Source organism: Capricornis sumatraensis, chromosome 3, assembly GCF_032405125.1.
Source record: "Capricornis sumatraensis isolate serow.1 chromosome 3, serow.2, whole genome shotgun sequence".
NCBI classification, from domain to species: Eukaryota; Metazoa; Chordata; class Mammalia; order Artiodactyla; family Bovidae; genus Capricornis; species Capricornis sumatraensis.
The window spans coordinates 51,182,660-51,243,607 of record NC_091071.1 but is presented as its reverse complement, the minus strand read 5'-3'; the positions used below and the strand labels follow the sequence as shown (position 1 = coordinate 51,243,607).

Genomic DNA, 60,948 nt, shown 5'->3' with positions numbered 1-60,948 from the left:
TTGTTTTAAGATTGTCCCTCATTCTACAAAAATTGTTGTAGGTTTCAATATCTCAATTAACCTGAACTCTCTGGTAACCCAATCTTTCTAGTGACCAATTCTGAAAATAATCCCCTTTCTCAGGCAAATAGGAAGGTCGTGTATTAATATGTGTGGTTGAAAACCACCCTCAACAAGCAAAGAACAGTGAGTGTGATTAAGGTTTGAGACTACCCTAGTCTCCTCTCTGAGGCTCCAGTCATCTCACAATGCCATGTGGTTATTAACATTCAGCAATACATGAACCGTGAACTTCCAGATGTGCAAGCTGGTTTTAGAAAAGGCAGAGGAACCAGAGGTCAAATTGCCAACATCTGCTGGATCATTAAAAAAGCAAGAGAATTCCAGAAAAACATCTATTTCTGCTTTATTGACTATGCCAAAGCCTTTGACTCTGTGGATCACAACAAACTGTGGAACATTCTTAAAGATGTGGGAATACCAGACCACCTGACTTGCCTCTTGAGAAACCTGTATGCAGGTCAGGAAGCAATGGTTAGAACTGGACATGGAACAACAGACTGGTTCCAAATAGGAAAAGGAGTATGTCAAGGCTGTATATGTCACCCTGCTTATTTAACTTCTATGCAGAGTACATCATGAGAAATGCTGGGCTGGAGGAAGCACAAGCTGGAATCAAGATTGCTGGGCAAAATATCAATGACCTGGGATATGCAGATGACAGCACCCTTATGGCAGAAAGTGAAGAACTAAAGAGCCTCTTGATGAAAGTGAAAGAGGACAGTGAAAAAGTTGGCTTAAATCTCAACTTTCAGAAAACTAAGATCGTGGCATCTGGTCCCATTGTTTCATGGCAAATAGATGGGGAAACAGTGGAAACAGTGTCAGACTTTATTTTGGGGGCTCCAAAATCACTGCAGATGGTGACTGCAGCCATGAAATTAAAAGACACTTACTCCTTGGAAGAAAATTTATGATCAATCTAGACAGCATATTAAAAAGCAGAGACATTACTTTGCCAATAAAGGTCCATCTAGTCAAGGCTATGGTTTTTCCAGTAGTCATGTATGGAGTGAGAGCTGGACTGAAAAGAAAGCTGAGTGCCGAAGAATTGATGCTTTTGAACTATGGTGCTGGAGGAGACTCTTGAGAGTCCCTTGGACTGCAAGGAGATCCAACCAGTCCATCCTAAAAGAAATCAGTCCTGAATATTCATTAGGAGGACTGATGTTGAAGCTGAAACTCCAATACTTTGGCCACCTGATGCGAAGAGCTGACTCATTGGAAAAGACCCTGATGCTGGGAAAGATTGAGGGCAGGGGCGAAGCAGACAGCGGATGAGATGGCTGGATGGTATCACCTACTCAAGGGACATGAGTTTGGGTAAACTCCAGAAGTTGGTGTTGGACAGGGAGTCCTGGCGTGCTGCAGTCCATTGGAGCGCAAAGAGTCGGACACGACTGAGGGTTACTGAACTGGGCTGAACTGAACTAAATGATAAGTTCTTCATAAAAATACAAATTTTTGTATAAAAGCTGAGCAAACCAGTTGGTATATTTAGCCACAGTACTTAAAATGTATCCCCTTGAACAACAAAAGGATTTCAGTCTCACTTGGAGGATAAATTACATCAAGAATACATCTAACTTGCGGTTAACACTTGACATGTACATTGCCAAATGTATCTGTTTTTCAAATCCATTCTTTTAAGAAAACAACAGTGCAAAGTATAAGCTCTAGAATAAAGAGATCTGGTGATCAGTAACAGAAGCCAGCCCCCTGACTCCTGAAATACTATATGGAGCACAGAGTAGGGTAGGATTTTAAGGTGAATCCAATGGATATCACGGGGGTGTAGCACAACTGTCAGCACATCCCTGGTTCACTGAAGAATCGTCCCACATGTTCTTTCAAAACTCTCCAGATGCAAGCAGAATCACAGCAGGCTTATAGGACTTTGTGGTGCATCATGACTTACTGCAAAGCTTGCTGTCCACCGTGCTGCCTATGTGGTCCTCCTACAAAAACAGTTTAACCTAAATCCAATTATGAGAAAACAGGCAGAGATTCTGCAGAACAACTGAACTCAGGACCCCAAAGTAGCAGTCTTGAAAGAAAAGAAGACAGGGAACTCCTGCAGATTAAAGGAGACATAGCTCAAAGGATAATGCAATGCAGGAGACCTGGGTTTGATCCTTGGGTCGGGAAGATCCTCTGGAGAAGCGAATGGCTACCCACTCCAGTATTCTCGCCTGGAAGTATTCCATGGACAGAAGAGCCTGGCAGGCTACCATGGGGTAACAAAGAGTTGGCTACGACTGAATGACTAACACTTTCACTTCAAAACAGACATAACTGAATGCAATGTCTGCCCCTTGGTCAGATCCTGAACTGGAGAAAAAGATACAAAGGGCATTTGGGGAACACCTGGGGAAATTGGAATACACACAAATTTTAGACATGGAGTTATAGCCATGTTCCAGTTCCTGAAAGTGGTAAGTGAATTGTTGTCACATAGCCCTGCCCTTGTTCTTGAGAAACCGATGATGAAATATTCAGGTGTGAAGTGTGATATAGACAAAAATTCACAGATAATGTAAGCAGTTCAGGGGAAAAAAAAAAAAGGTGTGTATGTGATAGAGGTAAGTCTAGCAAAATGTTAACCATTGTATAATAAATCTAGTAAAGAGTATATGGATACTTGATGTATTTTTCTTGCAAATTTTTCATAGGTTGAAAGCTTTCAAAATGAAAATACAAAAAAAAGTTTAAAATTGTATAAATTTTCTACTTCTGCTGTTTCTATTATTGCAGGACCAAATCTTTGCAGCTCTGTTCAGCTATCTTTAGTTTGTCTCCAGAACCACTGAGATTCTTCACTTGTTAAGTCTCTTAATTAATGAGTTCATTCTGTCCTCCTGGAGTTTTACAACCCATGACTTTCCACCATTTCCTCTTAAGCAATTTATCTCACTTCAGCTCTGATAACAACACCCTTTGCTTATTCGCTTTACTCTCTGCTCCTTTGGCCTCCTGGGCATTTATCTTGCTCTCCTATTCTGTTGCAATAGAACCAGATGTCATCCTCCAAGTTGACTTCTGAGATCTTGACCTTTCTCATTTTTCCTGCAGGGCCACTAGGCTCTCCCACTCAAAAGGTTCCCCTTATGTGACATAATCTGTTCTACATTTCTGCTTTATCTTTAGTCCCGAAACCTGGAAGATCTTTGGAACTCCTGCTAACTGAATATGCCTAAATCCATTCCCTTTGGTGTATCCGACCTGTATTAAACTCTTCTCATCCCCCCAGTTCATATCCTAGATAGAAAATATCCTCTCGACTATATAAGCCAACTTAAAGGGAATAATGAACACCACAAAATATACTGATATGTTCATGTCACTTGAATAAAGGATCATGGGGATTATGATTGGCTATTGAAACTAAATTACCCAGAAAGTGCATCTTTATTGGTATGTCCAATAATTGGGAATATCTCAAACCAAAGACAATAAATCACTATTTTACATTTTACCTCAGTCTTTTAACACTTCCAACTTTTAATGGGAACTTCAGCCACCCTGAATATCTCTACATCATTTGGAAGATCTCCAGCAGGAGTAATCTATATGCCCGTCACTATAGACCTGTATTTCCCACTCAGGATGCTACAGACTCTCCCCTGTGAGCAGCAAAGAAAGCATAGCTCAACCCTCAACTCAGTCACAACTGGCTCTGCTGTCTCCATCTATCCCTATACTTTCCTTGTCACATCCTACTGCCACTAAAAAGTTTAATAGGATTTTTTCACTGTGCATTGCTTTGTTTTAATAAATAATTTGCAGTGACAAAATATTAAACTTGCATAAGCATCTGTTTACTCATCAGTGAGGCAGGAGAAGGCTGTCATCACTGAGATACCTTCTAGCCCTGAGAGTCCCTGATCACAAGAATGCTAGATAAAATCTTCTGCAATTATTAGAGAAATGCAAATCAAAACCACAATGAGGTACCATTTCACATCAGTCAGAATGGCTGTGATCCAAAAGTCTACAAGCAATAAATGCTGGAGAGGGTGTGGAGAAAAGGGAACCCTCTTACACTGTTGGTGGGAATGCAAACTAGTACAGCCCCTATGGAGAACAGTGTGGAGATTCCTTAAAAAATTGCAAATAGAACTGCCTTATGACCCAGCAATCCCATTGCTGGGCATACACACCGAGGAAACCAGAATTGAAAGAGACATGCAGCACTGTTTATAATAGCCAGGACATGGAAACAACCTAGATGTCCATCAGCAGGTGAATGGATAAGAAAGCTGTGGTACATATACACAATGGAGTATTACTCAGCCATTAAAAAGAATACAGCTGAATCAGTTCTAATGAGGTGGATGAAAATGGAGCCTATTATACAGAGTGAAGTAAGCCAGAAAGAAAAACACCAATATAGTATTCTAACACATAAATATGGAATTTAGAAAGATGGTAATGATAACCCTGTATGCGAGACAGCAAAAGAGACACAGATGTATAGAACGAACTTTTGGACTCTGTGGGAGAGGGAGAGGGTGGGATGATTTGGGAGAATGGCATTGAAACATGTATACTATCATGTAAGAAACGAATCGCCAGTCTATGTTCGATATAGGATACAGGGTGCTTGGGGCTGGTGCACGGGGAAGACCCAGAGAGATGATATGGGGTGGAAGGTGGGAGGGGGGCTCAGGATTGGGAACTCATGTACACCCGTGGCGGATTCATGTCAATGTATGGCAAAACCAATACAGTATTGTAAAGCAAAATAAAGTAAAAATAAAAATTAAAAAAAAAATCTTCTGCAATTAAGATGGTAATACCTTGATGGGCTTCCCTGGTAGCGCAACTGGTAAAGAATCTGCCTGCAATGCCGGAGACCCCAGTTCGATTCCTGGGTTGGGATGATCCCCTGGAGAAGGGATAGGTTACCCACTCCAGTGTTCCTGGGCTTCCCTGGTGGCTCAGACAGTAAAGAATCTGCCACAGTGTGGGAGATCTGGGTTTGATCCCTGGGTTGGGAAGATCTTCAGGAGGAGGCATGGCTCTTTGTTTTAATAAATAATTTGCAGTGACAAAATATTAAACTTGCATAAGCATCTGTTTACTCATCAGTGAGGCAGGAGAAGGCTGTCATCACTGAGATACCTTCTAGCCCTGAGATACCCACTCCAGTATTCTTGCCTGGAGAATCTCCGTGGACAGAGGAGCCTGGAGGGCTGCAGTCCATGCGTTCACAAAGAGTCAGACACAACTGAGGGCATAAGCACCCATGCATTGATAGCAATAATTCATTGTTGAATATACTAACAGACAAATGGTGTGCAGAATTCTCTATACAATTAAAAGGAGTCACAGTTGAACAAATACACCTCCGTACAGGCCACAGAGATGCACTCCTGGTCCTGCCCTCCCAGTGCTCTAGTCCAGACACATGTGCACACGCATGTTGATGGAGTTGGGAGGGTGCAGGGTGCAGAATGGCAGAGGGAGGGCAAAGATAAAGCATCGAATCACTCGAGAATTCCACCTCTCTGTCTTAGGGACTTCAGAGGTATAATGATGGGAACACCTAACATTTTTTAGGGCTCACTACGTGCCTTTTAGTCCATCCCTTAGCATGTTAGTTACATGTTAAAATGCAGTCTTGTTATCTCTAATTTTCAGAGTAGGACACTAAGGATCTTAGTAGGATACTAAGATCCAGGAAAGTGAGGTGACTTGCCCAAGTCCATAGTACTAGTAAGTGGCAGAGTGGATATTAAGCTCCATTTGGCTCCAAGACCTGCTCTCTTAAGAACTACTGAGGTCCCCAAAGCCAGCAAGTGGGTTTCCTCACCACAACCCTGGGGCCTCCTGCAAACTTAGCACCTCCTGTATGGGGTGTATTCCCTCTTGTGAAGCTGGGTCAGAGCTGGGGCCTCCGTTCCTCCTCCATGGTTGTGCAGTGGTCTAGCAATCCCCACTTCTGCCCGCACCCCCACCCCACTGGAGGCTCTTTGGTCTGCTTCGTACCTCTTCCCAACCTCACCACAGCCTCGGTGGCCTGGCAAACCCAGGGCGTCAGTTGTCCTGCCGTTGCTCAGCTGAGCGAATGCTTGGATGCTGCCCCTGTGGGAGGTGTCTGCCTGCCTCAGCAACAGAATCACTGCCAACCCAGCTGGTATGGGCGGGGCTATGGATGTCCTCTGTGTACGGAGGCAGTGCAAGGCTGCCCGCACCCCTTTGCATCACCATCTTCCTTGTAGCTCTGCTGAGCTTGCTTGTCTGCCAGGTATAGCGGTGCCAGGTATAACACCTTCGTAGAAGACAGGCAGTCCACGGCCCTCCCGGTCCTTACCTCTGGGATTATCTTTTTCATCCCAGTCCTGACCCTAAGCCCCATCTTCTGGAGAGCCCACATCATCCCCAACATTGACAAGCATGTGGGCTGGGCCATCCCAGCCTCTGGCTCTTTGCTGAATGGAGGTGGGAGGCTGCTGTGCTCTTGGTGCAGCTCTGAGGGCTCCCGAGCTCCAGCCCTTACATGGTGCCTTGCTCTGCCCCTTCTGGTACCTCTTCAGGAGCCTCTGAACAACCCACTAAGAATTTTCTCTGAGGAGAATAGAAGACTGAAGACTCTGTGAACAATGGAGACTTCCTCTCTTATAAACTGGAGTCGTCAGAGAGATAGTGATGCTTGTCGCCTTTGAGGTTGACTCTGACTCCCACTCTGGACTCTGCTGCCGACGTTCCCATCTTTGGGTGTTGGAGCCAGAAGTGATACTCTGAGGTTTCTACATCTTCATGCCCCCCCCACCCCCTGGAAGTTGGGGCTCCTGCTCACATCCTCCCCTTGCGCTAGAGCTGAAGCTGAGGACCTACCATGAAAGGCAGCTTTCTGTCCTGACAAAACAGTCTGTCTGAGAGGACCAGCTGCTACTGGGGGAGCAGCCTCCCTGGACCTGAAGGGACACACACCCACCTTCCTCTCCACCTCTGGAACACCCCACTCCCATGCAGGGGGAAGACTCCTAGGACTTCAGCAGATAAGTTACCAAACAGCCTTCACCTCCAGGACCTCTGACCTCTGGTTCCTGTGCCCCCTTCAATCTGTCACAGTGTGCCCTTGGAGAGCAGGCTCTTCTACCCCTTCCCCCAAGTCCTGACTGGCCTTTAGTCCTCCACCCTTTCACGTCTCACTCACTGTAAGCTTCTACTTACGCCCTGCCCCATACCCTTAAGTTTCTCCCTAAATAAAAAGTTATTAGCCGTATGTGTGTGTGTGTTTGTGTGTGTGTGCTAAGTCACTTCAGTCTTGTCCAACTCTTTGCAACACCATGGATGGTAGCCCTCCAGGTTCCTCTGTCCATGGAATTCTCCAGGCAAGAATACTGGAGTGGGTTGCCACGCCCTCCTCCAGGGGATCTTCCCAACCCAGGGATTGAACCCACATCTCTTATATCTCCTACATTGGCAGGCGGGTTATTTACCACTAAGGCCACCTGGGAAGCATGTTTTAAAAGGAGGAATGAAGAGATATCTACAGTCCAGGGGGTATCTTTACCATCAATGAGCTTGGTTAGAAACTCAGCAGATCAGTTTATAACTACGGCAAAACCATTGAGGTTTTCAATATTTATCAATTTTATCCTGAATGTGAACATGAGGTATTCTGGATCAGTGTTCATGTAAGAAATACACTGCCCCAGCCCTCTAGGGTATTACAGTAAGAGCCAGGTCAAGTGTCTCACCCAAGTAGCTGGACACTCTGTAAGGGAGTGATGACAAACAGTGGTTTTTCTCTTTTGCTTATAAAAAGAAAGGGAAGTACCTGTCCCTCTCCCTTCCTGAAATAGTCTCCTTAGAAATATATCTGAGTCCTTGCTCCTCATGTGACTAAAATAACTCCAGGAGCCACATAATCCCATTTATGAGCTGGAGACATCTCCAAGGTCTGGACTGCAAACCAGAGGAGATAGCACTGCCACTGGTCATCCCAGCACCCTGGGGCTCAACCTAGTGACCTAGTCTGTGTTGTAACAATTCAGCTCTCTCAGGGACATAAGAGAAATTGTATTATCAGTTCAGATCAAATCAGTTACCCAAACAAGTGGATCCAGATTTAATTCTCATGGTCTATGAAGAGTGCCTGGAGGCTTGGACTTTTTGGCAGGGCACCACAAAAGCTAGGGAACCTTTATCTCCCTGTAAACACCCACCATGTTCTAACCCAAGGGTGCCTAGAAATTTCTGGTGTTCAAAAAATTAATTTTGTTCAGTAAACTTTTGAATTTATACTTTGTGAAAAGGTAAGATATAATTCCTAATTTGCAATGGTGCATGAGGTCAAGTTATTACAGGCCAATGGGAGTAGAAACTACTGCTTACACAGTTTCAGAGCAGATACATCAATATCACATACAGGCAGGCTAACTGTCAAATAGCAAGAAAAGATTCTAACCAGATATTTTACCTCAGATCAACCACATGAAAATTGCTGCCTCACTGTCACTGCACACAGAGGTCCTGAAGACCTGTAGTATTAATAGAAACTTATCTATCCCGACCCCTCTGCAGTTCACAAAATGCAATGCCCATAAAACAGCTCATTCATCTCCATAAAAATCAGTCAGAAGAGTGATTAGTATAGCCCAGAAGAAGTGAAGTTTCTTGCCCAAAGTGATGAATAAAAAATGGACATCAAATTCTGATTCAGATCTTTGATTACAAAACCTGAATCCTTTTCACAAAGTGAATTCTATGTAATTCTATTAAGTAATCAATAATGTTTATAATATTATAATGTTAATTAATCCAATAGTTATAGTATATCTCATCCAAGTTCTGATGACATGAAAATGTTAAAAATTCTTAAACTAGACCAGTTTAAGAAACTGTGGAAGAATTCACTGAAGTCCTGCTTGTTACCATATGGCATAAGTCAAATACTGGGAAGTGGCAGCAGTTAGTGGGATAGTAGAGTACATGATAATCTAAGACGACACCACTTTATTCTTAATTCCTCTCCCGACAATTCCTGGCAACTACCTATCTTTTTACTTTTTACTATCTTTTTATAGTTTTGTGTCATACTTGGAATCACATTATACAGCCTTTGCTGATTATCTTCTTCCACTTAGTAATATGCATTTAAGTTTCCTCCACATATTTTAATACCTTCATAGCTCATTCCTTTATAGCATTGAATAGTATGCTATTGCCTTGCTATAGCACAGGTTATTTACCATCCACCTTCTAAAGGCATCTTGGTTGCTTCCAGATCTGGCAATTATGAGTAAGGCTACTGTAAACATCTATGTGCAGGTTTTTGTGTGAGTTTTCAATTCTTGTGGGTAAACACCAAGGAGTGTGTTTGCTGGATTATATTGTAGAAGAATGTTTTGTTTTATAAGAAACTACCAAAATGACTTCCAAAGTAGTTTTGCATTCCCACCAGTAAGTTCCACATCCTAGGCAACACTTAAAGTTGCCAGTATTCTGGATTTCGGCTATTCTAATAGGAGTGCAGAGGTTTCATGCTCTTGTTTTAATTTGCATTTCCCTGATGGCTTATGGTGTGAAGCCTCTTTGCACATGCATATTTACCATCTGTATTTCTTCTTTGTGAGGTGTCTATTAAGGCCTTTCACTCATTTTTCAATCAAACTATTTTCTTACTGTTGAGTTTTAGGAATTCTTTTATAATTTGAATAACAGTGTTTTATGATGCTGAAAAGGAGTGGTCAGATATAAGCCTTACCTTATATCTAATCTTAGTGAGAAAGGATCAATTTGCTCAGCATTAAGTATGCTGTTAGCTGTATTTTTTATTTGTTTGGTTGGTTGTTTTGTAGATATTCTTTATCAAGTTGGGGAAGATTCCCCTACTCATAGTTTACTGAGTGTTTTTTATCATGAATGAGTATTGGATTTTGTCAAAAGCTTTTCCATCTATTGATATGATCATTAGATTTTTCTCTTTTAGTGGCAGAGCAATATTAGTCAATATTTATATGTTGAACCAGTCTTGCATATGTGGGACAAATTCCACTTGGTGGTGGCGTATAGTTCATTTATATAGTTGGTCCCCCATATCCATGGTTTTCATATCTACAGATTCAAACAACCCTGGCATCAAAAATATTAGAAAAAAATACAGAAAGTTCCAAAAAGCAAAACTTGACTTTTCCAGGCATCACCAACTCTTTACTTAGCATTTGCACTGTATTTACAACTATTTGCATGGCATTTACATTGTATTAGGTATTATAAGTAATCTAGAGATGATTTAAAATATATGAAAAGATACAGGTAGGTTATCTGCAGATGCTACAGAATTTTATACAAGGGACTTGAAGATCCATAGATTTTGGTATCTGCAGTAGGTCCTGGAACAAATCCCTTGTGGATATTACGGCACAATTGTATGCTATTGAATTTGATTTGCTCATTTCTTTTTTTTAGGATTTTACATCCATGTTCATGACAGATATCAGTCCATAGATTTCTCTTCCTATAATGTCTTATCTGATTTGGTACTGGGGTAATGCTGACCTCATAGAATGAGTTAGGAAGTATCTCCTCATATTCCCACTATTTCTTTCCTTTGAAAGAAATTATAAACAACTAGTATAATTTCTTCCTTAAATGTTTGGTAGAATTCACCAGTTGACTCATTTGAGCTTGGTGCTTCCCATTTTGGAAGGTTATTAATTATTGATCCACTTTCTTTAATAGATATAGGTCTATTCAGATTTTGTATTTCTTGTGTGAGTTTAAGCAGAATATGTCTGTCAAAAATTTGGTCCACTTCATCTGGGTTATCGAATTTAAGGGCATAGAGTTGTATAGTATTCCTTGATTATCCCTTTAATGATCATGGGATGTCTCTTCTTTCATTTCTGATGTTAGTAATTTGTGTGCTCTTTCTCTTAGCCTGGCTAGACGCTTATCAATTTTATTCATATTTTCAAAGAAACAGCTTTTGGTTTTACTGATTTTCTCTATTGATCTCCTGTTTTTAATTTCATTTATTTTTGCTCTGGTTTTGGATCTTTTGGAGCTATAATCGATATCCAGCACTGTATAAATTTAAGGTGTACTGCATAATGATTCCACTACATACATCATGAAATGATGATCACAATAGGTTTAGTAAATATTCATCATCTCATACAGATATGACATTATTATTGACTATGTTCCCCACAGTGTACGTTTCATACCTAAGACTCATTTATCTGCTAACTGGAAGTTTGTGCCTCTTAATCTCCCTCACCTATTTCTCTCATTTCCCCACTCCTTTTCCCTCTAGCAACCACCTATTTGTTCTCTGTGTGTGTGATTCTTTCTGTTTTGCCATGTTTGTTTTTTAGATTCCATATGTAAGTCAAATCATACAGTATTTGTCTTTATCTGTCTGACTTATTTCACTTAGTATAATACCCCTTGGAGCCCATCCATTTTGTTGCAAATGGTAAGATTTCATTCTGTTTTATGGCTGAGTGACATTATATATATATATATTTGTATAAGATATATAAATATATTTCTAGATATACATTTATATAAAATATGAAGTATATAAAATATATAAATATATTTATATTTATAAATATGTACTTATATTTTTATAAAATATACATATTTAATTTATATAAATAATATATAAAATATATATAATTATATATATATATGCTATTAACTGGTACTTGGGTTGCTTCCATATCTTTGCTACTGTGAACAATGCTGCGATGAACAGAGGGGTGCATATGTCTTTCCAAATTAGTGTTTTTGTTTCCTTCAGATAAATATCCAGAAGTAGAATTGTTAGATCATAGGGTACTTATTTTTTTAATATTTTGAGAAACCTCCAGTTTTCCATAGTAACTTCTTTTAATTTCATTGATGCCTGCTCTAATGTTTATTATTTCTTTTCTTCTGCTTACTAATTTAATTCACTCTTCTTTTTCTGGTTTTCTCAGGTAGAAACTTAGATTATTGATTATAGAAATTTCTTCTTTTCTAATATGTGCATTCAATGCTATAAATTTTCCTCTAAGCACTGCTTTCACTCACATATTTTAATAAGTTGCACTTTAATTTTTATTCAGATGAAAGTATTTTTTAAATTCTTGTGAAATATCTTCTTTGACTAATGTGTTATTTAGAAGTGTTGCTTAATCATAGCATATTTTGGAAATTATCAATTACCTATTTTTTTCTTGATTTCCAGTAGATTCCATCATAGTCAAAGAGCAGACATTTCATTATTTCTATTCTCTTAAATTTGTTAAGGTGTATTCCAGAATGTGGTCTTGGTGAATGTTCCCCGTGAGATTGAGAAGAATGTATTTTATGGTTTTTTTCGTTTGTTTTTTGTGGGGGTTTTGTTGTTGTTGTTGTTTGTTTGTTTTGGCTGTGCTGGGTCTTAACCACCACATGCAGGATCTTTAGTTGTGGCATGTGGGATCTAGTTCCTTGGCCAGGCCCAGGATCTCTGCATTGGGAGCACAGTCTTACCGCTAGACCATCAGGGAAGTCCTTGTATATTTTACTATTGTTGGATGAAGTGGTCTGTAGATGTTATTATATTCAGTTGATTGATGGTTCAACTGATTGAGGTCAACTATGTCCTTACTGCTTTTTTGCCTTCTGGGTCTGTCCATTCTGATAGAGGGACACTGAAATCTCCAATTATGATAATGGATTCATCTATTTCTCCTTGCAACTCCCTTAGCTTATGCCTTACATGTTCTAATGCTGCATCACTTTTTTTTAAGCAAAGGTATCCTGTAAAATTTTTTAAATTATATGAGTACTTTAATGCAAATGCTTAGCATTTAAAATTATCGAAGCTTTATTTAAATAAAAAACTTTATTAAACAATGATGATTAACTCCAAGAATTATTTCATTGCTGCTGCTGCTGCTGCTAAGTCGCTTCAGTCGTGTCCGACTCTGTGCAACCCCATAGACAGCAGCCTACCAGGCTCCCTCATCCCTGGGACTCTCCAGGCAAGAACATTGGAGTGGGTTGTCATTTCCTTCTCCAATGCAAGAAAGTGAAAAGTGAAAGTGAAGTTGCTCAGTCATGTCAGTGACTTTTAGAGACCCCATGGACTGCAGCCTAGCAGGCTCCTCCATCCATGGGGTTTTCTGGGCAAGAGTACTGGAGTGGGGTGCCATTGCCTTCTGATGTATAATGCTATATAATGCCAATCCTATGAGATACAATGAGAACTGCATCTTCACTGTTCTTCACTCAAGGGCAGAGGAGGGAGTAATCAGACAGACACAAAGCAAAACACAATCCAAATATAGTGCTCCCAGGCTGATAAGTTTTGTTTTTACAGCTTAGTAAAAGCTTTGTACTAAGTACTTAGTAAAAAACTTTGTCACAGTTTAAGAATGCATGCTCTTTAAATAAAAGTTAAATATATACATTTAGTGTCTATAAACAGTAGAAATATGTTAGACAGGGTAGGTCTATGTGTTCGTCAAAAGTTGGGTAGGTTTTAAAAAGGATGAAGTAACATGATTTTCAAGGTCCAAGGGAATGCTGCCTGAAGGGTTTATCTTCATTGTGCAGAAGTTAAGGCATCTCTGGGACCCTTAGGGTTTGTCCAAACTGGATTTTCTGGTCTTCAGTATAGCAAGTGCATCTTTCACTCTGTGGTAAATAACATTCTTCACCTTAATTTATCTTCATGATTAGTATAAGTTTGTGACAGATACCAGAATTCCTGAGTTAGCCAGAAGCATTAACATGCTCTGGAGAAACAAACTCTTCAAACACTTTGATGTGACTACGTAAGTTATGAACCTTGCATGTAATTCCAGCTGGGATAAATGCCACATCTCTAGAAACTGTATAAACTGTATAATACCCCAGTCTTAAATTCCATATTCTTTATGAAGATATTTTCTTAGTGATCAATCTAAATACCAGCTCTAATCACTGATAGGATCATGCTTGCAGGGTTTTCTTGAACATTCTTTTGGTGCTTTTTTAAAGAATCTTCATATCTTCTTCATGTCTTCATTAGCATATATTTGCCAGAAGGCTCCTGGCTTCTCTTCCAATAAATTGCTTTATTGTGAGTTCTTGAGAATTTCCACCTTGCACAAATTTAAGGACTTCCTGGTCACACTGTCCTTTGAGAATTCCCACATAGACCAGAACATTAGCCGTATCTGATGTCTCGGTAAAGACATTGCTCCACATTTTTAATCTTCTGGAGTAATTAATCCATAAGCATTATGGACCCCATTATGGGACCTCAGTCTGAGCAAATAAAGTAGTTAGGCAGCTCAGGTAACGGGATGCTGGCTTTGGTTTGATCATCAAACCTAGAAGACATGGCATCTCTGAACTTCCCCGATAGCCAGTCTTTAAGTATCAACATCATCAATTCTGTTTCATTTTCCAAGAGATTTGGAAAATCTTCAAATCCATTCCAGAAGTATCCTACTGTGGCTTTTGTGACGATTTCATTGTTCCTTGGTACAGACTGAATGTTTGTGTCCTCCCAAAATGTGTATGTTGAAACCTAATCCCCAAGTGTGATGGTATTTGGAAGGGGGGCCTTAGGTTTGAGGGCAGAGCCCTCATGAATGGGATTAGTGTCTTAATAAAAGAGACTCCAGAGAGCTCCACCACCCCCTTCCATCACATGAGGACACATGAAGACAGCCACCTATGAACCAGGAGGTGGACCCTCACCAGATACCAAATCTACTGGCCCCTGGACCTTGAACTTCCCACCTTCCAGAACTGTGAGAAATAAATGTTTGTTTTTTTTAAGCTATCCAGTCTATGGTATTTTGTAATAGCAACTCAAACAGTCCTACAATTTAGTAGATCTACTTCCTGGTCACTTTGCTGAAGGACTCAGGTTTCCAAAATTCAGTGTCCAGGTTATGATGGCTGGTTGCCCTTGTTTCCAGTACTGTCTGAACACATTCCAATTGCTCTTTATATTGGGATCTTGCAAGTACTGAAAGCAATTACTCCCATGGTCAGTAGTAAAGAGCATAGGATGCCAGGTATGTCCTGTGTCCTTGAAGTTCTTACATAAATCAGAAAAAAACATTTTCTACCAAAGAAGGAAAAATGTCATCAAGGATTTTTACTGTGCTCTTAAGTTCATTAAATGTCTTTTTTCCCCTCCCTGTGGACATGCCTGCTGGTTAGATCTGACAGCCAGTTTAAAAGGGAAGTGCTAATTGGACAGGCTGATTTCATGAGGCTAGCTGGCTTGGAGGCCACACCTCTCCTCACAGATGCTCATTCCAACACTGAGAAATTGTGCAGGGGCATAGCACCAAGAATTTTTTTTTTCTTGACTAAGGCATTCTGTTTTATGTCTTCCTTTGAGACTGGCTTTGTAAAGAGTTCAAACTGCCTGTATGAACAAGAACAATTTGCCTTACTACTCTTACAAAATGAACGGACTTCAACATCCTAGAGGTTTTTTCCAAGAATGATCTGTGTAGGCATCAAGTTCCCTGGTTCATGTATTTAACTCTTCATGCATCTCAACCAAGAAAAAGTCTTGCCGTCTTCCCCATTGGCAGTCTTCCCCTTTCATCTAGTAGCAATTCACACAAACTCCAAATTCACACTGAGGATACACTCGGTGCAGACTGAAGATGGTGGAATCACACGCACACACATTTACTGAACACCTGACAGCTCACTCCTAGCAGCCCTCCAAGAGATGCTCTTACTATATGGTTGCACTGTGGGCACGGCTTCCTTTGCAGAAATTGCCATTTGATATAGATGTCTCCAACATTGGCCAGGATGTACTTTTCTATACCCACATCAGTCCCTAACATTTTTGGTTACAAGTACCCACAAGCTAACTACTTCATTGTTATTAGAAACATTTTGATAAAGACAAGGTTCTAATAACCTGGTAAATGAAGGTTTGTGGAATCTATGTGAGAAGACTTGTAATCATACAGCTCCCCTTTCTCCTTCATCACTCACCTCAGAGAAACAGTGCCTAGGATGACTAAACTGACATTATTTTAAGTATACTAGGTCAGGAGTGCCTTGGGAAGCAGAAAATCTAACTAAATAAAGAATGCAGACATTGGCGGTCATTGATGTTGGTCAACCACTAAGCCATGTCTTCAAGAGCCTAGACTTTACTTGCTCCATCATCCTTGGCTGTGTGGCTTCCCAGATGGTGCAGTGGTACAGAAACCACCTGCCGATGCAGGAGACACCAGGGGTTGTGGGTTTGATCCCTTGGTCAGAAAGATCCCCTGGAGTGGGACATGGTAACCCACTCCAGTATTCTTGCCTGGAGAATCCCATGGACAGAGGAGCCTGGCAGGTTACAGTTCATGGGGTCGCAAAGAGTTGGACACAGCTGAACATGCATGCACAACCTTGATCCTTAGCTGTTAGCTTTACATCTTTGTGTCTTTCAATTTATGGTCTCAAGATGTCCACTGAATTTTCAAGCAAAGAAGAAGAGGGAAAGACCACTTCCAGTCCCTACCATGCCTTTTATCAAGGAGGAAAAAGCTTTTCCAGAAGTCCCCAGTAAACATCTTTGCAAATTTCTTTGGCCAGTCTGTGTCATTTGGACACTCCTGCCTCCAAGAGAATCTGGAAATCAACTGTATTGAAAAGAATAACAGAATTAGCTTAGATCAATTATGATTCATCCCTTGGAGCTGGGCAGACTGCTGCCTGTATCAGTTGGCTATTGCTGTGAAAAGGCTCAATAACAAGCAACCCCACATTCTTAGTGGTTTACAAGAACAAGCATTTGTTTCTTAATTATGAGCATTTATGTGAAGTAGGAAATGGCAACCCACTCCAGTATTCTTGCCTGGGAAATCCTATGGATCAAGGAGCCTGGTGGGCTGTAAGCCATGAGGTCACAAAGAGTCAGACATGACTGAGAGACTAACACACACAGGTCATTTGTGACTCTGCTGGGTTTGACTAGGATCAACTGCACTTGAATGTAGGCTGTATGTTTTCATGTCCGCTCCATATATCTTCTTATTCTGGCACTACTGGCGACATAGCATATTCTTCTCATGGCAAATGATAGGTGCACAAGAAACCAGGTAAAGTTTATACAAACACATTTAGAAGATCTGCTCATGTCCTGTCCAGTAACATTACATTTGCCAGACAAATCACCTGGCCAAGTCCAATACAAACTAGGCAAGAATACATGCTCTGCCTATTCCAGGGGAAAGTGCTATAAAGTCATGTGCCAAAAGGTGCACTAATGGATGTATAATTCTATTAGAGAGAGAGAATGAAGGATTGGGAACAAAAATTCAATCTGTCCCCTAATTCCACCAACCTGGGGAATGAGAGAGAAAGGAATGGCTCTTGGGTAGGCATCCAACAGTGTCTTCCCACCAAAGTAGTCAAAAGAAGCCTTAGAAACTTATTTTTCTGATTTAGTTAGCAGAGGGAAGAGGGGAAAGCAAGGAAACAATAAAGTTACAAACTGCTTTACTGGGCAGGGGTCTCCAGCTATAACATTGATGGATAGTTGAATAGGCTGACATAGACTGTTTCACAACTCAAACTCTGTTTCACAGTGTGACTGCCTGCGAATAGCCCATGTCTCTGAATCAGGAGGTGCCAGGTATGACACTAAGTACTTCGAATGCATTAACTCACTTTATCTTCACAACAAATTTATGAAGCTTTTCCACTTACAGTTAAGTGGTCAGAGGACTTAGGCAGCTGCGCACACATGGCAAAACTACCAGTGAAGCCCAAATTCCTCTGATTTCATTCACTCAGGCATCTATTACTCACCAGGTGTTGACAGAGGATGCAGGCCAATAACACAGTCCCTGACCTCCAGGACTTCAGATCTCAGTCTCTAAGTTTCCTAGCCCATTGGACTTTACATGTCAACTAAAAAAAATGGAGTCCAAGACAAATGTGTTTTATTTTTTAAATCAATATACTTTACGCCAGTTACACTTCTAAGAGCTTATCATGTTCTATTTCAATAAACCATCATGCCTACTCTTTGAGATAAGTACTATTATTCCACAATTTAAGTATGAATAAACTGAGATCCTGAGAGGTTACCTTTGTTACCTTTGTGAGAGGGAGTGTTCTCACATCATGTATGGATGTGAGAGTTGGACCATAAAGAAAGCTGAGTGCTAAAGAATTGATGCTTTTGAACTGTGGTGTTGGAGAAGACTCTTGAGAGTCCCTTGGACTGCAAGGAGATCCAACCAGTCCGTCCTAAAGGAAATCAGCCCTGAATATCCATTGGAAAGACTGATGCTGAAGCTGAAACTCACCTGATGTGAAGAACTGACTCCTTGGAAAAGACCCTGATGCTAGGAAGCACTGAAGGCAGGAGAAGGGGACAACAGAGGATGAGATGTTTGGACGGCATCACTGACTCGATGGATGTGAGTTTGAGTAAGTTCCGGGTGTTGGTGATGGACAGGGAAGCCTGGTGTTCTGAAGTCCATGGGGCCTTAAAGAGTTGGTACCCGACTGACCGACTGAACTGAACTGAGAAACGGATGGAGCAGCATTAGAAACCAAGCCACTTGACTCCAGAATTCACCTTTTCACCACACCTGCCATGTGCAGTCCATGACCAGTAGAATAAAGATTTCTTCAAGTAAAGTAAGAAGTCAATACAGCTTTTTCTGATGGATTTTCTCATTAAAAGATAGTAGTTATAAACTTATTGCATAAAGGCCTGTTAACTACTTTATGTTAAAAAAGGGTTCCTCACACTTAACACAGGCTTTCCAGGTGGTGCTCAGTTCAGTTCAGTCGCTCAGTCATGTCCGACTCTTGCGACTCCGTGAACCGCAGCATGCCAGGCCTCCCTGTCCATCACCAACTGCCAGAGACCACCTAAACTCATGTCCATTGAGTCAGTGATGCCATCCAACTGTCTCATCCTCTGTTGTCCCCTTCTCCTCCTGCCCTCAATCTTTCCAAGCATCAGGGTCTTTTCCTATGAGTCAGCTCTTCGCATCAGGTGGCCAAAGTATTGGAGTTTCAGCTTCAGCAACAGACCTTCAGTGAACACCCAGGACTGACCTCCTTTAGGATGGACTGGCTGGATCTCCTTGCAGTCCAAGGGACTCCCAAGAGTCCTCCACCACCACAGTTCAAAAGCATCAACTCTTCAAAAGCGCCAGGTGGCGCTACTGGTAAAGAATCCACCTGCCATTGCAAGAGATGCAAGAGACACAGGTTCGATCCCTGGGTTGGAAAGATCCCCTGGAGTAGGAAGTGGCAAACCACTCCAGTATTCTTGCCTGGAGAATCCCATGGACACAGAAGCCTGGCGGGCTACAGCCCACGGGGTCACAAAGAGTCGGACACAACTGAGCACACTTAAAACACTTGGGGTCGTGGGTCTGGTATTTTTTAAGTGTTTCAAAATTATAAACGAAGAGGGGAGATATTAAAATATAAAATGACAGTTGTAGTTTCTTTTTCTTTAAATCTCAGAGACTGGATTTCATTGATTCCACTATTTTATCTGCTTGATGTTCACATAATACTTTATAACTACTAATTAATTACACTACATTTTAGCAACAATTATTAAAATCACCTCGTATGCGAGTGCTGGAATCACCTCTGGAGCCCTCTTGCCTGCCAGTCCCACCGAAGAGTCAGAAGTGGGGCGGCAGCCTGTCACGCTGGCTCCTGGTCCCCAGCCACCTGGCGACACAACTGCGGGGCGACTTGTCGGCACCCGGGCGGCGCTGCTGAGCGCTGATTCCCTGAAGCTGCGGGGCTGCCCGCCGCCGCCCGCCTGCTGCCCGCCTGCTTCCCGCCTGCTGTCCGCCTGCTGCCCGCCTGCTGCCGCAGCACTTCCAGTCCAGGGCCCCGACTCCGCGCTGAGGACCAGAGCCCACCACCCACACTGCAGCAGACTGGCCCTGCGTCATATCCAGGGTGCCTTTCAGCCGGAGCAAATTTTTCAGAGCATCAAGCAAGACTACAGTCACTATCAGAAGTGGAGTCATACAGAAGTTGTTCCTAAAGCTTGTGTTTTGGGAAGTCATCTCCCTCCTCGGCATGCCCAGCATCTAGGTTCTACAGGTTCCTCCTGGATGAACACCAATCAGTCCAACAAGTTGGAATAATGTGTAAGCATCTCTTACAAGACTAAAAAGATCATATTTGGGAAGGGTATGAGCAAATCCTCTACAGCTAATTAGCAGAATGGTATGAATCTTTTGTGAAATTCACACTTCATGAGATTATGCCACGAGCTGGGAGGAGGCCAACAAATTAAGTGTCCTGAAGCTGTTTGCACATCTGGGTACCAGGCTAGCCATCAAAGAGATGGCTGGTATGTACTTTTTGCAGCTGGTTTGGTTTCACATTTCACTCCAACTTTACCACATCCTGAGAACACTTAAGTGTTTCTACAGGTCCTTTTTATGAACTTAAACTTTCTGGTTGCAACAAGGATCTCATTTCTGTTCACCCAATAAACAGCCATGCCCTACTGGGATAAATTTTCCAAACAAAACACCTGGAGGAACAACTTAGCAAAATATACCTTCAGTGGCATTTAACGAATGGAGTTTCCCCATGCACAATTCTGTAAGACGTGTGTGTATGTATCTTTTACATTATTGCTAGTTTTGTTCAATTAAAAAAAAAACCCTTGGGGATTCTGGCTGTGAATGTAACACGTGATAACTATGGTTAAAAGACTATGATCTTCTACAGATCATTAATGTTTTGTGACCATGTATTTAATACATTGCAACAGTGGATTCTGTGTAGGAATTATGGTTAAATACAGGGGCTGTTTCCAGGCACAGAATGTGAATCATGTTAGTATGGACGTCAGATGTTGTTATAATGATATAGCAAAGTCTGTGGTCCTAGGTCTGCAAATGCATGGTGGGGAAGCAGGACAAACCAGGAATGAGTCCCTGACAGCTGTATTCTCTCTAGCTGGTATTAGGAAAGTACTTTGACTCCAGCCCTTAAACACCCACGTGGCGCCTCTGTTCACTCAGTCACATAAAGAGCTCCCTGGACACTGAACCTCTAAAAAGAAAACACTTCCTCTGGAGTGAAAGCATCAGGATTTATTTGGGACCTTAGCAGAGATGAGCATAGGGTGGGCCTGATTCAGGAGGCATTGTTGCTTGGCAGAAACCACTTGACCTTTGTATCTGTTCTAAAACTAGAACTTGGATTCTTTGGTCAGATTCCCCCAAATTCTTTTAAGAGGTGTCCACATCCAACTGGCTTGAGCATGGTTTTGGCAGCCCTCTTGTAAAATTGCTTATGGATTGTTTTTCACATAGTTTCCAAGGCAGAGAAACAGAAAGCAGCCTCTGCTTGGAGGAAGTAGAAGTTAAGTATATATTTGTTTATTTACAGTGACTGGTTCAGGACCACATTTTATAAAGTGCTTTGTTTTATTATTGTTTCTAGAAAGAAAAGTTCTATTAAAACTAATAGTTTCAATATGGAATAATTTTTTTAATAGGGCTTATTTGGGGACTTCTCGGGTGGCTCAGTAGTAAAGAACCCACCTGGCAATCCAGGAGTCATGGGTTCGATCCCTGGTCCCAGAAGATCCCACATGCCAAGGAGCAACGAAGCCCTGGTGCCACAACTATTGAGACTGTGCTCAAGAGCCCATGTTCACCAACAAGAGAAGCCACCACAGTGAGAAGCCCACACACCACAGCTGGAGAGTAGTCCCTGCCTGCCACAACTAGAGAACGCCTGCACACAACAGGGAAGACCCAGTGCAGCCAAAACTCAATAAATAAATACAATTGTTAAAAATGACAATAAAATGAAATAGGGCTTATTTTGAAAAATTGAGTTTAATTCCAATGGGAAAAAAATTTTAAGATAGCCTTATTGATAAATACAGTTGCAAAATTCCTAAATAAAATAATCAAAAACTACACTTGAAGGAAAGTTACAAGGTTCAAAATAGCCTGGAGTTAAAACTCCCAACCGGATCCTCACCACCATTCTATGCAAAACAAAGGAGTCTCTCACCTGAAGAAAAAAATGGACATTAAGGTTGATTACGTCCAGCTCCCAGCTGGTCCCAGCCTCTGGCTGACCTCCAGAATTCCTTACCCCAGCCTTTTAAGAGATAACTAAAGTTATGACCAACCTAGATAGCATATTGAAAAGCAGAGACATTACTTTACCAACAAAGGTCCGTCTAGTCAAGGCTATGGTTTTTCCAGTAGTCATGTATGGATGTGAGAGTTGGACTGTGAAGAAAGCTGAGCGCTGAAGAATTGATGCTTTTGAAGTGTGGTGTTGGAGAAGACTCTTGAGAGTCCCTAGGACTGCAAGGAGATCCAATCAGTCCATTCTAAAGGAGATCAGCCCTGGGATTTCTTTAGAAGGAATGATGCTAAAGCTGAAACTCCAGTACTCTGGCCACCTCAGGCAAAGAGTTTACTCATTGGAAAAGACTCTGGTGCTGGGAGGGATTGGGGGCAGGAGGAAAAGGGGACGACAGAGGATGAGATGGCTGGATGGCATCACCGACTCGATGGACGTGAGTTTGAGTGAACTCCGGGAGTTGGTGATGGACAGGGAGGCCTGGTGTACTGCAATTCATGGGGTCGCAAGAGTCAGACACGACTGAGTGACTGAACTGAACCTGAACAACCTTGGAGAAGAACAGGCCCCATTAAGACAGTAGATTTCCACATATATGCCTATATATACTTACTCTTTTCTTCGATTAGTGCAGCAGCTCACTACTCTGACTGTTGCCCCTTCTCACCTCATTCTGTTCAGTTCAGTCACTCAGTCATGTCCGACTCTTTGCCACCCCATGAATCACAGCACGCCAGGCCTCCCTGTCCATCACCAACTCCCAGAGTTGACTCAAACTCATGTCCATCAAGTCAGTGATGCCATCCAGCCATCTCACCTCTGTCGTCCCCTTTTCCTCTTGCCCCCAATCCCTCCCAGCATCAGGGTCTTTTCAAATGAGTCAGCTCTTCCAATGAGGTGGCCAAAGTACTGGAGTTTCAGCTTCAGCATCAGTCCTTCCAATGAACACCCAGGACTGATCTCCTTTAGACTGGACTGGTTGGATCTCCTTGCAGTCCAAGGGACTCTCAAGAGTCTTCTCCAACACCACAGGTCAAAAGCATCAATTCTTCAGCACTCAGCTTCCTTCACAGTCCATCTGTCACATCCATACATGACCACTGGAAAAACCATAGCCTTGACTAGACGGACCTTTGTTGGCAAAGTAATGTCTCTGCTTTTTAATATGCTGTCTAGGTTGGTCATAACTTTTCTTCCAAGGAATAAGTGTCTTTTAATTTCATAGCTGCAATCACCATCTGCAGTGATTTTGGAGACCAAAAAAATAAAGCCAGCCACTGTTTCCACTGTTTCTCCATCTATCTGCCATGAAGTGATGGGACCAGATGCCATGATCTTTGTTTTCATTGAGCTTTAAGCCAACTTTTTCACTTTCCTCTTTCACTTTCATCAAGAGGCTTTTTAGTTCCTCTTCACTTTCTGCCATAAGGGTGGTGTCATCTGCATATCTGAGGTTCTTGATATTTCTCCTGGCAGTCTTGATTCTAGCTTGTGTTTCTTCCAGCCCAGCGTTTCTCATGATGTACTCTGCATAGAAGTTAAATCAGCAGGGTGACAATATACAGCCTTGACGTACTCCTTTTCCTATTTGGAACCAGTCTCTTGTTCCATGTCCAGTTCTAACTGTTGCTTCCTGCATACAGATTTCTCAAGAGGCAGGTCAGGTGGTCTGGTATTCCCATCTCTTTCAGAATTTTCCACAGTTTATTGTCATCCACACAGTCAAAGGCTTTGGCATACTCAATAAAGCAGAAATAGATGTTTTTCTGGAACTCTCTTGCTTTTCCCATGATCCAGCGGATGTTGCCAATTTGATCTCTGGTTCCTCTGCCTTTCCTAAAACCAGCTTGAACATCTGGAAGTTCATGGTTCAAGTATTGCTGAAGCCTGGCTTGGAGAATTTTGAGCATTACTTTACTAGCGTGTGAGATGAATGCAATTGTGCGGTAGTTTGAGCATTCTTTGGCATTGCCTGTCTTTGGGATTGGAATGAAAACTGACCTTTTCCAGTCCTGTGGCCACTGCTGAGTTTTCCAAATTTGCTGACATATTGAGTGCAGCACTTTCACAGCATCATCTTTTAGGATTTGAAATAGCTCAACTGGAATTCCATCAGCTCCACTAGCTTTGTTTGTAGTGATGCTTCCTGAGGCCCACTCGAGCTCACATTCCAGGCTGTCTGGCTCTAGGTGAGTGATCACACCATCGTGAATATCTCACCTCATTTGTAAAGTGCCGGTCTCCTTTTTCTGAACCTTGCCTTCTCTAACTCCCTTACCCTACAACACTCATCAATGTACAAGAAAAAACACTACATCATAACCAACGGTGGATCTAGAAATGCAAGGATTTTCCAACACTGGAAAATCTATTTATGGAGGTGACTGAAATATAAATAATATTTAAATCCTTATTAATAAAGGAGATTCCCTAAGAAAGACAAAGTAGATAAAGTGATTCCCAAGAATGTGATCTGCAACATTTAAAATGTATGCAAAGGAGATCTCAAAGGAGCAGCCAGTTAAATGAGGGTGGAATTGGCAAGAGGGATGGGTGGTGTCCAGGCATTGGAGAGAAGAAAGTGTTTCAAGTGGTCAAGCCTTGAGACGTCAAGTAAGATGAGGACTGAGAACTATTAATTCAGCATGGTAGTGGTCACTGTTTCTGGGATAATCACAATTTCTGCGGAGTGATGGGAGAGAGACCTGATTAGACTGGGTTAAGGAAAAATGTGAAGTGAGAAAATGGAGCTCAGACTATAGAAAATTCTTTTAAGAAGTTAAGAGTTGAAGGAAACAGATAAATGGGTGGTAACGTGGCCCTTTCAAGAGGAATTGGTAAAAGAAAGGTTTGTTTCTTTGTATATTATTTTATATTTGTTGGTGTTATTTAAAGATGATCGGTACTGGACATATTTTATACTAAAGGGAAAAAATCAATGAATAAAAGTTTGACGATGCCGGAAGAAAAGACGTAATTATGGGAGTAATGCTTTCTCCCGCAGCCAGGAACACCTTGCAAAACTCCAACTCAGGTGAAAGTCAAGTCTCTTCCACGCTCCTGAGCTTAGTAGGGGAATGGGGGGTGGGGTGGGGGTGGAAATACACAGCTAGTGTCACTTAAAATCCGTGCCTACAAATCTCAAAAGAACAGTTAACACGAACCAACAATCCTTCCACACTTTGCTAATATGATGACTTCACCTCTCTCCAAAATAACTACATCACACATTCTTCTGTCTCCAAAAGCATATGTTCTTTTCCTCCCCCACTAAAATAGGAGCTGTTAGGCAGACATCCTCACATCGTCACACCGCCACATCCACCTGCTTTCATGCACCTGTCATCCTTCTGTCTCTCCGTGTGGTCTGGACCCCACTTCACTATAATAGAACACCAGTTAAAGGGTTACTGAAATACGCAGACTTTCGTAGAAGAAAGCCCCAGTCCAAATAAAACTGAAAAATCACTCAAACCACACACAATAAAAATGTGACTAAAATTAATGGAAAAATTCAATCTCCTTGAAAAAGTTAGATGCACAAACTGACCCGGGAAAATTAGATGCGGTAGTAATAATGCACCCAAATAAAGGTCCAATGTGTCATCAGCAATAAAAATCTTTTTTTAAGATTCCACATAAGTACAGTCTTTCTCTGACTTACTTCACTTAGTAAAATACCCTCAAGGCCCATCCATGTTGTTGCAAATGGCTGTCAGAATCTTTAATGTTCATTACAAAGAACCTCAGTGTCTTTACCGATAAACAAATCTCAAGCCATTTGCTGCTTTGCATTTAAATAAAGATCTTGGCCATCGCCCTTTCAAATTAACAGCAAGTAAAAAGCTATACACACTGAAAAATCCACAATCTTCTTGGATCCATAAAAAGGGGAAGGAAGGACACACTGCAAACTTCTGCCCCCAAGACTGGACAGGCAGACAGCGCTGAGAATTAAAAGTCAGAGGGCGCCCCCGCAGTATCGTGAAATTAGTTTCCAGGAGCTCAAGCAGGTTCGCATAGTAAATGGAGAAAAAAGCTCTCCTGTTTCCAGCAGGAGGGGGGAAAAGGGCCTATTTTGAAATGTGTCAGCGCGTTTGCAACAAGGTTAAACAGAGTTAACCAGATTCCGACATGTTGGAGTGTTATTAGAAGCTAACTCACCTGGCTGGAGAAGGAAATACTCCAGCCAGCCCCAGCCCACTCTAGCCATCCTCTCCCACCTAACTGAGAAACACTTGTGATGTTCACAGTCCAGAGGTACAACTTCACTGAGAGACTGAGAGCTAATCACAGGGCTATAGAATCGTTCCCCCTACACCACATACCGCACCACCATATTGCTAACAGCCCAGTACAGCATTTCCTTTCACCCAGTACATCATATATGGTTATTAGAAGAAAAAAAAAAACCACAAAACATACTAAAAGCAAAGAACACCAGCAATGCCTACATCGTATTCCAATAGAAGAATGCATTGTATTCTACTTATACAGGCTCCTATCTATGTTGTTTAAATTTTCCACCGTCCTAAAATGGTAAAAACTCTTGTGTATATACAGATATTTGTAATTTGATATTTGTAATCAGATGGTAAATTTCCTTAGGATGCATTGCTAACAGTGATTTGCCAAATGTTTGAAAATAATAGATTATCAGCTAGCTTAGTAAACAAATACTGTACAATATTACTTATACATGGTATCTAAAAAATACAACTAGTGAATGTAAAAAAAAAGCAGACTCATAGAGAACAAATGGGTGGTTACCAGTAAGGAGAGGGGAAGGAGGGGCAATATGTGCATGCGTGCTTAGTCACTCAGTTGTTTCCCATTCACTGCGACCCCGTGGACTGGAGCCCGCCAGGCTCCTCTGTCCCTGGAACTCTCCAGGCAAGAATACTGAAGTGGGTTCCCATTTCCTTCTCCAGGGAATCTTCCCAACCCAGGGATCAAACCCAGGTGTCCCGCATTGCAGTCAGATTCCTTACTGTCTGAGCTATCAGGGAAGCCCAGGGGCAATACAAGAGTAGGGAATCAAGAGGTACAAACTATTAGGTACAAAATAAGCTACAAGGATATATTGTACAGAGAGAGGAATATAACAAATATTTTACAGTAACTATACAATTTTTGAATCACTATATTGTATGCCTGGAACATATAATAATTAAAAAAAAAAATTCATCCTCTGGCATAGGAGAGAAGAGCATGGGCACTGTGGGGGAAGAGGAGAAAATAAGTCAATCTAGACAAAGCTATGACCAAGCTAGACATCATATTAAAGAGCAGAGACATTACTTTGCCAACAAAGGTCCGTCTAGTCAAGGCTATGGTTTTTCCTGTGGTCATGTATGGATGTGAGAGTTGGACTATAAAGAAAGCTGAGCACTGAAGAATTGAAGCTTTTGAACTGTGGTGTTGGAGAAGACTCTTGAGAGGCCCTTGGACTGCAAGGAGATCCAATCAGTCCATCCTAAAGGAGATCAGTCCTGTTCTTTGGAAGGACTGATGTTGAAGCTGAAACTCCAATACTTTTGCCACCTGATGTGAAGAACTGACTCATTTGGAAAGACCCTGATGCTGGGAAAGATTGAGGGCAGGAGAAGAAGGGGACAACAGAAGATGAGATGGTTGGATGACATCACTGACTCAATGGACATGAATGTGAGTAAACTCTGGGAGTTGGTGATGGACAGGGAAGCCCAGTGTGCTGCAGTCCATGGGGTCTCAAAGAGCTGAACATGACTGAATGACTGAACTGAACTGATCTGAGACTTATGACCACATTTATTTCTCTTTTTAAAATGTCTATATTAATTTTTTGAGTATGATAAAAATATCCTTGGATTTCAAAGAATGTGTGGAGAAAAATAAGCCTGCCTCTCATATGTCTCCCAGTTGCTGGTTTTTTCCCTAGTTTCTCTATCCTTTTAGATATCAAGGTGAACCAAACAAAAAAACAATTTTTGCAGATCAAACACAGTTTAAAGTTTTCAGAAATGCAATATGGTCCCACCTAATATGATATGTATGTCCATTTACTTTTCCAAATATATAACCATAATATGCTCAGTGACGTTTTCATATATATCAGAAAGTTTTGCTGTCAACTTCTCTCCTCAGCGGGGACAAAGAAAGTGAAGTTACTCGGTCGTGTCCTACTCTTTCTGACCTCATGAACTGTAGCCCACCAGGCTCCTCCATCCATGGAATTTTCCAGGCAAGAGTATGGAGTGGGTTACTGTTTCCTTCTCCAGGGGATCTTCCCGACCCAAGGATCGAACTCGGGTCCAGCATTGCAGGCAGACGCTTTACCATCTGAACCACCAGGGAAGCCCCTCAGTGGGGACAAAATATCCACAAATCAGGTTTTAAAAATTAAAACTGCCAAGGGATGGGATAAGTGGAATAGAGGTCTTGGGGGTGGTGTAATTCATTTTCCTAAAATGAGAAATTGTTTCCTTTAACTTGAAGAGAGAGCAACACTTTTGAAGTCTATAAGTTACATAAACAAATGATAAGAAAACATATTGTGTGAAGAATATCTCCCACTATCAAAGCTCAATGATTTCCTACAGTAGGAGGAAGCCCAGCCTCAGGCTATGAAGGCATGCAGGCTAGAGGGTGCTGTGGTTCTTCCATGCTTGTTCCTGTTGCCAGGATTTGGGGATAAAATTGCCTAGAACAGATTCTGTACTATTAGAGAACCATGGGTGAATAGTGTGTCTGTTACAGCGCCACTTCCTGAAGTACCTTTCCTGATTAAAAAAAAAAGAAGAGGAAATTATTAAAAATACTTAGCTATGTAAGTAAAAGAATATCTTTTCAAGAAAAATGCAGATTATAGAACTGGAAGAAACCATGGAAACTCCATGGTTCTTAACAAGGAATCACATCAGTTTTGCCATGGCATTTTGGCTAATTGTTCAAGGTCAGTAAAATGATTTTTTTTTTTTCAAGTTTGAACCTGGATCTTTGGACATGGCAGCTTTGGAAGGTGATCCTTCCTATTTTTGTTGTCCAGCTCTTCTGAATTACAGCTCAGTCACCTCTTCCAAAAGCACTCCTATCATTTTCTCCACAAAGTGTATCTGGAATTTCTATATCTTGATCAACTCTGCTAACCTATAAAATGCATTTCTCCCAATCTCTGAAGTGAAATTTTCCCTATACACAGTATAAATTCTGTCTATTCATGTATTGGGTTTAATTTGACCTTCCCTAGCCTCTGTGGAGGGCATTCAGTTTCCTGTTAAAAGCATTTGCTTGTATGTTAGGCTGTTTGTTTCTATGGGAAAGTATGTTCTTGCGTCAGTTTAGAAAATGGTGGTTGGGCTTCCAAGCCAAAAAAATGATTCAGTCTATAATTTACCTGAATCATGATGCTGATGCCCCCCTTTTCAATTATACTTCCATTCCATTGAATAAGCACTGACGAGGCAAGTACTGGAAGATTTTATTGTGTTCCTGATGTGGGATACTAGTAACAAAACTTTCTCTTAACTTCAATAGGAAGCATGACCACTGACTGCAGAGTAAAGAATTACTGGGCATCAATCTCAGCGTTCACTCACTGTATTTGAAGTACCTCTTGTCCTCAGGGATACTCTTGTTTTCAATAAACAACTATTCTGAAAAATGGTGTGTAATCAAGCTAAAAAAACATGGCAAAATTCAAGTGGGAACAGTTAGTTCAGACAGTATTTCATCTAGTAGTTAAGTAAGTGAGCCAAGGTAAGTCATTCTACAAACCGTGTGCTTTTATTTCAAGTTAGCAGCAGATATGTAGGGAGCATTAGGGCAACAGCAAAAGAGAAACTTAGAAGACTTTTTTAAACATTGCCACTTCTCAAAATGGAACTAAAAGAATGTGGGAAGAAACTAAAAATGGAGAAGATAGAAGGGTTATCTGGGTGCCTTCAATGAGAGGCAGCATCGGTTCCTACAATTTGGTTAGATGTGGTTTGTTCTGGTTCATTTGTAAGTGGTTATATGAGGTTTTCCTAAAAGCAACAATGTTGCTGCTGCTGTGGTACCAGTTTACATCATCTCAGAAACAAGAACACACTTGCACAAGACTAAAGACTCCAGGTCACACTTACATTCCTAACCCTCTACCAAGTGTGTCTCAAATTGCCTATAAGGTCACCAGCAATGAGGCATGCAAGGTGGATGGCTCTGTGAAAATCCACTATCACTAATGAAATCAAATAAATTTGTGTCCAGTCCAATATCAATAAGTCAATCACATCCTATTTGTAAGGAAAAGACAGAATTTATTGTGTGAACAGTGGTTCATTAACACAACTCTTTTTTTTTCTTCAGAATATTAGTTTGTTTGCCTATAAGGGGACACATTTGCTGCACAAAGACGAATATTCTCATGCTGAGCGGAGGGTAAACACTGCCGTAGAGTTTTCTCTCTTTGATGAGCTTTGCCATATGGGTGGGATGTGGAGGCTGATGGGGAAACAGGGAGAATGATTATGGAGTAAGTAGCAAATATTTCCCAGCAGTTGGTTTACATAAGATTAAGTACAATTAACCTGTTCCTCTGACTCACTAAAAGGTTTCTCAGTCCAAGAGGCAAGGTCTGAACCTGGTATTTGAGGGAACCTTTCTAATTACTTACCCGCCAGAATATCCATTAGCACAGATCATGTGTGTTAGTTGTCCAGTCATGCCCAGCTCTTTGTGTTCCCATGGAGTGTAACCCATCAGGCTCCTCTGTCTGTGGAATTCTCCAGGCAAGACTACTGGAATGAATTGCCACTCCCTTCTCCAAGAGATCTTCCCAACCCAGGGATCAAACCCGGGTCCCCCCGCACAGCCCACCCACTCCCCCCCACCCCCCGCCACCCACAGTAGGCAGATTCTTTACCACCTGAGCCACCTGGGGGAAGTCCAGCACAGATCACGTGAGTGGATTAATCCATCGTCAACAGTGGCCATCGAAGAGAAAATTTCCCTAGAAAATAAATCGACTTTGTTGAGACTGAGATGTTACAATGGTTGGTGAATGCTCTAAAAAGGGAAAGCATATTAACATTAAAGGACAGTTTCCTTAGTTGAATTCAGGACACATTGTGTCAAACTAACAAATATGAATTTGTAGGAGTACCAAGTATGAGTTCTCTGCTGGAAAAACGTAAAAGATACCAAAAGGGCTAAGATCTTTGAAGGCAGCTTACCTCCTCATAGAAGCTTCAGGCTTAAATCCCACAGGCTTATTCTGAAACCAAAAGAATTATATACTTTAAAAATATTACTTCATACTTCTGAATGTGTTTTGCCAGGGAAGACTTCAGGTTACCATCAAACAGAATCAATTCTATTCTTGCTATTTGGTATCACATATAAAGCCACACATTGTCATCACTGGAGATGGGACACAAACTTTTCAAACCAACCATGTGATCTCACTCAGTAAGAATCCATTTCTGGGCATCTCCGATGGATCCAATCATAACAAGAGATGTTAAATGGCAACAACAAGAACAAAAACAATAACAAAGTTCAAGTATATTTGACCCAGTTGAAGATATTTGCTTAATGTTTGACCATTTTTCAACTAGGAGGAAAATTACAAAAACAATAAAACATTCTTTTAAACATGCTCAACTTTTTGGTAATTTATCAGTAACAAAGGAATTTAACTAGTTATTTTCAGCATTTGGTATACAGATTCCACAAATAATATATAGGGGCTTTTAAAAATAATGACTCATTATAATGAAAATTCTCTTTACAGACTCTCCCATGCAGGCAACAGACTATATTTTTAGAGATCTCATTTAAAAGCATGATTTCTCTAAACCATTGACTATAGGACAAAATGTTTTTAGACTAGAAGGAATTTACAGAAAACAGAGACAAATGCCTTTTCTAATATGATTCTGAATTAAAACCATCCCACTTATTTCATTATAGTTTTTTCCCAACTGCCGCTATTCACAAAAACTTTCTAAATTTTAGACTGCTGACCTTTCTTAGTAATACAAAACTTAATCTTATGCTTAGATTAGAGAAGAACTTTCAGCAGAATATTAGTAGTTTAAAAGCACTTAAACTTTTATTTGAGGCAATGCCAGTCATACTGTTTGCACTGTGCGCTTCACCAATATCTGGAGAGTCATCCTCAACGTGGAATTAACAGGTCACCTCTCCGTAATGCATTCCACTGTCATTGGGATATAAACAGGAAATCATTTTTTCAGCTTACCAAATCAAATCTATGTATTTTGTTATAGCAAATTTTCCTGTGATTATAAATTCTAGGGAGTTTATAAATGCCATTTTAGTGTAAATGAATTAATCTCTGTTTTGTGAATCTATTTTTAAGTCATCTACCTGAAATCACATTATGCATTTCAGAAATGTGTTACTGTTTATTTTAGAGCATGGAAGTCAATGTTTCAAAGTCTGAAAAAAACCATACAAAAAATACAAAGGTTTTTGCTTGATTTTTCTCTATTCATTCAGAAAGAATCTAAATGAGATTCAAAGATGTTCAAGGATTTTTTAAGGAACAAATATGTTGTTGTCAGTAAGTACACATCATTTAAAATTCCATCTCTTAAAATATGTTGAGTTGCACAACAGCACAGAATGTTTGGCAAGCAGTGTTGAAGCTCACAGGGCCTGATGTCCCCTCATCTGAGATATCTGGTAAGCAAAATCTCTTTGAAATGCCTTCATCCAGGATTTGGTGTAATGTGTGTAAACTAGAAAAGAATTGGCCACACGGAATTAGCTACCAGGCTTCCTCTATCCTAAGACGTACTTTTCCCCAGTTTAACTTTTCTGAAATCAAATGGTTCTATGTTAGTGTGATTATATTTAAAATAGTGTCATGTTCTTTTCCAATGAGCTGGGAGGATTTTTGTTTGTTCTTTTGTTCTGCCTTTTCCTTATTTTATGAATCCCCTCTGCTTTCAGAGAGATTTGGTGTGGACTGGTACTGCTAGAGCCCTCAGGTCCATCACCTCCTGCCAGCTTTCCATGTGTGCTTTGCCATGAAAAAGGAAGGAAACTATTTTCAAACTAGGGGTGAATCTTATTAACACAATGAATGTTGTCTGGACAAGTGTCTGTACTTTACAAGTATATTGAGCATGCTCCTTTTAACATTTTTTTTCTTCCTGAAACCCCACAGAGAATGTGTTAATCATATTAACATATTGGTTTTAGAACCATGACCTAAGTTTACATGTGACTTTTAAAGAAATATTTATATAGCCAAAATTTAGATAATAACTGTCACCAGAAAGCTAGCTTTAAGGGGAAATCACTCTTGATAAAAATCTTAGTAAACTGCTTCTGCACAAAAAAGGAAACTTTAAGCAAGGTGAAAAGACAGCCTTCAGAATGGGAGAAAATAATAGTAAATGAAGCAACTGACAAAGAACTAATCTCAAAAATATACAAGCAACTCCTGCAGCTCAATTCCAGAAAAATAAATGACTCAATCAAAAAATGGGCCAAAGAACTAAACAGACATTTCTCCAAAGAAGACATACAGATGGCTAACAAACACATGAAAAGATGCTCAATATCACTCATTATCAGAGAAATCCAAATCAAAACCACAATGAGGTACCATTTCACATCAGTCAGAATGGCTGCGATCCAAAAATCTACAAGCAATAAATGCTGGAGAGGGTGTGGAGAAAAGGGAACCCTCTTACATTGTTGGTGGGAATGCAAACTAGTACAGCCACTATGGAGAACAGTGTGCACATTCCTTAAAAAAACTGGAAATAGAAATGCCTTATGACCCAGCAATCCCACCACTGGGCATACACACCAAGGAAACCAGAATTGAAAGAGACATGTGTACCCCAATGTTCACTGCAGCACTGTTTATAATAGCCAGGACATGGAAGCAACCTAGATGTCCTTCAGCAGATGAATGGATAAGAAAGCTGCGGTACATATACACAATGGAATATTACTCAGCCATTAAAAAGAATACATTTGAATCAGTTCTAATGAGGTGGATGAAAATGGAGCCTACTATACAGAGTGAAGTAAGCCAGAAAGAAAAACACCAATACAGTATACTGATGCATATATATGGAATTTAGAAAGATGGTAATGATACCCTGTATGTGAGACAGCAAAAGAGACACAAATGTATAGAACAGTCTTTTGGACTCTGTGGGAGAGGGAGAGGGTGGGATGATTTGGGCGAATGGCATTGAAAGATGTATAACATCATATATGAATCGAATCACCAGTCCAGGTTCGATGCATGATACAGGGTGCTTAGGGCTGGTGCACTGGGATGACCCAGAGGGATGGTATGGGGAGGGAGGTGGGAGGGGGGTTCAGGATGGGGAACACGTGTATACCCGTGGCGGATTCATGTTGATGTGTGGCAAAACCAATACAATATTGTAAAGTAATTAGCCTCTGATTAAAATAAATAAATTTATATTAAAAAAGATATGAAGTTAAAAAAAAATCTTAGTAAACCAAAATCAAAGAGCTTAATTTTTTGCACTGCAATTCTTTTTTTTTTCATATTTTTCATTTTTCAGTAGTAGCTAATAGGCTGTTTAAGACTAACAAACCTTGAATTCTGAAATGAACATCTAAAGTCTTTGTAAATCAAACATCTCTCTTCAAGTATAAGAAAGACTGATACAGCTGGAAGTATTCTCCTAAATTAGGAATGTGAGTGTGTGTGTGTGTCTGTTGTGGTATATTTTGTATATGCCATTTATGTGATGGACTTTTGTATACGCCATATATGTAACTGTGATGAAATCTACATCATTCTTGTGGTTTTGTTATTGTGGTTTTGAACAAAAGTTCAAATTCAGACTTGACCAAGTGAAGAGAAGCCAAGAGCAATTACTAGTGCTGGGAAAAGACAGAACTTGGCATTGCAAAATCTGGGATGAAGTCCCTGCTCAGTCCCTTGGGACTCATTTTTCAACATCTGACATTAAGAATACATAATACACTACTTCTTAGGATGGCTGGGCATTCAAATGCCATAATGGAAATATACATATTTTACAAATTATAAAATGCTCTACACATGTCATTTTAAAACATTTGAAAAATAAAATCTGAGACAACCTCCTAGCTAAGCAGAGCCTCTGGGAATTATTTAAATAATCAGAAAAGAAGAGCATTAGAAGCTCAACTTGGCACAATTAAGCATGAGATAGTCACAATTCATGCTGACTTACCTGGCCGGTATATTAACCCCAGGATCCTCATGCCCTCGGCTGTGCAAGGAAGCCTCAGTCTGTGGACCTGGGAGCCACGGGGGAAATTTTCACATTCCCGAATGACCAGGGTGAGTTGGTTTCTTCATTCATCCTCTGTACTAGGCTCTGGAGATATAGAGAGGGCTAAGAGCCAAGGCATCTGCTCTTCTGGAACTTAGAGTCCAGTAAGAGAGACACAACTCAATCAACTAATTACCTAAATACACTAAAATAGTGAAAAGCCTTTAAGAGTTCAGGTGGCTCTGAAGCATATGAAATGCAGACTTATTTTGGTCTTGTCAGAAAGCTTTCCTGGGGAAGTAACATCTGGGCTAATATATGACAGCAGCAATGAGATGAAGTTGGGGGCAGGATGGAGAGGATCATAGCAGAGAGAAACATTTTAGCAAAGACTTTGAGACAGAAACAGCTGAAAGGAGGCTGTGTTGAAGGAGCTTGGAACTGGAGGCAGTCAAAGAAATAAGCAGGAGCCAGTCTGTATCTGAGAGCAGAGACGTGACAATATTACTTTCTTGAGATAACACTGTGGAGTGAATTGGTGGGCTGAGAGGCAAAAGTGAAAAACAGTAAGTTTGATTAACATGGCAAGTTTGATTCAATGGAGAGAATTTGCCAGATTCAAAAGAGGTCTGGGTACCATCCCATATCTGTGGATATAGATTAAGAGAAAAGGTTGAGGAATAAGCCTTGAGGGGCTCCAACTTGTAACGTCTCAATAGAGGAGAAGTCTAAAAACAAGAGGTAGAAAGATAAGAGGGGCATTAAGAGTCAGAAGGGGGGAAAGTTGCTGCTGAGTGGTCTAGTAAGGTGAATACTGAAAAATGCTCATTGGTTTAGTGACATGGAGGGCATTAAGTCAGCGAGAACTATACTGGAGGCGAGATGGAAACAAATGTCAGCCAAAGGGTGAGAGGAAATAAAGAAATGGGACTAAGTTGTTTAAGACATTTGGTTATGAAAACTACAAGTAAAAGAGTGTGGTAGCTGAAGGGGGAGATGGGGAATATAGGGGAACTTTTTGTCCATCCCCCAAATCATCAGCTCACTCTATTGGTCTAGAATTTCTTTACCCCTTAAATTTGGGATGTTGTTAGTCCTTAGAGAGTATTTGAAGAGGAGGATGGAGAGTCTAATAAGTATAGTCTCCAAAATAAATAAATAAATGGGTTATTCATTTCCTCACTACCCACTATCAACAAGTCCCACACTAGCATTTATGATTTCTAAAAGAAACTTTCAATGATATGTTACTGGAAGAAGGAAGAAAGAAAGATGTAATATTTCTCAATATAAGTGTGGGCTTTCCTCTCATTCAGACTTCTTTTCCCAGACAATTATTTAAAGCCATGTCCTGCTCCTTCCTAACACCTCTTGTGAGTCCATTTAATCCATCTCTGTCTTCACTGGATTGGAAACATCTCCTCTATGTTAGACCTTAGACAGGTATGGCCCCAGGGCTCAGGGGAGATGTCACTATCTTCTCTACCCAGGTCACCACTCCTCACCCCTCATCCTCTCACAGCAGAGAGGCTTTTACTGAGCACCCAGCCACTGCTGTTATGCTGGGCTGTGCTGAGGTTGCTCAAGATGAGATTCCAGTGCCTCTTGCCACTGGCAGTTCTCTGTCACTCACTGATAGTAAACCGCACACCACAAGTTGGCAATCGGCACTTGTCTTGCAAGCCTGCTGAGTCTGGCCCCCAAATACAGGTCCAACGTCTTCTAGCTCCTGCTGCTCCTTTTTGGACGCTTTCTCCTAGCTAAACCTAGATGTCAATGGGCAGTGTAGTATATTCTACAATCGAAATGTATTTTTGTCAAAAAGTAAATTTATTTTCTATTACTGGTCTAATTTAGTAACCATTTAACTGAAATAATTAGAAACATTCTGTATGTGTCTGACTGTTGGTGACCCCATGGACTGTAGCCCTCCAGGCTTCTCTGAACATTGAATGCTCCAGGCAGGAATACTGGAATGGGTAGCCATTTCTTTCTCCAGTGGATCTTGCTGACCCAGGGATCAAACCTTGGTCTCCTGCATTGTAGGCATATTCTTCACCATCTAAGCCACCAGGGAAACCCAGTTAGAATCCCTAAGGATCACCAATAATTGATAAAATTAAAAAAAAGATTTAGAATGTTCTGGAAGCTATTTCTCTTTTGCTGTGTACTCAGGTGACTCTTGAGTACAAATAAAAGGATTACGTCTGTAGGACATATGTTGCCATCTGTTTGAAATGAAACAATGACAAATAACTCATATATGGCATCAATGTATTTTCCAATTTAAAAACAACTGAAGTTAGAAAGCTGTACACTTTAAAATACAAAGCAGGACAGAAGATGTGAACAGACGTTTCACTGATGAGGCTATATGGATGGTAAACAGGCACATTAAAGGATATTGAACATCATTAGCTATCAGATAAATGCAGGTTAAAATGACCGTGAAATATCACTATACCTATCAGAACAGCTAAAATAAAATTTGTAACAACCAAATGCTAGTGAGGATGTACAGGAAGTTAGATCACACATACATTGCTGGTAGGGAGTGAAAAGGTATAGCTGCCCTGGAAAACAGCTGGCAGTTTCTTATATAACTAAACAAACAATACTATTCAACCCAGCAAATACATTCTTGGGCATTTATCCCAGAGAAATTAAAACATATGCCCACACCAAATGCTGTACATGAATTGTCATTGCAGCTTTATTTGTAAGAGCCAAAAAGTTAAAACAGTGCAGATGTCTTTCAACACCAACTGTGGTACATCCCTACCATGGGACACCACTAAACAATAAAAATAAATGAACTATTGATATCTGCAAGGGGCTTCCCTGGTGGCTCCAACAGTAAAGAGTCTGTGTGCCTGCAATGCAGGAGACCCAGGTTCGATCCCTGGGTTGGGAAGATCCCCTGGAGAAAGGAATGGCAACCCACTCCAGTATTCTTGCCCAGAGAACTCCCTGTACAGAGGAGTCTGGCCGGCTACAGTCCAGGGGTTTGCAAAGAGTTAGACACGAGTGACTAACACTTTCACTTTCACTGATATTTGCAACAACTTAGAGGGACCTTCAGAGAATCATACTGAGTGAAAAACATCAATCCTAAAGGTTACATCATATATGATTCCATTTACATAATATTTTTTAAATGACAAAATTTGGAAATGCAGAATGGATTAGTGGTTGCCAGGGGTGAGGTATAGGGTGAGAGGTATAGAGGGGAGAAGAGGGGATATGGTTATTAAAGTGCAATGGGAAAGGTACTTGTCCAGTATCATGACTGGTGACAGATACAAGAAAACCTACGTGTGATAAAATTGTATACAACTAAACACACATACACACACACAAGTGAGTACAAGTAAAACTGAGGCCATCTCAATAAAATCAGTGGATTTTGTCCTGATCTTGGTTGTGATACACTAGAGTGTGCAAAATGTTATCACAAAGAGAAACTGGGAAATGTATAAACAGGATCTCTCTATATTACCTCTTAACAACTGCATGTAAATCTATAGCTAGTAATATCTCAATTAATTTCAAATAAAAAAGTCTTTGTTGTTGTTTAGTCACTAAGTTGTGTCTGACTCTTTAGGACCCTGTGGACTGCAGCCCGCCAGGCTCTTCTGTCCATGAGATTTCTCAGGCAAGAATACTGGAGTGGGTTGCCATTTCCTTTTCCAGGGGATCTTCCTGATCCAGGGATTGAACTCTCATCTCTTGTGTCTTCTGCGTTGGCAGATGGATTCTTTACTTCTGAGACAGCAGGGAAGTCCAAAAAAAGTCTTTACCACAGTTTTTTACCAACATGAGTTTCTTTTCTTTGTGAGGTACTTCTCTAAGCAAAATGGTGATGAGCAGTGAATATTAGTGAGCACACACTTTGCCACATGAAGGTTAAGACAGCTGTGTCAACAGGATGGCTGGAAAATGATAGTTCAAGTAGGTTTTATTCAGGCAGCCAATGAGTACTTTATATTCTTTTCAAATAACATCAGCAGCCAATTTACTGCGCAAAAACCACTACTATTAATTTTTCCCAAACCTTTTTTTTTTCATAATCCACTTCTATGAAAATGTGAGTAGGTATCTCCATCTGGGTGGGAGTTTGCAAAAGCTCTGTAATTAGCCTAAAAAATTTTGACCTTGCTTCTTAGCCATGTGGTGACTATATGAGGAAATCCTATCCATTTATAACTCAGAATCTTGCAATTTTGGAGTAGGTTTGGTTTCGAACCCTCTTCTCTGCTCTTTCACAAGCTCATCTGAATCCTGAGGGGGTAACTCATTACCCTAGCTTCTCAACAGCTTATCACTGCAACAATCAGATCACATTTTAAAAAATGCATTTTTAACTTACTCTAACACAGATATGGGCTCCCCAGGTAGCAGTAAAGAATCCACCTGCCAACGTAGGAGACGCAAGAGACACAGGTTCCTCCTTGGGTTGGGAGGATCCCCTGAAGTAGGAAATGATAACCCACTACGGTATTCTTGCCTGGAAAATTCCTTGGACAGAGAGGAGCTTGTTGGGCTACAGACTGTGGGGTCGCAAAGAGTCGGACACAACCCATCAACTGAGCACAACACAGACATACTTTCACAGAACAGCTTAACATTTTCCTTTCTATTTTAGAAAGGTTTATTATAAGAAATAACCATCTGAAGACTGTTTTTGCATCTCCTCAAACTATGAATTGAATGCACTGTCTACCATATTATTAAATGTCTCCTATGTACTAATTTCTGTGACAAATTTTTCTCAGAGTATTGGAGAAAATGAAGTGTCCCTTTGAATACAAAAATATAATTATATTAGATCATGAGAAATATAGAATCTAACGTGATTTATTTCTGTCCTACCTAGAAACTCAGATCTAAGCTTTGTTCTCATTTACTACTTTTACCTAACTAGAGATATTTTTCTCTTCCTCATACCTGTTTACTTTCAATATAATTTGTCTTAGAGGTTATACTTATTAAAATTTTATCAAAGATCTCAGCCAACTGAAGTTCATTTAATTCTAGCAATTTAATAACATCACTATAATACTACTTAAGCATTATTTATTTTAAATCTTTTTCCAAAAAGATAAACAATATACTCTAACGAAATAAAACTAGCAAAAGGACACATGCAGGATTACCTAATATATTTGTGTTTCCATTCACTTTAAAACTTAAGACTCAGGGATATTTAGTTCCCTATTTTAACAAACTCATAAGTTCTCTTGATTTAAGAAAAACTGGTTTCCTGTATCTAAATTAAAATCTCTAAGTGTAACTCATATGGCAGGCATTAAAAAGAAAAAAAGCCCACTCTGCCAGAAATTCCTTCAAATTGTTTTTGGTCCTAAATAGAAGGAATGGCTTTTATGTAAATGTATTTCTGCTCGGATATAAGCAAAGGCCTAGGTAACCATCTTTTCTCTTACCCTCTGCTGGAAGCCCAGGATACACTATCACTGTGTACCAGCTGGTCCAAGCTGGCGGTCTCTTTGTCCCAACTTACTTCCATCTCTACCCCTCTCTTCTCTATCAAAAGTGACTTCCACTGGAATTTCAGAGAAAGCTGGAGAGAGGCCACCAAGCCATGTGGCCTCCCAGCCTGGCCCTTCCAGGGACCATCTCCTCTTGGGGCTCTCAGCTGTAGCTTCCCTTGGTTTCTCTGTTAGTTCCAGATGTGTGATAACAGACACTTCTCTGGTTTACTACGAATTTTCTTGATGATCGCTCTTGCAATCAGTGAAGACCATCCTATTAGGAGCGTTAGCAGTGTTAGCAGTGTTCTCACTTTTGTACATGTCTACCATGACCCTGTGTCTTAACTGAGGCTGACTGATTTATGCAAATACAATCAATGCCCAATAAAGGAGAAGCCAAGCATCATTACTCTGCTCATTGCAAAAAGTCCAGACCTGGGCCCCAGCTCCAATACTCTGGCCACCGATGTGAAGAGCCGACTCATTAGAAAAGATCCTGATGCTGGGAAAGATCGAGGGCAGGAGGAGAAGAGGGCAACAAGGATGAGAAGCTTGGATGGCATCACCGACTCAGTGGACATGTCATTGTTGCTGTTCAGTCACTAAGTCGTGCCCAACTCTCTGTGACCCCATGGGCTCTAGCACGCCAGGCTTTCCTATCCTTCACCATCTCCTGGCATTTGCTCACACTCATGTCCATTGAGTTGGTGATATTATCCAACCATCTAAGAGTTTGAGCAAACTCCAGGTGATGGTGAAGGACAGGGAAGCCTGTTGTGCAGCAGCCCATGGGGTCACAAAGAGTCAGACACGGTTCGGTGACTGAACAAGACCCCTCCACTACTGGACTTTAAACTCCTCTTCACCTTGTTCCTGTACTCTTAGGCTCTTTCTTGACTTTTGGATCCTGACTTTTTTTTGGGAGGGGGGGCATACCACTCTTCCTTAGGTACATACTACAGACTAGCTCTCTGGACGCCTCTGACCCACATGGGTTAAATAATAACTACCTTGTGTAGTGCTGCGTACTCCTGTCTTACCCTGCCTTCAACCCCAAGAGCCTACAGCTCTTTCAGGGGTTACATCAGAGCCTCTTAAATGAATGCTCATTCCTCTGCCTCCAGAGAGGTGTCCCTAGTAAGGGAGAGAGGAGAACACTCAGAGCTGCTTCACAGACTTTCTCCTGCTCTTTTTGGAACCAGAGACTGAGCCTACTCTCATTGCAAATACGCCCTCGAATATTCAGGAATGTCCACCCAGGGCCTGCTGTGTGGAGTCCATCACTTCTCTATATCCAATTCAGTATGAAGACAACTTGAACAAATACCTAAATTCCATTTCATTTTTTTTATTCACTCAAGACACTAATCCAAATCAGATCATAAGAACATTCTTAGCTATTTCATAGTTCCCCATGCTAGATCAATTTATTGAATTCTAATGTTCAAAGTGGTCACTGCTTATACTGATCATTTTAATTTATACTATAATTTTAACTATTAACTAGCTAATTTTAACTATTAACTAGTTTTAACTATAGCACTTAGATGGTTCCATCCATAGTGCTCTCCTTTCAATTTGTCAAATACACCAGACTCATGGTAACAGTGCTTATCTGGCCTTACATAATCTCGCTTCTGCCAACTTCTCCATCCTCATCTTTTACCACTTCCTTTCTCGCTTCGGTCATGCTGAACTTGTTTCAGTTCCTCGAATGCTCTCACTGGGATTCGCACTTATTTGTGCTTTTGTCTGACACTATTTGGCCCCCAGCTTTTATTCATCCTTATAACAACACCTCCTTAGCCCAAGTTTGGATCATATGGTCTATCTGTGTACATGCATGGTAGGGAGCTATACAGTATCATAATATGATGGGAATTAAAATTATGTTTGTTTTGCTTTTCCAAAGTGTTTCCTGGTTATGTCTGTTTACTTGATGTTCTCTACCATTAGACTACAAACCTTGTGGGGTCAGAGGCTGTGTCAGCATAGTAAATGGTCAATTCATATTTATTGAATGAATGAACCATTGAACTAATTTTCCAATAAATCTCTTCAAATGCAGTGCACTTAGATTGGTATATTAGTTATATTCACACTCTTGTGAACATGGGAAGCCTACACTGCTGATGTTGCCTCACCCCATATCCCTATATCTCACAGTCTCACAGCTGAGGTTTACCTCTTTTGACAGTGAGAAGTAAAATGGGGCTGCCTTGGTAGATTAATTTCCTAAAATGAGGGGGGGGGAAAGCTCAGACAGCAAATACAACATCATATTCACAGACTAAGCATTCAGGCTTCAAAGAAAGGTACTTGAAAAGCCATCTCATCCCTTATTCTTGAAAATATTGACTATGACTGTGTGTAGTCCGAAGTACAGAAACTTCAAATTCCAGAGAATGTTATCTGGAAGGTAATGTCTGACTGAATACTGGATCATTACCTCAGTACTCCTTATCAGTCACTTTTGCTGCGATTCTACCATAAGCTTCAAATCGAGTGAATTTTCAAAAGCAGCCTAATTTTCCTTCTTCAGACAACTTTAAAAGCAGGATCTTTGAGAGTCGGTGGAAGTGGTACTAATAAATAGATCTGAATTGTTTTTCCCCCGACCACAGCCATCCCCATTTTTGTTAAATCGCCAACCATGCTATGCTCTGCTTTTTTTGCTCTCATTGAAACCTGTTTATGTATTTTACCAAAATAGAAACACTGTAGTCAGTTCCTTTGAGAAGGAAGTAAACATTGGCTCTTCCCTCATAAGACAAGGTTCAGTTCAACAGTAAGTCCTGACCAGAATACAAGGAGTGCTGACTCTTTTTAAAGTCAGATTTCTATATAAGAATAAGTTTCAACTATTCCAGAAGGTTCAATACCTGTGGAAGAGAGCCCCATTTTTTTTCTTGAATTTTTACACCTAATTAATAGATTCATTTAATCAAACATTTGAAAATACCATTTTATTCTTAAACCTTTTAAGAATGAAAGAAATAATAACCATTTCAGCCTCTAAAATCCAGATTATCTTTCAAATAGTTTTATCATTAATCAAGACAACTGCCCAAGCAAATACTTTAATCCTATTCCATGTCTTCAACTATTCAAAGAGTGACTTGAGACCTGAGATCAAACCAGGTCTGAAAACTCTCCAAGCTTCTGAGATCCTGGGACAAGCCTACATCAAGACTCAGTACAGTGCAATTAGGTGTGGGGTGGAAATGGTTTGGTAGAGAGGTCAGTCCTGTGGGAACAAGATACAGAAAAGAGAAGTGTTGCTGGTAAGGAGGAAGAAAATATGGCAGATTCTAGTCTTGAGTTGAGCCACAGATTTTTTTTTTTAAGTTGAGATAACATTGGCTTATGCCATTATACAAGTTTCACGAGTATAACATTATATTTCTACTTCTGTAAGCAGTGTGTTCACCATGCAAAACACTAGCTTATATCCAACAGCAAACAGTTGACCCCCTTTACTCCTTTTGCCCTTTTCCCTGCCCCTTCTTCTCTAGTAATCCTTACTCTCTTCTCATTATCTACATGTTTATCTGGTTTGGTTTATTCATTTATTTTGTTGTTTGTTTGTTATATTCCACATATAAGTTAAATCATATGATATTTGTCTTTCTCTGACTTGTTTCATTTATCATGAAACTTTCAACTTCATCCATGTTGTTGAAAATGGCAAGATTTCTCTCTTTTTATGGCCAGTGTTATTCTGTTGTATACATATTCCACTATTCTTTATCCTGGGGCTTTCCTGGTGGCTCAGTGGTGAGAATCTACCTGTCAATGCAAGAGAGGCAAGTTCCATCCCTTGGTGGGGAAGATCCCCTGAAGAAGGAAATGGAAACCCACTCCAGTATTCTTGCCTGGGGAATTCCATGGACAGAAGAGCCTGGCAGGTTACTGTCCCTGGGGTCGCAAAAGAGCTGGACATGACTTAGTGACTAAACAACAACAATTCTTTATTCTATCATCCATTGGTGGGCACTTAGGTTTTTTTCCATATCTGAGTTATTATAAAGAATGCTGGGATGAACATAGGGGTGTATGTATTTTTTTCAAATTACCATTTTTACATCCTTTGGATAAATATCCGGAAGTGGAATAGTCAGACCATATGGTAGTACTGTTCTTAATATTTTGAGGAGTGTCTATATTGTTTCCACAGAAGCCATAGGCTCTCTTGAGATACTGACCCAGAGAGAAAGATGTCTGGGATAGATAACTCATCAGCCTTCCTGAGTTGTTACTGCCATTTGGCCAAGGAAGGCAAGCTCCAGTCATGGGTTGTTCTGCTTATTGTTTTGAGTGAAATGATCTCCATTCTTACCTGTTGCACATGTCTATCACATGTTCTGTCTCGTTATGTAGCTATCTTTTTAAGCTTCTTGAGACAAGCATCTGTGTATTGTAATATTCTATACCATCATACATCTGTGCCTGGCACAGTGAAGTGAAGCCACTCAGTTGTGTCTGACTCTTTGTGACCCCATGGACTATAACTTACCATGCTTCTCCAACCATGGGATTTTCCAGGCAAGAATACTGGAATGGGTTGCCACTTCCTTCTCCAGGGGATCTTCCCAACCCAAGGATCGAACCTGGGTCTCCTGCATTGCAGGCAGACACTTTACCATCTGAGCCACCAGAGAAGCCTGTCACAGAGCAATATGCAAAAGAGATTTGTTAAATCAATGAATAAATTAATTTTTATAATGCCTGAGGTTCAGTGTAACAAAACGCTGAGAAAAGCATATCTTCAACATAGTTCAGTCTGTACTATTTATATGATGAACAATACATAATTTGCTACCTATTAATACTTCTAAATGCATAAATTTAAAGAAAACACTAAACAACCCAATCAAAAAATGGGCCAAAGAACTAAATAGATATTTCTCCAAAGAAGACATACAGATGGCTAACAAGCACACGAAAAGATGCTCAACATCACTCATTATCAGAGAAATGCAGATCAAAACCACAATGAGGTACCATTTCACGCCAGTCAGAATGGCTGCTATCCAAAAGTTTACAAGCAATAAATGCTGGAGACGGTGTGGAGAAAAGGGAACCCTCTTACACTGTTGGTGGCAATGCAAACTAGTACAGCCACTATGGAGAACAGTGTGCACATTCCTTAAAAAAACTGGAAATAGAACTGCCATATGACCCAGCTATCCCACTGCTGGGCATACACACCGAGGAAACCAGAATTGAAAGAGACATGTGTACCCCAATATTCATTGTGGCACTGTTTATAATAGCCAGGACATGGAAGCAACCTAGATGTCCTTCAGCAGATGAATGGATAAGAAAGCTGTGGTACATATACACAAAGGAGTATTACTCAGCCATTAAAAAGAATACATTTGAATCAGTTCTAATGAGGTGGATGAAAATGGAGCTGATTATACAGAGTGAAGTAAGCCAGAAAGAAAAACACTAATACAATATGCTAATACATATATATGAAATTTAGAAAGATGGTAATGATAACCCTGTATGTGAGACAGCAAAAGAGACACAAATGTATAGAACAGCCTTTTGGACTCTGTGGGAGAGGGAGAGGGTGGGATGATTTGGGAGAATGGCATTGAAACATGTATAATATCATATATGAAATGAATTGCCAGTCCAGGTTTGATGCAGGATACAGGATGCCTGGGGCTGGTGCACTGGGATGACCCAGAGGGATGGTATGGGGAGAGAGGTGGGAGGGGGTTCAGGATTGGGAACACGTGTACACCCGTGGCGGATTCATGTTGATGTGTGGCAAAACCAATACAATATTGTAAAGTGATTAGCCTCCAATTAAAATAAATAAATTTAAATTAAAAAAATAAAGAAAACACTAATTCACCAACACAAGATGCAAGGCAATGTATTTTTATTTGGAATATGCTGGTATTTAAATGGATCAATAAGCTCTGGGAGCTGGTGATGGACAGGGAAGCCTGGCATGCTGTAGTCCATAGTGTTGCAAAAGAGTCGGATATGACTGAGTGACTGAACTGAAATGGAACAAAACTCAGTGTTTTGAATTGCTTAGTTTGAGACTAGTTCTGTTTCCTCATTTTTGCTAATCATCATGTTTGTCACAGGCAGTCATACTCTCTATTTATTCCACAATATTAGTCCATCTGTAAGCAGATATGGTGTTTCCCCTCTTTGACATCTTCTATTTCAACTTCCTCCACAACACATCTGTGCCAAGCAGAGATGCCTGGCTGTGCACATTATCATAAGACACAGATGCTTGTCTCAAGAAGCTTACAGAGATAGCTACATAACTAGGTAGTACATAAATTGTTTCTCACCTTCAACTCCTTCAACAAAGCATAAATAATAAAAAAATAATATTCGCTGACCTTTGTTATCCCTAGAACATGACAATAAATGTTATATTATTTAATCTTATAGCAACATTTTATAGCTGGGAAAAAAACAGAAGTTCAGGAACTTGTATAAATTGTCTATAGTGATATAGAGGTCAATGCTACTGTCACTAATGCCTAAATGGAGCTCAAAAGAAGAGGCAATGTAGGAGAAATAATGTTGATATTGGCAGTTGATGGCATAGTGGTAATTGTTGATAGGGTAGGAATGCATGAAATGACTATCTCAGGGAGAGAACATGAATGTGAATAAGCAATTTCAAATTAATCCTGGGTGAATAAACAGAAAGAATGAGAGAAATTGAGAAGGAGCCATAGAACAGGTAAGAAGAGAACTAAGAAAAGTTAACACTGTAGAAATCAAGGAAAAATGACCAATAGCGTACCTGCTACAAAGTCAAGGAAGGTAAGGCCTGGAAACAGGTTCTGGACTAGTCAGGAATAAAGGTATTAGCAATCCTAACTAGCATATTTTCTGAGGGGTTGTGGTGATAGAAGTCAATTTGCAAAGAGAGATCAGGAAGTCAAAGAGAGAAAATATCGACAAATCTTATACACATTTTGGTGTCAAAGGGAACAAGATATAGCAGAACAGTTGGCCCTCCATATTTGGGAGCTCCTCAGGTATGGATTCTATCAAACTTGGATAGAAAATATTGGGAAAGAATTCCAGAAAGTTACAGAAAGCAAAACCGAATTTGCTGCACACAGCAACTATTTACACAGCATTTACACTGTACTAGGTATTATAAGTATTCAAGAGATGATTTTAAGCATACAGGAGTATGTGTGTTAGGTTATATGTTAGATAAGGAACTTGAGCATCTGTGGATTTGTGCATCTTAGGGGGATTTTGGAACCGATCCCCCACAGATACCAAGGGATGACTATAGTTTGAGGCAGAGGCAGAAACAAGGGGCAATTCTGTAAGTCCTTTATACCTCTAAAAGAGCCAACAATAACCGACTGAACAAAGTCATAAAAGGAGAGAAAGAATTCCCTTAGGGAGACAGAAAGCGCAGGGGGAGTGGTGGCTGAAGTTATTCATGCTGGAAGGATAGGAAAGGGAAATAAATGGGCTTTATTGTACCTGTGACTTAAGAGATAAAGTCATATACCTAGAATGAGAGATGAGTAGGATAAAGAGTTGCAGAAGGTTTGAAAATAATTGGGACCATCCCAATGAAGAAAAAGAAATGAAACTTTTAAAAAAAGAAAGAAAGGAAAGAATCTCTGGAAGCACTAAGTGCTCAGAGGGAGGGTGGACTCACCATAAATTCCTTAATTTTCCCAACAGGACTCAGGTCAGCAAGTTTCCTGCCCACCATGGCTCTTAAAATAAACCCCACTTTCTAGTAAAATGACATTGAAGATGGGAAACCAGACTAGCCAGATTTGAGCGGGGAGAGGTTGTACTCTCCAAAGTAAACTACACTCAAGATAGAGCAGGGGTTTCAAAACAAAACTGTGAGCCAAAATAAAAGCTTCTCTGTGTCTTCACCCTCTCCACCCTCAGCTACTTTTCCTTCTCCCAGAGACTACTTCACTTTCCTTTCCTTTCCTTTCCTTCCCGCTCACTTATTTTTCTCAAACTCGACTCACGTTGTGCCATTTACTGAGTTCAGAACTGAAAAATGCACATGTGTTATTTTTAGTCCAAGCATCACATGATTGGAGAATATTTCATTTTTATTTCACATTGTCTCAGGTCAATGTGCCAGGTTCTCAAGGCTGTCACAAGTCTCAGAGATCACTCCCGAGAACTGCAAAACAAAGAATCCTGTGACAGAAATGCTGACAGCGTGGAAAGACTGTGATTTGCTGAGTCATTAATCAGAACTTGCAATTTTGAATACTTTCTTTTGCAATTAAAATTCCGTATCCTAACATGCCCATCTCTCTATATATATGGATTAAAAATCATTTAAAATTGACTTGCATTTGTAAATGAAACAGTAAACCACGTTTTTGAGTACCCCTCCCCCACCATACACATTCAACTTTTAAAATGTTCAATTTCTCATTAATTCAGTCTTTTCTTTTACTGAAAATTTGGTGTAGTTTAGAAGTGACCTAGTTGTAAACTTTCGTTTTGCACATCTTTCAAGAAGCAAGAAGAATAAACACAATTTCAAAACTTCTGTTTACTGGAATGGACAAATTGTGTTGAAGTGTGGAATGAAAGTATGTCAATGGAAATATTTCTATGGTGAGATGAATCAGTGTTACATTGTCTAACTATGGATTTGCTGCCCATTCTTCTATATTCCTTAAAAATAGCCTCTACTAGGAAGCATGTTAACCTGGATCCAGGTCCTGTCTCTATTTGAAAGTACAGTTGACTCTTGAACAACAAGAATTTGAATTGTAAGTGTTCACTTATATGTGGATATTTTTCAACAGTAAATGCTACAGTAATACCATAGTAAATACTGCATAATTCATGGTTGGTAGTATCTGCAGATATCCAACCATTGATATGGAGGAACCACTTATATAAAGGGCCAAGTTATACTTGGGTTTTCATCTGTGCAGAGTTGAAAATATGGGGGCGCTTGGCGCTTCAAACCCCAAGTTGTACAAGGGTCAAATGTAATAAAATTGCATTCTTATTTAAATGTTTTATTGGTTTAAGTATTATTATTTAATAATAATTCTAATCAGCCTTGATCATAATTACTTAGTGTATTAAAATAACCTTATGTTTATCTTACTTCTACTGTTTAAAGTATATATTGTTCTTATTCCTATGAAATTCCTGAAAACAAAAACATTTCACCAGTGTCAGTCTAAAATTCTTCTTTAATATCAGATCAGAGGTAGTATTTCAAAAGGAACAGTTCTCAAAAGCCTTGACAGTTCCTGCCACATAGCTGAGTTAAAATGAAGACTTACCATCAGGCAGCATTTTTAAAGCCTAGTATGAGATATTTTCTCTACTTAAAAGTTAGAAACAACATCTTCTTTAAAAAAAAAAGAAAACTTTACTATTTACATTTTGCATTAATTTTGACATGTTATTTGTTGATGTACATAATGGTTTAAGATTTTTACTATAGGTTGATCTTATTTAAAACAATCTTTCTCTTCCATCTATTTCAGAGTAATTGGCTAGCACTGACCTCTCCAAATTTGTAATTTCTGGAATCTGCATTAATTCTGTTTATCTCTGATAAAATGGTCCAATGTTTAGAATTCTTTCAGTGCTACAGATTTATTTGTGCTGTGAATATATATAGCTATTAGGGCACTATGCTGGGTGTGATAATCCCAAAAGGCACCCTGCGCTGGAGGAACCGACATCTGAAGGGTCCAGTCAGGGTCAAGAACCTGCATGAAGTAAGATGACTTTATAAGAAGAGTACAAAGTACGCAGAGCTGAGGGGAGCAGCAGCCGCAAATTGGTGATATCAGCGTACAGAACTGTTTTATAGGGGAGGTGGTGCCGAGCTGGGTCCTAAAAGAAAAGGTCTTGAAGATCCCTTCCATGTGTGACAGAGGCCAGCCAGGGCAGGCAAAAGCCTGGGGATTCAGTCCCCTGAGAGCTGTGGTGATGTCTTGGAGGACCTGTATGGCTAGACTTTCAAGAGCACAGGAAAAGAGGAGGGGCTCTTTCTCCCCGACTTCTTAGTGATCAGAAGATTGGACTTCAGTCCTAAATTCAAATTACTACAACACTGAAAAATATTTGTGATCTTTTGTTCCTTTGCTCTTGAATGTAAGATACTGTAGAAATGCTCTGTAAACATGTTGTTCACTTTGGGAAAGGAAAGGTTCAAAGAACAAAATTCTAAGCTACAGAGCCCTTCTCAGAAGGAATGTTCTATATATATACTAGAGGAAGCCAAGGCTCAGTGAGCTTGTGGGCTGAGAGAGAAGAGATGGGGTTCAGGACTCTGCATGCTTCCTTGAATGGCTCCAGACTGGAGTGACTGTGGCTGGTTGTCCCAGAAATGTTTTCTAGTCATGAAGGAAAGTCATGTGAGAGACTGTCTCCTTCCTGATTGTTTCACTTCTAACTCAACAGAACAGCTAGAAAGCAGATTTCCCAGACACTTCAGAAGGAGATAAACAGCCTGAAGAAAATCTGACATCTGCAAATCAGCATAGACTAGCTCTTAAATGTTTTACATGAGTAATATATTAAAAGATCAGCCAAGCAGGACATGGCAGATGGAAGACTGGGTGGAAAACTGAAGCCTGGGCTGAAGATAAGTACCTAATAAAAACCATTCTTTTCAAAGAATGCCAAGAACTCAGATTTGAAGATTGGCCTTGTCAACACTTTAAGTCTCTGATTCCTCTCAAGAAGAGATGTGATAAATAATTAAGAGTGAATTATAATGAGCACATCCTTGAAAGCATTTTAACCTGTATTTGTTCCACACAAAGAAGTCATGGACAGTAATTCTTCAGTCACTTGAAACTCGTCACTGACTTCTCTGGTGACAACTGACTAGTACTGGTCACATCTTTTGACATCGAGAGCCAAGAAAAGCCTCTCGAGATCATTTGCCTTGCTTTAAGTTGACAATTGATGTCACGCTTAGTATTTTCAAATTTTGAGAAACTGTTCAAGCTAAAAAACATGATAGCCTTGATTACTTCCTTTCTCTCATTACATTTCTTCAATTGCTAATTCAACGTTGGTAAATGGATTTCTTGCTAGGCTAATAAATGAGCTGTTGAGAAAAAAATTATAATGAGCATGTTAGTGGTTATCTATAATGAAAAGTACTTAAAAGCAGTTCTTTTACACCTCTTAAATGTTTGGATGTGGTACTAATTTACGTTATAAAGAAAATGACTGACTTAGCAAAAGCACACATTGGTCTAGCCAATTACCACAAACCTCAAGGAGTAGAGGCCAAACAATGGCCTGTCCTGACGCATGTTTGCTCACATGCATCATTTGAAGCTAGATTGCAGCTTTTGAAGCTAGATTTAAAAGCAAAAACCCATTACCTTTCATAGGAAGCTCCATCAGTTATTAATTAAAGATTATGCACTCTTACACATTAAATACATATACACAAGGCCTCATTTTTAGACAAAAATAAAACTTTATAAATAGACTGCAAAGCATGACCGACCTCCCTAGCCAATTGGCTGGGTTGCTCCCTGTTGTGAAAACATCCCAGGAGAGGAGTCTGTCATCTGTTAGGAGGCGTCCAAGGATCTGAGTGCTTGGGAGGCAGAGTTCTTCTCTGGCTCTGGGAATCCTAGGCCTGGCGGGGGACCAAATCAGGAATGACTATGAAGCCCTTAGGTTAGTTGAAGCAGTAACCTCAAAAGATACAGTAATCTCAAAAAAGATGCACACAAAAAATCTCTCTCAGGTATTTCATAGTAAAAGTTTTGGGTGGAGTTCTACAGACAGCAGATTTAAAACATAGGTGAGGCTCTAACAAAGCTTGTGATAAGGCAGATCAGTATATCTTGCTGATGATTTAAAAACCTAATCTAGAGCACTGCCTCAAAATTGAGAATTAAAACACTAATACAAACCTAAACTTTTAAAATTATTGTTGAACTCTGCTTCCTAAGAAAGATCTTTTAGAGGGACTTCCCTGGCAGTCCAGTGGCTACGACTCTGTGCTCCCAAAGCAGGGGGGCCAGGTTCAATTCCTGGTCAGGGAACTAGATCCCACATACCAGAACTAAAGTTCACACATGCCACGACGAGGGGGAGATCCCCCGTGCCTCAACCAAGACCCAGTGCATCAAAATAAACAAATTAAAAAAAACCCCAAAACAAAGATCGGTCAGAATCCTTTGAATCTCTTAATTCTTAAGGGCAGCATTTAATTTGTCTAATGTAAGTGTGGTCACCATTTTACGGCTGGCAAACATAAAATCAGAGAGGTAAGGAATTTTCCTTACATCACACAGTGGATAAATGAGTTTGTAATAGAATTCAAGCATCTTCCACCAATAGCTAGAAATGACAACAATCATATAGCCAATTTTTTATTATCAGGGTTTTTCATTCTTCACGTGACTTTTTGTGTTTATTTGATTCTATAACCTACAACATAGGTTCAGTTCAGTTCAATTCAGTTCAGTCGGTCAGTTGTGTCTGACTCTTTGCGACCCCATGAATCGCAGCATGCCAGGCCTCCCTGTCCATCACCATCTCCCGGAGTTCACTCAGACTCCCGTCCATCGAGTCCGTGATGCCATCCAGCCATCTCATCCTCGGTCATCCCCGCCACTACTGACATTTTCATTCCACATGTGAAAAACCAAAGCACAGAGAAGCTACCTGACTGCTTCAGCATCACACATTAGCCAGCAAATATGCAGGCAGGAGAGACATTTATAGTCCCTGCTCTTAACCACTCACTGTACAAAAGTGGTTTTATTTCTCTACCCACTTCTACCTCTTTCTCAACCTACTTCTCTACAAAAATTTGTGGGTTATTTGTCTATCAGATATCATGAAGGAACTCATCATAGAGGGAGTCCTCCCTCTAGACCCAAAGGCAAAACAAAACCACAAGGGTGACTTTTGGTCTAGCAATCTGTGACCCAGGATCTGCCAAGAAGAGGCACCCCCTTACAATTCCTGCACAGCCTCTGTGGTTGAGGGCCTTGGCCCAAGACTCCCTAATTCCACCAGCATTCACATTAGTTGTAATCAAGCATTCTTTCCACGTACAACATTGTTTGTTTTGTAGAAATGTAAAAAGCACATTTCAAGTACTCATCTGTTGCTTAAATCTCCTCTATGATACTCTGGCTGAGAGGTCTGGAAATTTGAAACCTCCCATGTTAGCACATTCCATCTTGGACAGCTTTAACTGAGAAATGTCTTTTCTCATATTGAAAAAAAAATCTACCTATGACTTCTTCTTTTTTTTTTTTCTGATTATAAGTATTAAGTCTGTTTATTTGCTTTTATTTTGAGAATTTAATGAACTATATAGACCCATCCCCAGGAAAAAAAAAAAATGTAGACTACAGCCAAACACAAAAAGGCTGACAAGCAGCCTTCTGAAGGCATATAATGGTCTGTGAACCTCAAGGTTAGAAACCCTCTTCCATAATAGCCTTCAAATGCTGTAAGTGAGAGAGCACTCTTACCCTCCGTACTGTGAACCATGTCTAAGAAAGGACTTGTGTTTTCCTCTCGCCACTGAATTACATCGGCTTAGATTGTGGTCATTCATTTAGCCCATGGAGACCTTCCTGAACCCTGGCTCTGTGATCTAATCTATTCACTATAGTCTTGATCACCGCAGCCCTGGCGAAGACCTTAGACAGGAAATAGCTCGAGATAAAACCCCAATGACAGGATAATCACCCTGTGAGGTGGGAAGTGCCCCCTACATTTTTCTGCAAAGATCATATACTGGGACTTGAGTCTGTGAATACACAGGGAAATATGCACATTTCAACAAACAGAATATAATCATATGCCACTAACTTTATCCTTCAAGAAACCTGCTTTTGTTTAATTTCTTCAGTGTTGGGTTAGTTCAGGACTTAGACTAACCAACTCAGAGGATATGAAAACACATGAGAACCACATGATTGAGGGTCTAGGTACCAATTGCAAAACTTCCTTTTACATCTTAGAATGTGGCCTCAGGAAACCCAAGTATTTTCCCAGGTCTAAAGTCCCTCCAACTACAGTTTTCTTAAATAAAACAGAGTAATTGCCTAGGGGCTATCTCTTTGTTGTGAAGAATTCTCACACCAGCAAGTTTACAAATGCCAAAAAGCAAGTTTACAAATGTCATGTTGTGTATTAGGGTTTTGTTTTTTTTTTTAATGGTTTAATTTACTTGTTTTAAAATGAGTTTTTTTCATGCTTCAAGGATACCTTGTAGTGTTCTAGCATTTTGAGGACAAGTTGACATTGACCCTGTCCAAGTACTTTGTAGATTTTAGAAATTAAATCATATCACTTCTAGTGTTTGTCATTTCAAAACTAAGAGCTTTAATATAGCCAGCATTGTGGAAGAAGATTGGAAAAGAATTGAGTCAGAGGATCCCACTCTGTCTTTAACTACACAAGTGATAACAAGCAATTCTTCTGTCCTTTCTGGGCCTCTTATTTCTCATGCATAAAAGTCACTTCTTCTCCAGTTTTCAAAAATCATTTTATTCTAATTTTGTTAAATTATGTGGATGTGCTAAAGCATCAGAACCAAGACAAACATCAGTATCTGGAGTCCTTTCTGTGTCTTAAACATTAAGGCTGAAAGTATGATTTTAACATACAAGAAAATATCCTTTCACTCTAGTGGTGATGCATGATGGGTCACAGGACACAATGCCTGTATTTCAAAGTTTCCTAAACTTTGGAAACACTTAGGGAATTAAAAAAAAAAAAACTCGTGAGGCCTAGATCTCATCCCAAAATATTCCAAAAGGCGAGAATATTCCAAGGTGAGATTACCTTGACCAGTAGAATTATAAAAACCTAGAAAACTAAGAAAAACTTAGAAAACATAAAAACTTCAGTTTAGAACCACTGCTCCATTCCAGCTTTCAATTATGAATGTGTGTAAGAATCAACTGATAATTTTTCAAAGCCTGCCAGAGCCTAGGTCCACCCCCAGATCCTAATTCAGTTGGCCCTTGGGACAAAGGCATTGATGTGTTTTAAAACTCTGCAGGTTGTTGTGATGTGCAAGCAGGGGTGGGAACTACTCCTCTAATCTCTGCTTCACATGATCCTTCTAGTTGATCATCCTGACATCAGTCGCACACCGGCCACTCATCAGATGAAAAATCTTTGGACCTAATTACAAGGTACAGCTCTACCTCCACTATATCAACCTGGTGTCATAACTTCCTGCTTTTTCTCTAGGACCATGACTTCTTATCTTGTCAATTAGCCAGTGCTCCTGGTGTTCTGTTACCTGAATTTCCCAGCTATGGGCTCTCAAGTGCTTCTTTCAGATTGTAGTCCCACTTCTATCAACTTTTCTTTGCCTTGTGCATCAATCCTCCCTAGTACTTTGAATGCCCTTGCCTACTCTTCCAAATGTCCTCTGTATCTTGGATTATTCTGATCAAATTTCTCCTATGATCCCAACTAACTACTATTAAATGGGAGTCAAAAGGATATATCCAACTGAGAAAAAAGAATCTGCCTAATTTCACCGATGGCTGAGCAAATCCTAGGCATATATATCAAGGAAATTGGAAACACACACACACACACAATTTCTAAAACTATAACGCTTTTTTCCATTCTACACCGGCTTCAGTTCTGGCCAAGTACGTAAGAAACACAAGAATCAATCTTGGAAAACTACAAAGATGAGAACTGTACATTTTCAAGAGAATTAAGGAGTTACCAACAGAAGGTGAAAGCAAAGATTAGAACCTCAGTCTAGAAAAATGAAAGCTGATGGAAAATCATTTTTTTAGAGTGACTAAAGAAGATGCTTAAGAGTCTCTTGGACCGCAAGGAGATCCAACCAGTCCATTCTAAAGGAGATCAGCCCTGGTTGTTCTTTCAAGGAATGATGCTAAAGCTGAAACTCCAGTACTTTGGCCACCTCATGCGAAGAGTTGACTCATTGGAAAAGACTCTGATGCTGGGAGGGATTGGGGGCAGGAGGAGAAGGGGACGACAGAGGATGAGATGGTTGGATGGCATCACCGACTTGATGGACGTGAGTTTGAGTGAACTCCAGGAAATGGTGATGGACAGGGAGGCCTTGCATGCTGCGATTCATGGGGTCGCAAAGAGTTGGACACAACTGAGCGACTGAACTGAACTGAACTGAAAACAATATTATTTTCTCAAATATGGAACACAAAAGCTTAAAGAACAATGTTCTAGGAAAGAATGAAAGACTGCATAGTAATTATAAAATAAACTTATAAGGCGTTTATACAGGGTAAAAATAAATAGGTTCTCTGAAGTCTTAGATAAATTTGGTAAATAATTGAGATTGTTCAGAAAAAAAGCACTTAGCATTTGGGGAGTAATTTACAAGTTTTTAAAGTGCTTTCATATACATGTTCTTACTTGAGTCTTGTAAAATATCAGAAATTAGAGCTACTCTGAGTTTATTTTGAACAGTTTGAGGCAGTATTGTAAAGGGATCCAACATCTGCTTTGATGAGTTTCTTTGAGATGCTGTCTGAGAGTGGGCTGGCCAGATCTTTGCTCTAGTGGCATTTATACCTTTTATGACCAGAGGTGGATTTTCCATAAATCTAGTGAAGTTTTAAGCTTTAATCGCTTTTCTTGCAAGGGTTTTTTCCAAGCCTTAAGAGAAGCCCTGGCAGCAGGTTCTCACGGTTGTGTGTTCTTGTCACATAGCAAAAGTAAGTTATCATTTGCTGTGGTTTTTTTCTTCATTCTACTTATTTTTGTACATATTCTGTAGTAGGCATTTTATGTTCTTTTTCTTAAATGTGAACTATGGTGCCTCTCTTGCTTATGAGCGATTATTACTAAGTCATGGCGTCCTGCTACCCACTGCAAGGCCCTTAGCATCCTCTTTGTCTTCTACTTTCTTTCTCCCTCAACACTTAGCCTTTGAGCTGCAGCTGTTCCCTGCCGTCTCCTCAGCCATGTTCCTCACTTCTGATGACCATCTCCTCACAGGCAGTGTCTTCCCCAGGAAGACTCAGAGTATCAGGTCAAGCTTTCCAGGTAATCCCTTTCTCTTCCCTGGACCGGTTCTCCTCCTTTCCCTCACCTTTGGAGTTTCTCAGCCTGTGAGAACTGTTTCCACTTGGAACTCTGTCCATGGGGTCCTCCCAGCTGCGCCCTTTCGTTTCAGGCGCTGAAAGGGCTGCTCTTCAGAACCTTCCCTGCTCAGCCCTTTCAGCAGTGATGATCTCCTCCAGTGGTTTCTCCTTTCTAAATTTTCATTCCTTAACCACCAGGGAAAAATACGCTAGATACTGAAAATGCCTTTTACGTAGAGTTGTTTTGGCACAAGTGCCACAGAAGGGCAAGAGAGAAAAACATTTGTGGCAGCTGCTCCTGGGCCAACCTTGGGAGCTGCGCTTTCCCCGCCACCCACTGTGGATAAGCTGTCAAAATAGACACTGGGAAATGTAAAGAAATAAAATAAAAACATAGGTTTTCTTTCCATGAAACGTGGTTTTGCACACCTGGAGTTCTCAGGTCAGCCTGAGGGAGGCAGAAAGAGTAGCGTGGGGATCCGTTCACACACACGCACATGACATAGAACACAGCTCTGGTGTTTTAGGATGACTTCAGGAGCTTAGCTGTGCTCAAAATTACCCACCCAATATAGGAAAAAGGAAATTTTTATTTTACAAAGATTTCAATAATGCAGGCTTAAGCTCAAAGAACAGCAGCACTTTGAAGTTTATCTAGATGTAATTAAATGTAGACCATCTCAGTCAGTGAATATTTTAGTTATCATGTTTGTTTGTTTTCTCGTTTAAGTAATACTAAATAGGGATTCTGAAAAAGATTTAAAATATGTTATGCTGCTATAGTATCCTAATACCCTCCCCCTCCCCCCCCCAGAAACCCTTCTAATGGGTTAAATAAAACTTAAGTAAAGATGTTAATATCAAAAAGCATATAAATGAGCATCCTGGGCAGGATCAGCATTGTGTTTAAATAGAAATACACAGAGTCAGCAAAAAAAAAAAGGGGATTTGACCTTTGCCTTAGATTTCAGTCTAGGGATTTACAATACTTTAATGCTACACATTTTGTTCAACCTACAAAAACCCACAATATTTATGGAAGCTCACGGGAGTCAACTTCTCACTTGATGTTCTCAGTACAATAAAACATAAGTGCTGTGCAAAAATCTTAAATTTTCACACATACAGGAGAAAACTGTGCTGATTAACTGGGAGCAAAAGATTTAGTAATAAAAATAAATGAAATTATAGGTAAACACATAGCCCCAGTAGTTTTTCACACCTACCATTTTCATATCTACTAATTTGAGGACCCACGTACTGGGATATCTCTTTGGGGAGAAGAAATAACCGTGTACAAATAAGAACTGAGTCCTGTGAATTCCTGACAGTTCTAACATTTTTGACAGAAAGATTTTTAGTAAGATATGTATGCCTTGATTTTATCCCAACTCTTATCACCACCCTGGGCACTCTCTTTCTTTCAATAGTTCAACAGTATACAACTCACTGAAAATGCTGACTCACAGTGATATGAGCTAATCATGCAATCTCCTGCTTAGGATTACCCATAATGAAGAAAGATCAGTGATGATTGGATGAATAATGACCAATATGGAATTTAGTCTACTACTTACATTGGCCGTCTTTTTGTAGGGGGGATTCCCTGATGGCTCAGCAGGTGAAAGAATCTGACTACAATGCAGGAGACACAGGAGACTCGGGTTCAGTTCCTGGGTTGAGAAGATCTCCTGGAGGAGGAAATGGCAATCACTCCAGTATTCTTGCCTGCAAAATTCCATGTAGAGACGAGCCTGGTGGGCTACATTCCAATGGGTCCCAAAGAGTTGGACACGACTGAGCAAGTAAGGAAACACAAATACTCCATTTTTAAGCCAAATTCCACATGGCCACACTGCCTTGGGCATGAGGAAACAACTGGCCTAAAAAAATACCGATCAGATTCCTTACAATATTAGACCAAAGCTTACATCATTAAAAAAAAAAAAAAAAAGCTGAAGAAAAGAGAAACATGACCAGTTTCCCAAAAGGATTGGATTAGCTTTGTTGAGTCATCACAGAAAAAATAGCCTAACATTCAGCAGCAGTATCAATGCCCCTAACAGCATATGCAAACTGAAAAAGCATCATAACCCAAACATCATAGAACACACACATAAAAAGTTGGGCAGACCCACCTTCTTCAAGCAGTGGCCACAGCAATCATCTTTCAAATGTCAGAGAAATATCCCAGGACACTGATATTCAAATTAGTAAATATTTGTTCTGAGCATTAAAACAACTCATTTCATATAACCTTTCTCTTCTTTTCTTCTCACTGTACCTTGCTGTCCTACTCTATTACCTCTGTGTTTGGCACATAATTGAATTTTACATATGAATAAACAAATGGTAGAAAAGTGAGTATCTTGGGATATGATGTGGCTGGATTTAATTCTTAAAAATAAGAATTTTTAAGGATTTTTGAACTGGGAGAATTTCCCAGAAGGGGCCCCTGCTAAGTCGCTTCAGTCATGTCCGACTCTGTGCGACCCCGTAGACAGCAGCCCACCAGGCTCCCCCATCCCTGGGATTCTCCAGGTAAGAACACTGGGGTGGGTTGCCATTTCGTTCTCCAACTCTAAAGGATGACTTATTCTCAATGCACAATAAAGTTTCATTAATTATTTTATTCCTTCATTTATTCAGTACAGATTTTTTGTCTGTCTTCTGCACACCAAGAATTGTTCTGGGTTTCTGTGATTTGCCAAACAACAGCACAGACATGGACACTGATCTCAGAATTTACCTTCTAGGGTGGAAGGAAATAATTTAAAAATAAAAATGAACACAGGGACACATGAATAATGAGATAGTTATGATTGTGATTAGAGCCAAAATGGAGCTTTTTTGAGGAATGGAAAGTGAGAGCCAGATTGTACAGTGCCTTATAAACTATCTCAAGTATTTTCTATTTTATCCTAAGATAAATGGTAAATACTGTAAAGTTTAGAAATAGGCTATAATTAAAAGTTTATTTTTAAAAGACAACTCTACACGTCTATA

At 40.2% G+C, this 60,948-nt stretch overlaps 1 pseudogene; it reads right to left on the bottom strand.

The window, feature by feature from the left end:
- Positions 1 to 13,631: 13,631 nt before the first annotated feature.
- LOC138076254 (lysine-specific demethylase 3A pseudogene) lies at positions 13,632 to 17,627 on the bottom strand (annotated as a pseudogene).
- Between the last annotated feature and the right edge of the window lie 43,321 nt (positions 17,628 to 60,948).